This window comes from Mustela nivalis (genome assembly GCF_964662115.1).
Source record: "Mustela nivalis genome assembly, chromosome: X".
NCBI lineage: Eukaryota > Metazoa > Chordata > Mammalia > Carnivora > Mustelidae > Mustela > Mustela nivalis.
The window spans coordinates 131,881,628-131,953,716 of NC_139040.1; the positions used below are offsets into that span (position 1 = coordinate 131,881,628).

At 43.0% G+C, this 72,089-nt stretch overlaps 1 protein-coding gene across 1 annotated transcript; it reads right to left on the reverse strand.

Annotated features, from left to right (window-relative positions):
• Positions 1-14,869: 14,869 nt before the first annotated feature.
• On the reverse strand, positions 14,870-42,680 carry LOC309855950 (arylsulfatase F-like; the record flags this gene model as incomplete). The annotated part of the gene is made up of 10 exons (XM_082716535.1): positions 14,870-15,237; positions 15,599-15,720; positions 18,425-18,587; positions 20,285-20,419; positions 25,481-25,617; positions 28,637-29,060; positions 31,656-31,778; positions 34,247-34,368; positions 35,680-35,829; positions 42,535-42,680. 10 exons carry the CDS (start codon positions 42,678-42,680, stop codon positions 14,870-14,872), a joined length of 1,890 nt encoding a protein of 629 aa, XP_082572661.1.
• Between the last annotated feature and the right edge of the window lie 29,409 nt (positions 42,681-72,089).

A 72,089-nucleotide genomic window follows, 5' to 3' on the forward strand; every position in this document is an offset into this window, starting at 1 on the left:
CAGTGGCCTATGTTTGCCTTTCCAAGCTGTGTTACTTGCCATCCCTTACTAGCAGCCTGAACCCACTCCCTTTTTCTCCCTCCTGGAGAGCTGTCACCTGTCACAGACCTGGCAGATCCCGCCTAGTGTTCTGGCCTCCGTTCCCGTCGCCCAAGTCCTCTGTAGTAGCTCCGCAGACTTCTATCCGAATCCCGTCTCCCGTCGCATGTGCTGGAAGGATCCGGTCAGCCTCCATATTCACACACGAGCAAACCCTCTGGGCTTGCGTGTTGAATATCTCCGTTCTGATTTGTCCAATCTCCCCTTGACAGGCCTCCGTACCGCTCCCCTGGAGTTCCACGCCACACACCTTGTCATGGCCAACACGATCGTATCTGCCATTTCAACGTCTTTCCTGACGTCCCCAAGGAACCGGCTTCGCCCCACGGTCTGTGCCTTCCGTAAGTTGCTTTTTGCCGTAGAATCAACCAGATCATGCTGCTAGGGACGCCTGAGACGGCCTTGTTTTTTACAGACATCGGGAGAACAGGCTGAGAGGAACACCTGCCAGGTTCTACCGGGGGATGGTTCTCAGCCTCACGCGAGCCAACCGACGGCATCAGCTTCAAGACAGATTCGCGTCTGGGAGTCCAAGAAGCCAATGAGCCAGACGTCTCCCTCCCGGACCTCTGAGCCTCCAACAAAGCTTCTGAGGCTTTGAGATGGATGGGGAGCCACGTAGCTCAAGTCGGCTTGAACACCTGTGAATATTTCTTCAGGGGCCCCGACGGCTGATATTTCATGAGTGCCGGTATCAGTCACTTCCAAAGGCATGACAAAGGACACAGTCATTGGACGTGATTGTGGTTTTCACAGAAGACACACACATCCCAGCTTCCCACTGATTTCTTTGTGTGTGTGTGTGTGTGTGTATTTATAGATTTTTTAAAGTCATCTCTACCCACAGCACGAGACTCGAACTCACAACCCTGAGGTCGAGGGTCTCACGTTCCATGGACAGGGCCAAGCATGCGCCCCTGCCTCTGATTTCTGACAAAGTCTTTGCTGTCCACATGAGGACCACGGCCATTGCATAGACACAGCCTGTTCCCACAAAGATGTGGAAGCTTGTATACATGGATTCTGAAGTAGAAAAATATAGATATGGATGTTTATTTTTGTAAAGTGTAAAGAGGAAATTACTCTTGAAACAGAACACATGCTTGAATGTTCAGAAAAGTCTAGGTAGCTCGTTTTCCACACGTCTCGTCCATCGAGAGCCTCCCTTCCAGGTGGCCGGAAAAGCAAGCCAATCTGGGAGCAGATCCTATAACCCATGTCAGCTGACAGTGTGGTGATCTTGCCCCACACCGCTCACCCGTGTGCAGCTCACGTGAGCAAGGTGCACGCGTGTCCAACAGGTGCATGAAACCCCACTGAAGGATCTCCCCAAACCTATTAGGATGGGTATCACGGAGAAGACACGTGAGACGCCATGGGTTGGTCGGAACGTGCCCACGAAACAGCCTGAGCCACAAAATCTGTCCTTGTAGGATGATTTGACTTGTGGACGCCATGGTCATGCCGCGTGGCTTATCGCCTTGTGCTAGGAAGTGACATTCCTCCTACGAGTCGGTGAGGTGACCAGCCCCTGCCCGAAGGGAGTGAAACATGCTCCTATTTGAATAGATCACTCTCCAAAGCCTAGCCTCCCTTGCTGGATCTGTCTTTATTAGGAACTCTCTTCTCGTGACCTACCCCTCCAGAGTCAATCTCGTGGGCCAGCATTGGAAGGATTCTCCCCAATTTTAAGTCCGTGAGCCATTGTCTATCCAAATGCCTAACAGGAAAATGGGCATCTTTGGGGATTCCAAGTGCCAGAGACTCCCCTGGGCCTGGGAAGCGTTTCCCTACCACAATTAGCATAGTGGGGGCCCTAACCCCAAACCAGAGCCTCAAACTACCCCACCTTCCCACTGTGGTTTCAACCTTCTGTTCTCCGAAAACATCAAGACTCTTTGACCATCGACCTTCTCCCAACACATGTAATAGGTAACCTTGGTCACATACTTCCAGGAAAGGCCACACCCATCAGCAGGGAATTCATCCCAGTTCTTGCTTCTGGACCCACTGACCTCCTCATACCTCCTTCCCATCTTCTCGCAGAACATGATACGAGATGGGCCCTTGCGCGCTGTTATGGGCTGAACGGTGTCCCCTCTTCAAACATGACTTTCCCTGGAAAGAGGATCATTGCTGGTTAACATTGAGGCCATCCTGGAGTAACATATACCCTGAATCCAATGGCTAGTGTCCTTCGAAGAAGAGGAGAAGACACAGATCTTGAGAGGTGCTTATGGAGACAGAGGCAGAGAATGGGGTGATGCTTCTACAAACCAGCCGTACGGGAAGGAAAATATTTTTCCTCCACCCTGTTAAGTTCTGTACCTGAGGCCCGCAAATTAAACTGATAATAAACTCATAAGAGAACAACTAGCTTTAATTCTATACTTATGTGCCTGTGGGACTTCACAAAGAAAGATAGAACTGAAGGAGGAGGTCGGGTGATTAGGGTTTGTGTAGCAACTTAGACTAAAAAAAGGAAAAGGAGTTTGGGCTTCCTGTAGGAAGAGGCAAGTTATGAGAAGGATGGGGAAAAAGTGTGTGATAAATAACATTGTCTTGATATACATGTACGACTCCCTTTCGAAATAAGAAATGTCTCCAGAATTAACTGTCTTTCTGGTAAAAGACATCTCTGCAAATGCAGATTTCTTTTTACAAAAGGGAAAACTTGTATGCTCTGTTTTTAGGTACTTAAGGAAAGCTTTCCCTGCCTCTGCAGGTTTGCAGTTACCTTTAGATCATGATATACATGATACTTAATTCTTCTGTGTGCCTTTGAATTTGAAAATTTACTTTTCTCATTCTGCATGTGTTAGACCATTTTATTTTTCACAGCAAGCACTGTGTACGAGGATAAGTTTAAATAAACATAAATCTGAGCAGAGTCTGTCTGCTGGTAACGAGAGTCCCTATTGGATTTTCTCACCCAGCAGACAAGTGTTTCATAATATCTATGTTCCCCCTACTTGGCTTTCACTGACCTAGTGAAACAGTTTCAGGCCAAACAGCCTCAACCGAGCTAGAAAGCTGGGTCCACTCAATGGTGTCTATGGGCTGCCCTGAATGCCAGCGACCTTCCTAATTCCCCTCATCGCTGACCCTGCAACACACCCCGGGGAACACCAGCTCTCCTGATGCACAGAACACTGGCTGCTTCCATCCCTTCTCCAAAATGAAAACATAGAATGAAAAGTAGAGGTCACTCCCTGAAACCACAGGTTTTGAGAAAAACTTTGTGTTCTTCCAGATAAGGCTTATGCGTTCCCAGTTTGGAAGATTTAAGAGAAATAAAGTGGAAAGCCAGGAGCCTTGAGGGGTCTTGTACGGAAATGGACGGCAGACACACAGACAGGAGAAAGAGAGACTTCAGGTTAATCCTATACGAATGGAGATTATAGACACAGGAGCCCCACAGACAGAGGTGACTAAAGGCAGCCACTTCTGTCCCCTTCATACAAAGAAGTAACACATTGGTCAGGAATCCACAGGGCAATCAAGATTGGGCTGGGACACCAAATCCGGAGAAAAAACACAAGCATTGTGTGTGCAGCCTGGTCGGCCCTGCTTTCTTTCACGTCCAGACATCAGGACACCTCCCCACATCTAGGCGCTGGGCGGCCACCTTCCCCAGCGCACACTTCTCTCCTGCATCCAGGCCACAGATGGGATCCCCGTGTGCACTGGCAGTGACCTAACCAATTTTAATTCAGAGCTGGCACATTTGGGGATGACCAGCCCCGAACCCCAGCAGCCTCCCTCCTGACCTGGATTGAGAAAAATAAAAAGCCGAACGTCTTTGCCAACAAGCTAGACCTATCCGCCATTTTCACTGTAGTGAGAAAAACAGGCAGCCAAGCCTCACCCAGAGTGAAGACGCAATACCAGAGCTTAAAATGCCTGAACACCATGAACCCCCACGTAGGATACTAAGGGTTGGAGAAGGCAGGTGTCCCGGGTCCCCTAAAATTATGCAAATAATTCTAAAGACTGTCGGCACACTTCAATGGTGGGTGCTGGACAGTCCTACAGTCTCTGAACGCCCCTCCTTGCAACGGTGAGACTATTCCAAACATCACAGTGAGAAAAGACATGCGTCCCCTTCAGCCTGATGCTCAGCAAAACAAAAACCCTCGGATCAACCCATTCTCGACTCTTGGAAAATCGTAGCAGAACTCACAGCTGATCGCGCCATCTTGGTGGATGCACGGCGGCACAGAAACCAGCCTGCCCCCCTCACCACCGGAGCAAGACTGAATTTCTGGATGCTTGGGAGGAAAGGTCCTGTGGAAGGGGTCTTGAAGAGGAATGGGATTGGTTCAGGGATCTTTGTGTTCCCTGCTCTGCAGCTGGCTGGTTTCCATCCCTCCTGGGAGACCCCCAGGGTGTTTGCATAAATAAATGCAATTCCTCCACCTCCTGAGGTGGAGATGGAGTTCCCATGGAGGGGAGCTCAGATCTGCAAAATGCATGGGGAGCTCCGTCCCCAAAGCCAGGTGTGAGCCACCCTGCTGAGCTGCAGAGACCAAATGTCTACATTTGATAGACAATGAGATACACAAAGAGACAAAGAAACAAGACAAAGACAGGGGGAGGCAGGGAGGTCCATCTCCATGGGCAGCTACATTTAAAAAGCCAACACACCCCAGGCCTCACACTAGACAGAAAATAAATCCCCATAGTCCAGATAACTAGATTCTCTCTGTTCCTCAGGAGAGCAGATGGAAAGCCCCAAATTATTTTTCTCCGTCCTGACTCATCAGGGAAATTCCTCTCACTTTGTGGCAATCATGGGCGTGCCTGTCCTAATTTAGGGCCCAAGGGAACTTTGGGTGTTTCTCCATGATTTTCTGGGCTGGCGGGAGGCATCAGGGGGTGCCCGTGGACTGGTGTTAAGGGGAGGGCCCCTTCCCGAAGCAGGCATTCACTCTCAGGTTCCAGCTGCCTGCCGGATGCTCTGTTTTATGCCCTTTTATCTTTCTTGAGATGTTTTTTGCACATTCTGAGTCAGAAAATCTCTCTGTGAAATTCCTTCTCCTCCCCCCAGGGCTCCACTGTCAAGGACCACCCCTCTGAGGATGATTTGGAAATGGGGGGGTTGCTTCTTGTTGTTTTCAAAATGATTGGAGCCTGCCCGTCATTTGCATGGGGTGTCCTGGGACTTTGCATAACAAGCAATCACGCAACCCTATCCAGGAGAAGGAGCACTGCTCCCCTCATGCCCAGGCAGAAGAACCTTGAAAGATCATCTGAGTTTCCAACTGTCCTCGGTTTCACACAGGAAGCAAGTCTGCAAACAAATAGAGGAAGATTTGCTTGGAACATATACAAGGTTCACATGCATGGGTCCCAAGCAGGACAATGTCACCTTAAAAATGACTGATGATACATGGAGAGGTTTGCTGATATTTGAACCTCTCCAAACTGTTTAATGGCAATAAAATATTTCTGTCCCCCCACATTACCTTGCCTCACACGGACGGAACATCGTCGCCAACTTTCAGAAAGTTCATTCGGGCCATTTTAGCAACTGACAGTCTGACTCAACATCCAAAAATTCTTGGTGAAAGGCTCCACAAATCAGTGAGACCTGTTTTCAGAATGACTAATCAAGTTAAGAAACCACCCTTGGATAGCAGTCTTTTATACGCCATAGAACGAGATCTCACTCCAGAAAAAAAATGGTTCTCAGACGTTTTTATACTACCTGACGTGTCTGTGTAAGTTTGGATTCAAGTAAGTGAGAAAACTGAATGATGAAGCAATAAAATACCTGCACATGAATCTATGTATAATTTACTATCTGTTATGTAGCCATGACCTCTATCTCTCTTCTATCAACCTTCAATCTGTGCATCCATCATCCACCAACCCATCCATCCATCCATCCAACTATCCATTCCTCTATCTATCATCTATCTACCCGTCCATTCCATGTATCTATCTATGTATCATTTATCTATCATCTATCTATCCTTCATATCTATCTATCTATCCATCCATCCATCTGTCCTATCCTATCTACATATCCATCCATCCATCTCTCCATCTATCCGTCCATCCATCCATCCATGCTTCCTTCCATCTGTCTACCCATCTCTCTATCCATCCGTTCACCTATCCATCCATCTATCTATCATCTATCATATCTATCTATCCATCATGTGTCATATTTATCTGTCATATCTGTCTATCCGCCATACATCCATCTATCCATCCATATCGACCTATTATCTATCTATCTGTCCATCCACCTATCCATCGGATCTATCTCTCTATCTCTCATCTACCTATCCATCCATGCATCTGGTATCCCTAACCATCCATCCATCATCCATCCATCCATCCTATCTCTCTATGTACCTATCTATCCATCCATCTTTCTATTATCTATCTATCTACCTACCTTCATCTATCACCTACCTATGCATCTCCACGGTTTCATCCCTGTCCCCAGCATTGTATGGATGTCATAATGTGAATGCAAGCAGCCACCAGGTTTTCAGCAGCATGTGCTGTGTAGGAGGCACTTGCAAGGAGTCCACATGCCTTTCTCGGCAGGAAGTGATCAGAGCCCTTTGGCAATGAAGCCTGCTAAGCTCTGATTCCATTTGGATTTAATAAATGATTCCATGTAACTCTGCAAAAAAAAAAACAACAAGTGAGTCTAGATTTCATGCACGGTGACAAGATCTGGGATATGCATCAGCAAGAGAGAGGCAATGATGAACTTAACATTTGTCGGGTATAAATAAGATTTGCCATAGGTTTGTGTGTGCGTGTGTGACCCAATTATAGTTTCAACATCAATTTAAAAAATTACGCTCTCTGCTTTTGTCAAGGGTCAGTGATGCCTTATGGTTTATGGTATATCCATCTGTTCAGAATTTTTCCAACATTTTAACAATTTCCGTTAATATTTCAACTCCACGAGTGATGTTTAGAAAGCTAAAAAGAGTTTAGACTCTGGGCTGATCCCACCATTTCAAAAGCACTAGTGGGGCTTATAGTATTTGAAGTGGAAGAAATTTTTTTTTTTCATGGGAGTGGAATTTCCACATGGCTCTTAAAAAGCACCTATGACCCATGAAGGGCAAGATAAAATGCTTCCCCTAGAATTGCAGTTGGCTGTATACAAAGCATTGGCAAACCTGGACGGACACAAGAACCAAGGGTATTTATTTAATTTTGCCAATAAGAAGAAATGGTAGACATAGGTTAGATTCATTGTGGTTTTTTGTTTGTTTTTTTTTTTAAGATTTTATTTATTTATTTACTTAACAGAGAGAGTGCACAAGCAGGGGCAATGGCAGAGGCAGAGCGAGAAGCAGACTCTCCGCTGAGCAAGGATCCTGACGCGGGACTCGATCCCTGGGATTGGGACCTGACTTGAAGGCAGATGCTTAACCAAGTGAACTACCCAGGGTTCCCTAGGCCTGCTTCTTTCTACCAAAACTTTTGTGCATCTGCATGAAACATGGGCCCTCACATATCTTCTGGGCTTACACATCTGTACAACTCAGGTTAACATAACATCTAAGATGAAGGTTTCCAAAGAACCATTTCAGAGTTTCCCTAGAAATAGCCATTTTATACATTGAGCTACTCTTCTATTGTCAGTATCAATCCATTTCCTCCAAATTGTAAAATTATTTCCTGAACAAAAGAAGAAGAAAGAGGAGGAGGAGGAGGAGGAGAAGAAGAAGAAGAAGAAGAAGAAGAAGAAGAAGAAGAAGAAGAAGAAGAAGAAGAAGAGGAGGAGGAGGAGGAGAAAAAGAAGGAGAAAGAAGACAAATGTGCTTTCGTTTAGGTCAGAATCAGCAAGCTTTGTGTTTAATGAAATAAAATCCTGAAACTTTCTCTGCCTTCCTGTTTCTACCCGTTTCCAACCGGCTACTTTTTCCATTGACGTCGACACGGCCATGGAATTCTGCTCCCTCGGAAATTATATTTCTCTTGCTGGTTCTGAAGCATAAAAGGTGTCTGGTGAGTTGGCAGGAGGTCGTGAGGTTTTCACAACTTCGGACTTTTCCTCAAATTCATCCAAGACTCAAGTCAAACCAGTAACCGTCGATTCCCAGCTATTTAGGATCAAGAATCATTAAAGAAGGGTACAGACTTTTAAATATTGTGAAAACACCCAAATGGTGGGTTCAGGAATAGCAGTTTGTGATCTGTGCCCTTTCGACCCTCAGAAACACCTGGAAACCCAGTATAATTCAACTGGCCACTGGGCAGATACCTAATATGGAAACTTTCATCGTTTAAATGATGACTCCTAAAATATATGTTTAAGTCGTCACCTCAGAACTTTTCAAACGGACCTTATTTGGAAAAAAAGAAAAAAGACTTTTATAGATGGAATGAAGTTAAGGATCTCGAAATGAGGTCATTTTGGTTTACAGTGGACCCTAAATCCAATGACACTATCTTTATAAGAGACAGAAGAGGAGATTCGGGGAGGAGAAGCCACGTGAGGATGGAGGCAGAGAGGGGACGGATGCGGCCACCAGCCCAGGGATGTCTGGAGCCCCAGAAGCTGGAAGAGGCAGGAAGGACCCTCCTTGGAGGCTCTGGAGGGAGCATTACCCTGCCCCCGCCTGGATCTCAGGAGCCCTGCCCCGCCTGGGTCTCAGACTTCTGGTCTCTAGAGCTGGAGGAGGATGCATTCCTGTGGTTTTAAGACACCTCGTCTCGGGTCATTTGCTACAGCTGCCCCAGGACACTCCTACGGACATATCCTGGATCTCTTGGTCTCTAAGTCTTTAGCGACACCCATTTCCTTGTTCTCTTTTTTGCAGGCATCCTTCCTGGGTGAAGGAACACTGGGCACCTGTTTGGAAATGGGACTGTGAGTGCCTGGCCTCTCAAAGGTGTGTGGGTGTCCAGCTGAGTCTTGGTTTCCTGGCCTAAGAAAATTGTTCCCCAGAGCTGGTGCCGTCTCTGCCACATCCTGCCTGTCTTGCCATCTCTGGCTCCAGGGAAAGCCGTAGCATTGCACAGAGACGGGAACGCACGGGACACCCCACTTTCTACCCACCAGAGGTGCTTCATGGGCAAAGTTCAACAGTCCGGGTAGAATCCCCTCCCTTTACCAGAAAGAAGGAAAAAGAGACCCATAGGGAAAAGGGAATTCAGAGGCGGTCAATATGACTTCTTCAACGTGAGAGCTTTTCGCAAGCGAGCGTAGAGTTTGTGAATTTACAGATTCAGACCACCGTCATCACGATCATGGAAAGAAAGAGTGGCCTTTCATCTGGGGGCAAGTGGGACTCTGAAATGATTTCATTCACACCAGCAGGCTCTTTCTTTTATTCCTGTCCCTGCTGGACAACATCGGCGTTCTACAAATCCCCCTTCGGGAGGGATCCCCACGTGGTCTCTCCTGGGCTCACCTACAAAGCAGGCAAGTCTATGCCATGTAGAATGGGAACGTGTCTCTCTTCCTTGGCTTTTGACTGTGAAAGGGAACAAAACCAGGGAGTTCCCCTTCTCATCCCCAGACCAATGGTGCCTCTCATCCAGTCCTCACCATGTCCCGTCTCCTTGGTGCTGGACATTTGGTGGCCCCACCTCAGACTCGGGGCTTTCCCCTTGTACATCCGTCCCTCTAGCCGCCATCTTTGCAAATGGCGCCAGTATCCCTCCAGTGGCAGCAGGAAGTCATCTGCAATAAGCATCTTTCTTTCCTTTGCATTCCTCCCCCCAAACCAACCAACAGCAAGTTGGGTTCCTTCTACTGGCGGTTTACATTGGAAACCCCGGCTCCTTTGCCATCTCTAATACCAGTCCTGTGGGTGAGACCACTGTCATCGACCACACATACTGCTGTCTCCACCATCTCCCCTCCTGTGCCCGTGTCCTGTGTCTTATCTCCTACCTCTCATGGCTCAGCCCCCACAGCAGCCAGGCTGGTGGCCAGATAAAGCCCCGCCCTCCTTAAATCCAACAAGGCCTTCCCTGCTCCTTTAAACTACTGTGAGGGACCTCAACCATGTTTTCTCCATTTCACGCAGGCCTGAAGGCAGCGGCTGGAAGCCACCCATCTGGGGTCATAAACCCTAGCTGCATGCCTTTCCTCCACCCTGGGTCTTTGCAATGTCAGCTCCTTCCCATCCTTGAGCGTCAGCCTAAATATAGTTCTTATCTTAAACATCAAGAGCGTTGGGTACGGCGGCGTTGCACACACCTGGTCCCACCTCAAATGTCAGAGATGCTTTTGATAAGGACTGAAGCTCGTCCCAGAGTGCCAGGGCAGGTCCTGGAGAAGACTTGCAGGGGAAATCACCTGCAATCAGGGCGGGCTTCCTGATGGTCACCTATGCTCCCACAGTGAAGCCCCTCTCCCCAGCGATGACCACACATGTCCTAACACTCTGCCGTCGTCATTCCCACACCCATAAGGATTTTGAAAGACAGAGCCCAGGGTTTTCATTCCACATGGTGCCCCTCAAATGACACAGCCCGTCTTGACCCCAAAACAGGACGCCCTAGACTGAACTTGCGCACGTAGTTACGGCTCAGACTGAGAACCCACAACAGTAGGTTCAGATGCACAAAGCCTGTCTTTGCAAACATGCAAATTGTGCATTTTTTTTTTTTTTTGACAATTAGCTGTCTGAAAGGGTCCCTTAGGCAGAGACTTCAATTTGGCTTTCCAGGGTAATAGGGCGTCTGGATCACTTATTAATATTCTGCTAAAAGGAAGCAGGGATTTCCTTACAGTTAAGAAAGGATCCCGGGGAGGGAGGTATGGGGGATATTTGCATTTCCCTAGTGGAAGTTTTACTTGACTCTTATCTAAATGCCGTATAAAATTGCACAGAACATGCCTAGGGAGGCGGCAGCAAGCTCTTCAAGTCAGAAATCCATATTTTCTATCCCGACGCCCATCCCACAGAACGCCCCTGGAAAATATCCATTGTCACCTTGACACCATCCAGAGGTGGTTGGCCAACTGTCCCTCACCCCAGAAGCCCCTCCCTGAGGAACCCAGACGCCCCACTTGATTGTCCTTCTTGAATATTTAGGCTGTTTCTGGGCAGCTCGCTCTGTCCTGGACACTCGCTCTGGCAGGACACTGGCGTTGAGTACCAGAGGTTACATAACGCTACCTCCAAGGGTCTTTCCCATCTATAAATCCATCCAACTTGGGTTTTCCTTCTGAAACCCACCAGCATCCAGAGTCACATTTCACGAGCGATCTGGATCGTAAAACACAGTGTTTTAAACGATTAGACACATTTTACCCAGATCGGGAGTGTAGACGCTGAGCGCAGCAAAACATATTGGGACTATACGTGTGCGTATCCCCCCTTGAGTTATCATGCTTTCCCCCATCTCTTGAGTAAGAGAGTCTCCAGACGGGAGAAATGATGCATCTGGGCTCCACGTTTCTCTGGATTCTTCTAGGCGTCTGATTAATGCATCACCATAGTCAGGAGGAACCAGCAAAACACATCACAGACTCTACTTGGAATCAACATATTACTGCGCTTAGAAAAACCCAGATAATTTATGCACGTGGAGTATTTTCTTTCTCTGTGATTGTGTGTTTTGCTTTAACTTATGCTTTCTGTGATTCCTACCAGAAAATTTAGGTGATGGCCTTATAATCCCATCAATTTGAGGGGAGTATGTAACATAATTGCCCCTTAAGATGCACAGAACAGTGGGGGTGAATTTCTTGATCCCGTCGGAGCTGATACATTGAAAAGTGTGTCCTTTCAAAATTCCCTTTTCAGGAATGGAGTTTAAACATATGCCACCTTTATTTATTTATTATTATTATTTTTTACATTTACATTTATAAAGTTGTTTCTTGGGATGCACAAAGCTATATTCGTGTGCCCCCTAGTGGTTAAATTAATCTAATGAGTAAAACCATCAGACGCTCAATAAAGCTTAGATTATTAGGTATTAAGGGCGGTGGGAAGGAAGGAAATTTTTTATATGTAAAATAATTTTTGGAGCATTTTTTAGAGCATTTTACAGCAATATTGAAAAGGAGGCATCGCCTGCATAAAAACAAATTTTAAAAAATACACACACACGTTAAAGTCATATTATCTGGAGAGAATTTTATTTTATCTTTTTTTAAAGATTTATTTATTTATTTTAGAGAGAGAAAAAGAGAAAACACGCTGGGGAGGGGGCAAAGGTAGAGAGAGAGAGAGACTCTCTAGCAGACTCCCTGCTGAGCATGGAGCCCAACCTGGGGCTCAATCCCAGGACCCAGAGATCATGACCTAAGTCGAAAGGAGGAGTCAGACACTCAACTGACTGAGCCAGCCAGGCACCCCTGTAGAGAGAATTTTATGATTTATAACTCCATTTTGGGTCAATGGTTAATCCATCGCCATTTTGACCAATGGTCAAGGCGTGCGCCATTTTGATCTGTCATACCTTACATTTAAAATATATATATATATATATTTTAGATTTTATTTATTTATTTGACAGAGAGAGAGAGAGATCACAATGAGGCAGAGAGGCAGGCAGAAAGAGAGGAGGAAGCAGGCTCCCATTGAGCAGAGAGCCCCATGCGGGGCTCGATCCCAGGACCCTGAGATCATGACCTGAGCCGAAAGCAGAGGCTTAACCCACTAAGCCACCCAGGCACCCCACATTTAAAATATTTTATTTACTTATTTCAGACAGAGATAGAGAGAGTGTGTGTACTCGAGCAGGGAGAGGGGCAGAGGGAGAGGGAGAAGAAGACTCCCCGCTGAGCAGGGAGCCCAACATGAGACTCCGTACCAGGACCCTGAGATCATGACCTGACACGAAGGCAGAGGCTTAACCCACTGAGCCACCCAGACATCCCAGACATACCTCATACTTTAACCCAAAAATGTTAAAAGTATCTTCAAAACAGCTCATGGAAAAGCAAATACTATCTAGTGCTCAGTAGGGGCCATGTGCTAAGCCTTTTGTAGGAGTCATCTCCATGAGTCTTCACAAAAGTGCTGTGATGGAGGTCCAGTTGTTTTGGCATTTTGTAGATGGACCCCCTAAAGCAGGAAGTGGCCCAAAGACACCGGGGTGGTGAGAACCACAGCTGTTCCCAGGACACCAAGGCGCAGAATGGAAAGTGTATCTTCAGCTGGACGTGGCTTGCTTTTTCCTAGAGCCTTCAGGGCAACATGTGACTTGGGAACATGGAAGGGACAGAGCTGGGATATAAGAGGACTCTTGAATCCAGGGGTCATCAACTTGCAGTCTAGAGTGGGTCATCCTTCTCACTCACCGATGTGGCCTTTCTTGGTCAATCCCCTTCTTCATTGCACACTCTGTCCCCTTCACCCATAAACTAAGGGGCTTGGTGAGAAAGTCTCAGAAGACCTTTCTCGGGCTAAAATTCTCTAATGATCTTCCGTGACATCCTAAACGTAAAATGAAACTTCTCATTAGCTGTATCGTAAAATAAGAATGGGTTCGAAACTCTAGGAAAATGAGTGTTGGAGACATGAATCAGCCTTTTTATAAATAATCCTCTTATAGATGAATAAGGTCCAAGATGGTTTCCCCGGAATCACTTAGGAGAACAACAAAATCCTTGCTCAGTATCCAATATTAATGGCTATTTGTGTCCTAGAGTTAAGCATGGATACTTGGCAGTAGGATGGTCAGGGGTCTGATATTAGCCCAACAACACAAGCCCTGTTCTGCTGAACAAGTTACAGAACAATTTACAGATAGTTATTGCTTGTGTAGGAGTGTTGTGGACTGAATGGTCTACCCCCAAAAGCATATGCTGATGTCCTAAACCCTGTTACCTGTGAATGTTTCCTTATTTGGAAATAGGGTCTTTGCAGATGTTAGGATAACGTCCTACTAATCCAATGACAGGTGTCCTTATAAAGAGAGGGAAATATGGGGGTGAGCACACAGGAAAGGAAGAAGGTCCCAAGAAGATGGACATAGGGACTAGGGTGGTGTATCTACAAGCCAAGGGACACCATGGGTTCCTGGCTACCACCAGAAGTTGGGACAGTTCTAAGCAGTGAAGGATTCTACCCAAAGCTTCAGAGGGAGCATGGTCTTGATGATGCTTTGATTTTGGACTTCCAGGTTCCAGCACTGAGAGAGAATGAATCTCTGTGTTTGGAGCCACCGCGCTCGTGGCGATCTGCGAAAGCAGCCCTAGCAAATTCACACAAGGAGTTGTACCCACATCATGGCTGTGAAGGGCGGAGGACGGAAGAGACTCCATCAAAGCTCTAGCTCATCCTCATGGGAAAATCCACATGGGGATCCCACCCAAGTTTTTGAGATCCCATTCTCAACTGAGTCTCTGTGAATGAAAAGAAATCCTTTTGGTGGGCTTAAGGGCCACTTTTGACTACTTCCTTTCAATGCACTATGATTTCATCCATTATTATTTGTCCATTATTCGATTTTCCAGATGGAAAGGATTTCAGTTATTCAATTCAAAACCATTGTAATTTCAATGATTATGCTTTAATGGTAGGCCTTTTCCCTTTCCCAACCAATGAGTTAGATGCACAGAGGACCTGACATGGAGAGTTTGCTTTGGAGAGCAACAGAGCCCATGTGAATGCTTGTCTCCTAACCCCAGAAGACAGGTTTAGACACACACATCTCACCAAGAGCAGAAAAGAAAAAGAAGTTAACAGTGTCACAACCAATGGGCACATAGTGATCTGGAGCTGTAAAGAAACCCATTGGCTCTCCAACTCCTTGAAATTTTGCAGATGTCGACATCTGCTCAGGTGGGTTGCCTGATCTCAATCCTTGCTTCTCCTTACAGTCCCACAACTGAGATGTTCTGCTCCTTGTCACACAGACAGAAGGGGAACACACCACAGCAAGGCTTCAGCCACGGGTTGTTATAATTCAATTCGGACAACTGCTGCTGGACGGGAATGATGCTTCTTTTGTGTTCCTTCACAGCATTGGCCACTGTTCGGATCACGACGTCAAACAAGGGCTCTGTGTCCCGTGTCAGAGGTGTGGACTCAGAGGGGTCCCTGGTGATGTCGAAGACCAGAGGAGGGTCGTGGTAGGTGACCAGGTTGCCTGAGCATTGGCAATAGAGAGTCTCATAACAGGCCTGAGCTCCCGGCGGCTGAAACACGGGTGTCACGTAATGTACCTTCCACACTGCCTCACCTAGACCAGAAAACACACGTCAGAGAAATACAACTCCTGTGCCAACTGACCTTGTGTTCAAAAGAAGTTCAGAAGAAGATCTTGTGTTCTTCTACCTGATCATTCTCTTTGCCCATACGTTAATGCTAAATATCATGCAATCCTTAGAACAATACTAAGAAATCAGAATCTGCTAGTAGAATTTTAAGTACTCTTGGAAGAACCCATTCGTTCTGCTTCTCAAAAATGCCTATTTCTTCAAGACCTCCCCCTGCCTTTCTAAAGATGCTGGTTCTTGGAAAGTTTTTCAAGAAGGTATTTTCAGTGGTCATGAGTGACCATGACCTTGGTATCTGCAGGAAATAGGGGCTGGTGTACTCACTATCCTTGGGGTGCCAGCGTACAGCGTGGAGGAACGCTCCACAGTAGTGGAACAGGAACTCATGTGCTGAGCGTTGCACTTCACCCTGAAGCAAAGGCATGAGGTTCCGGCCATCGATCACCCTGTGGACACACACAAAGGAGGTCAGGTGAGGGAGGTTGGCCAGGGGGCTGTTGGAGGGATGGTCTGTGCATTCCATGACATTTCCTGGGCCCAGAGAATAGCGTGCTGACTGTTCTGGAAATCTGTGCACACTGTCAGGTACATTACATTCTCATGGGAAAGATGGGAAACAAATCTGATGCTTTTTAAGTTATATTAGAAAACAGATCTTCTCCCTCATTAGAAAAAATAAGACCTGGTTCATAATAAAAAATACAATGATAGATGTCATACGATCCTAAAAATGATGGTAAAAGAAATAACATTGTCTTTATTCTCAGACACAATGACTACCTGTGTTGACAATCCCTTAAAAAGCTAGTGGAACTAATTAAGTTTGGTAAGTTCACCAGTATAGAATTTTATTTCTGAATCTTAGCAGTGAACAACCAGGACATACATTTTTTTAAAATACCATTTACTACATCACAAAACATGAAATATCAAGGGATATACTTTTTTCTAATATTAACATTTTGTGTCCTGAAGCCATAAAACATCTGAGAACAGAACTAATAAGGAAGATAAACAATGTTCATAGATTGGAAGACTCAACATGGTTAAGATCTTGATTTTCAACAAGCAGTTCATAGATTTAATGTAATCTCAACCAAAACCCCAGAAGGTTTTTTCGTAGAAAGTGAGAAATGTATTCTAAAATTGACATGTGAGAGCAATCTGGAATAGCTTAAATAATTTTGAAAAAGAAGAAAGAAGTTTGAAGGTTCAACTAAATAATTCCAAAATCAAGCAAGAGTATTCAAGCCAGCATAGTATGGTCATAAGGGTGGACATATGAATCAGTGAAATGAGAGACTCCAAGAAACAGACCAGTGGATATATCAATCAGTTGATTTTCAACAAATGTCCAAGGTAATCCAGCTGAGGAAGGACAGACTTTCCTTAAAAGGCACTAGAATAACTGAATACGTAAATAGCAAAAAAAATTAATTCTGAACCCTTATCTCACACCATATAAAAAGTTAACTCAATATGGACCATACGTCTAAATGTAAAACCTGAAAGTAAAGAAACCACCAGAAGAAATAGGAAATCCGTGTGACCTTTGAATAGAAAAATAGTTTTTAGATGGGTTACAAAAATCACAATCTATAAAAGAAAACAGGCAAATTGACCCTTATCAAAATTGAAAACCTCTGCTTTTCAAATTATAATGTAAGAGAATGAAGGTGAGATGCAGAATGGAAAATATGATTGACAAAACACAGATTTGATAAGGAACTGAACTTGTGCTCACAATATATAAAGAGCTCTGACAATTCAACAATAAGACAATGAAATCCCCAATTTAAAAATAAAAATGGACAGACGGTTTGAAGACAGTTTGAATAGATAGTTCATGAAAAAGGGACAAGGGTGGCCAATAAAAGGAGAATGTCCAATATCCTTAGTCATTAGGGAAGCACAAATTAACACCAGCATGACGTTCAACTACACAATTATTATAATGGTTAAGATGGAAAAGTGTGACCATACCAAGTGTGACCAAAGATGTAGAGCATCTGGAAATCTTACGTGTCGGTGGTGGGAACGCCAGATGGGGCAGCCATTTTGAAAGTCAATCCAACAAGTTTCTCATAAATAGATATTAACAACATATTGGCACATATTAATAATATGACCCCACTCTTGGGCATTTATCACAAAGAAATAAACCATTGATGTCTACACAAAGACCTCTACACAAATGGCCGATGTGGCTTCAATCATAGAACCAAGTATGTTTTTAGAATCTTCTGGACTCCCTCACATCAGTTTTCCATTGAAAAATAGAAAAGCACATGGAATAAAAATAGGACATTTTTAGAGCTAATTCTGGAAAGAAAGAAAAAAAAGAAAAGAAAGGAAAACTGAAAACCAGATCAGTTCTATGAAGGAAAATCTTAATCAGAGCTTATCAGACAATATTTCTTTAGATTGTAATTCTGCATAACCTTTGTGAGTTTAATATTTAGACGATGGCCATGTCCCAGAGTTAGTGAACCCCACTGATAGAGTAGAAAGTTATTTTTATGGCTACAATTGGCTCAGTTAAAAGAAAACTACATTTCCACTAATATTACTATTTTCTAAAATGGGCCATTAAGCCGAAATTGATAAATACGCTTCTTAGTAGAAGGGACTTGCATTCTGTTATTATTTTATATAAATTCTCAATAGATTTGCTAAAAAGGAGGTTAGAAAAAAAAACACATTGAGATCTTTCTTTGCTGCTGTTTGTAATTTGCTTTGGGATCCATTTCGTTTGCTTCTGAAAGAGATAAGGTCCCTCGTATAAGAAGGACACACGGGAATCAGTCTTTGCGCTTACAAGGGACACGTGTCAGGGGGTAGAAGCCATTAGAATGAACTGTGAAGAAGTCACCTGGAAGCCTGCCTTGGTTAGTCACTCCCAGGGAATGGTGCCACCCCATCTGAAAAGTGTCCTCTTGCTCGAATTCAAAAAAGTCACATCAGTGTTCCAAGGGCCCATGGAATGCCTTACCTTCACATCCACCTTCCCGATCTTCTACAGTAGACATAGACAAAGCTAAACTTCCCTAGGTATTGGGGACAACGTCCAACCCATTAAGACGGACTTCGCTACCTTGGTCCTGAATGCTCTGAGAACAAAGATGATGAGAACAGGGGGTGTGACATCACCTGTCCTGAGGGACCATGCCTCCGGAGACGGCCGCTAGTGTGGGGAACATGTCCATTAAACTTGTAGGTTCCTCGATCACTTTCCCAGCCGGCAGTCTTCCCGGCCAGCGGATAAGTCCCGGAACACGGATTCCACCTTCCCAGCCGCCCATACCTTTCCCACCTGCGAGGCGAGGCAACAGAGGACCAGTTAAAATGGTCACGGTAGCAAGACTGCTTAGACAGGTAAATGAGTATCAACACAGACCATGTGCTCAGAGCCCACCCCTTAAAGAGTCCTGATGGGGGTCAGCAGTACATGTCCGTGGATTTACTTTGTCCTGGGCTGCTGGTAGAATTTTGATCAAGAAGCTAATCGTATTCTATTTGGGACATTTCTACAGGCTTTTTTTGTTCTGCCTACAACGCTGTAACCTCACAAATACACCTGCCATGACCCCGCCACCTTCACACGTTTGCACACTATTTCCTCAGTCAGCCCTGCTTATAGATGTCCTTTAGAATGACAGTGCCCCCCTCCCAGAAGCTTTTGTGTTTTGTTTTGTTTTAGATTTTTACTATCCTCAAAATATCATAGAATTTACTTATTCTCTTTTTTCCTGGTGTGGAAAATTTGAATTTTCTTAAATTTACTTATTATTATTAATTTATTTATTTACTTAAATTTACTTATTCTCTTTTTCCCTCCACTAAACTGTATTGAAAGCACTGATTCTTCGATTTTGCTCACTACTGAATCCAGCACCCTGAAAACAAACTGAATACAATAGTATGGGTATATGCTCATTTATTATCCCAAACCAAAGCATTATAGAGCATGGACCCAGAAGGCAACAGTGACCCCAACACGACAGGTCTAAAACAGTGTTGCCTTGAGGGAACCAGGAGGAATGGCCATCCTATGGTCTTAATGGAGTTTTATTGGCTCATTAAATTAAAGTGGAATTTCAATCAAGCGCATGGAGAAATGAAGATTTTTTTTTAAAAAGATGTCCGACTAGGTAAAAATAGAGTTTCAATAAGAACACTTTACCTTATGGGATTTATTTGTTTTCTTAAGAATGTACTTTACTTGTAAAAGCCCCCCAACAGCAGACATTCATGCCTCATGCCCTGTGGTCAGACTGAGGGAGACAGTACCCATTCATGCAAAAATCATTATTTCCTACTCAGTCCGTATTCTCATTATTCATGTAAAAATAAGCTCAGTGGTTTTGCGTTCAGTGGGAAAGCATGAATATTTTATTTTTCTCTGGAAAAAAAAATGATGATATCTCTTCCAATAGATAGAATTACGCACACTGAACACTTTCCAGATAATAATTCCACGTCAGGATGCATACCACAGACCAGTCCAACATGGTGGCCAATGGAACATGTATTCATGCACTAAGAGTCACACCAGGACAGGGGCTGACATCTGTGCATTTAATTATAAAACCAGACACAGGGTTGCTGCTTTGTGTGCCCAGCCATATCCTCGCAAGTGAGCACCCCAGCTTCCTTGTCCTCTGTACTCTATCTACCACACTCAATCTTCTATCAACAGTCTTGTACAGGGAATCGGTGAGTGGGTCGATACTCGATTCAAAGTCACGTGAGTACGTTAATGCTTTAACATCTCATGGGGTCACCATGGAGGTAGCTTTCTAGATACGCCCTCAGCCAAACGCCAGCCCTAGGGGGCCAGCCTCCCCCAAAACGTATCATCGGTTACACACTCCATTTTACCCAGAGTCAAATAAAAGACACTTGCCCGCTTTGTCACACATTTATCCATTCCCTTCACGGATGCCCAAGATCGTGAGCCCAGGAGAGCATATTCACAACTGGACCCCACTCCCAATTCCCACTCCTTACCTTTGTATATTCCGTTCCACCCTCCACGTTGGGAATGGCCCACCCGTGCCTCCAAGTGTCCCCCATGGTCTGATGTAAAGTAGACAAGGGTGTGATTCCTCAGACTAAAAAAGTCGATGGCGTCGAGAATCTTGCCTGAAACCATAAAAAGGGGGAGAAGGGACTCGTGTTATGAATGTCTTCATGAGCTTCGGGCTATACCGCCAGTCCGACTTGTGACCCATTTCACTGCAAAACTGCGTTTCATCCATGATGCCCCTGCTTCTCGTGGGTAGTGTGTGAGCTCAAGAAGACTCATGTTTTCTGAACTCCTCATCAGCGTCTCGCGTTGGACAGGTAATTATGCTAAACGGGGAGTGAAAAATGGATTCGTTCTTTACTATTTTACTAGTTTTCATTGTTACATTATTACTGCCTGGTAATCGTATTTAACTTTTACTGTGTTATATGGACACGAGCATTGATACTTTTAACTTATTAGTTATATCGGGCGTTTGCTGATTTTTCATGTGGGGGTTTCATTGTTTCTGTTCTTGATTTAGATAGGCTCCTTTATCAATAGGTGAAAGCATGTTACATTGTTGCTAACAGTTCTTCCGTTTTCAAGGAGCATCAGGTGAGTGTTTAAGAAACACGCTTCTGGTATTTCGGGAAGGGTTGAGGTCTCTGCCTCTGTCATGACTTCCATGCGTCTTAGTGGCTCTGCGTTCCCGTGCTCTAGTCATCCATGTTCCCATGTAGGCAGGTCGTCTGCGTACATCTATGCTCCTGCTTCTTGACTTCTTGCAAACGCACCTGCCCCACAGCATTAGGACCGACCCTAAAGACTTCACTGTAACTTGATCCCATCAACAGAGGCCCTATTTCCACATACTGTCACTTCCACAGATTCCAGGAGTTAAGATGTGGGCCTTTCTTTGGGGGGGGGCATGATGCAACCCCCCAACACCGACCTGGCCTGTGATATTCAACCCCTGTCACTCTGAGTTGATTTCCTCCCCTCTACGTTCTCCTCCTCCCTGGACTCTCTCCAGGGCCACCTGTTTCTGCTTCTCTGATCTGAAAGTCAAATCTTCTGCATGTAGTTTAGTGTTTTAAGTTTGATTTTTTAAAAATATTTTATTGATTTATTTGACAGAGAGGGAACAAGAGGAGCAGGAAGCAGAGGGAGAGAGAGAAGCAGGCTCCCCACTGAGCAGGGAGCCCAATGTGGGGCTCCATCCCAGGACCCTAAGATCATGTCCTGAGCCAAAGGCAGAGGCTTAACCCACTGAGCCACCCAGCCACCCCTATATATTGATTTTTGATATTGGAGCTGCTATAAATGATACCTTATCACCTACTGTATGTTGAAATGGGTTATTTTTAACATAAAGAAAATGTATTACTTTTGGTGCATATTTCTAGCAGAGAAATTTGTAGAATATATGTATGTGTATGCATAATAAACTAATTATAATATTACTCTAATTCTGTCCTAGGACTATACTACATAATTATGTCAACAGATGTATTATCTCAGGCCCTATATTATTATGTATATTATTGCTATAGTATATATTAATATGGCATGCTATTAATAATATCATATGCTAATGATATATGTACATTATATGATATAGAACATGATATACTATTACTAATGATATATGTATATGAGTATATTATTATATTTTATATTATATATTATATTATATATGGGGCAGAGGGAAAGAGAGACTCTCAACTAGACTCCACACTGAGCTCAGGACCCAATGCAGGGCTCAACCCCTGAGATCATGACCTGAGCTGAAACCAAGAGCCAGACCTTAACCCACTGAGCCACCCAGGTGCCCCCCAATTAATAATGTTTTAAAAATCTCTCAAAACATTGAGAATAGAGCCAGTTAAAAGCATTGACCAACCTTATGCTCAAGGGTAAAATACTGAACTGTTTCACTAACATTGGCTACAAAAGAAGGGGTTTTCTCTCATTATTATTATAACTCATTTTTTAGGATTACCTGATCAAAGAAATGAACAGAAAACCTAAATATACATGTAGTTAGATGAAGACCCTAATTTGATACTGTTAATGGACATAGTTGTTTATCTTGAGAACTCTAGAAAGTATAATAAAACTATTATTATATGTCTGTAATATGTAATATGAACAATTAATTCTATTGTATATAACACATAATTATATAACATAATACATGAGAATATACTAATAGTAATATACTGATAATATATTAATAATATAAACTAATAATGTAACTATATTATATACTATGCATGATATATCATAATTGTAATTATAACATGCAAAAACTATACATATTTATTTTATTAGACTCTGTACAGTTTTCAGCATAGATAATCATATCCTTTACAGTTACCAAGTTAGTCTGAGATGTTTCTATCCCTAGTATTTCAAGAGATTTAAAAAAAATTATGTGGTGAGCATTGAAATGTTTAATACCTTTATATAAAAATAAATTTTTATTACAAATATGATATGTATATTTCTAGCATCAACTAAAATAGATTATATAAACATTTATCAATGTTATATATTTATAGTCATTGAATTTCTATTATATATAATATATTACATAAATTTATATTGTTTATTATATTATTATATATTTTATATATTATACATTTATTATGTGTTATATAGAGGATTTTATATTTATTCTGTATTACATATATTGTGTTTATTATATAATAATATTTGTCATATATGTCATATAATAATATATGTCATATAATAAAATATATATACAATATCTCATAGCTGCTATATAATACAAATATATATACAAATATTATATATTCTAGATACTGTATAATACAAACATCTACACAAATGTATTATATTCTAGGTACTGTATAATATAAACATCTACACAAATATATTATGTATTTGTTATATATTCTAGCTACTGTAGAATACAAACATGTACAAAAATATGTTATATATTTGTTATATATTCTAGATACTGTAGAATACAAACATCTACACAAATGTTATATATTATATTCTAGATACTGTATAATGGAAACATCTACACAAATGTGATATATTCTAGATACTGTATACTATAAATACAGACATACACATACACATGCTTCAGTTGATGCTAGACAGGTGCTGACCATTGCCATGGCCACTACCTAATTAATTTTTAAATCTCTCTCAAAGTGACTCGCCACCAGTAAACAATGTAATTGTCTGTGTTGCAAACCCTAGAGATTTCGGTGACCCTGGAAATCAATGTCTCATATTCATCTCATCTACTTATATTTTCAAGATGCATGTGTCTTGGTATTTGCGAGTGCACAAAAGTTCTCAGACACTTTGGCCCTCTTCTGGGTCTCTGCTGCCCTGCTCAGGGGAGCAGCCAAGGGCACCTGTTTCCCTTACACACCGGGTCCCAAATTTAATCTTAGCCATCATCACTTTCCTACGAACGGGTCCAGCCAAGCCTGTCCTCCTGGTCTCATGGTTCATCCGTCGGCCTCACACGGGGCGCTCACTCTCTCGTCCCGTTCTGGAGGAACCTGCTCTGAGCTAAGGGAATTCTCAGAGACTCATTTTGGATGCATGCCTAGTTAGGCACCAGAGAATTTCCCCTGGGTTGGGTCAGGGATGCCATTTGCATTGGAAGCTTCTACCTGGGTTTGCAGAAGCAGGAAGCCAGGTGGAGGGTGGGGGGGAAGGAGTTGCCCTACCTTTCCCAACACCTGGGAAATGTCAGCCTGTAGGAGTCCGAGGGGTTATGGGTTGGTTCAGAAGGACCCAGCCAGGTTTCCTCATCTCTGTCTGTAAAGCCCGACCCTACACCAGCAGCTGTTGAGTTAGCAAATAGGAATGAGTAGGTTCTGATCTTGGCGCCCCCAGAGCTGTCCTGGAACCTTGAGCAAGACCCTAGTATCTTGCGCCTTTATTTCCTCGACGGCCAAGGGGAATGACAATGCTGAGTAGGGTCCCCACTCCTAGAACACTCATGGGGATTCCTCCAGAACACACTTGGAAGAGGGCATACCCCATGCATCAAAAGGTTCATGCAATCAACAGATCCCACTGCTTAACTGTTAAAAGGACACTTTGAACCAATTCATCCGTCTGATACCCCAACCAGGAACCAAATCAACTTTCTAACAAAACTTCCTAACAAGGACAACAGCAATTCCCAAGACTTGGGGTTAGGTCTTAGCTTCTGGTTTTGTTCTTTGTTTGCGTGTTTTTCGTGCTTACACCCACGCACCCCACACCCAGGGAACACACATCTACGCCCACTTAAGCCAAGGACATGCCTTGCTATGCGCTATATTTCATTAAATACTATTTACATGTAAAATAATTCTTAGAGGCACCTGGGTAGCTCAGTCAGCTGAGCGTCGGCCTTCGGCGCTGGTCATGATCTTGGGGTCCTATGATCAGGCTCTCTGCTCAGCTCTCTGTTCTATTTCTCCTTTCCCCTGGTCTCTCTCTCTGTCTCCCTTTCTCTCTGTCTCTCCCCTTTCTTGAATAAATAATTAAAATCTTAAAAAAATAAAAAAATATATATATATTTTTAAAATGTTTTCTCTAAGACTGAGAATTCATGATATTTCATTGGCTTCCCTCTGGTCGGGCTTGAATTCTTTTTTTTTTTTTTTTTTTAATGAAGATTTTATTTATTTATTCAAGAGAGAGAGGGAGGGAAAGAGTGAGATTGAAAAAGCATGGGGAGGAGCAGAGGGAGAAGGAGAAACAGATTTCACGCTGGGTGCACAGCCCAAGGCAGGGCTCGATCTCAGGGTGTCCAGATCATGACCTGAGCCAAAACCAAGAATCAGGTGTTGAAGCCTACTGAGCCAGCCAGGTGCCCCGGTCAGGTTTGATTCCTAAAGCCTCTTTCTGCTTGCTAAAGTCTATTCCATGCCAACATCCTCCGCATGCATCCCGCCCACGCATGAGGCCAGCTGCATGTGCTTTTCTGTCTTCCTGCTCAGAAAACTTGAGTCTGATTTGCTCCCTCATACACATATCCTGGAAACTCGGAGACTCCCAGGCACAGGACAAGCACTGAGTGTGGTTTTGTGCTGACTTCGTTGTGGGCTTCCACCTTCTACACCGTTGGGGCTGCCTGGGGGAAACCGTGCCTGGTGTGTCCTGAACTATCAAAGCACAGAGCTCCACGGTCCATAGGTCCTGCTACTTACCCACCATGGAGTCCATCTCCTGTACATTGTCCCCATATAAGCCGTGCTGGCTGGTGCCGATGAACTCGGTCGTCGTGGGGAGAGGCATGTGCACATGCAGAAAGGAGAAAACAAGGAGGAAAGGTCCTTCACGGTTCCTGGGGAGACAACAATCAGTCTACTATGAGTCTGCAAAGGCTGGGAAGGGGAACCACATCATTTGGGTCACACAGACCCAGTGTCCATCCATCCTATACACACCCCAGGAGAGGGGATGCATGCACAAGGCTGCCTCTTGGAGAAAGCATCCTGGCTGGTAGATACCAGCATCTGGACTGCTCCCCAGGACTTATGTGGGAGGGTTTAATTCCTGAGTGACCTCACCTGTCCCAAGGGAGCTCACAAGCCCATCCAGCCTTGCCCAGAGCACTATTCCCATGACTGATAAAGTCTCAGTCCAGAGTCACACCCAAAAGACCGAAGGGATGGTGGCTCGGGAGTGGTTTCTTAAAAACTCTGAGTCTTTCACAACCCCCAAGCAAGCATGGGCAAACATGTCTTGGCAAGCTGCCTGCACACCTTCAGGTCTCCTGGGAAGACAAAGGAAATGAGTATGACCCACTTCGAGCCCTGACAACCCATAGGGAAGATAGGTTATCAGCTAACCAGGGTAGAACACGCCACAGATGACACTCCTTGGAAAATGTCTGCTCTGATGACATATGACTGCATAAAGAATGGGGAAAACATGAAAAAAAAAAGAAAAAAAGTTGGCTCATCCCAACTGGTGGGAATGGCATCCCACCAAAACTGGTGCCTACCCAGAGGCTCAGAATGGGATCTCGTTTGAGAATAGGGTCTTTAGAGATGTAATTAGTGGAGAGGTCATCTTGGGGTGGAGGGGCGGGGGGGGGGGCAGGATCTAAGAAATGGTGTCCTTCAAGAAAAAGGATGGTTTGCATAGGATACTGTGGATTGAGATGATACAGATGTTGTTTTACATTACAAAAGGGAATCTGGAGATGGGATTAAGTTCAAGACCTGGAGATGGGAAGATAATCCTGAATTATCTGGCTGTGGATTCAATGCAATCACAAGTGTCCTTGTAATAGGGTCTCCAAAATGAGCAAAAAACAGTGTGCGCAGGAGGTCAAGGAAACCCTGCAGCCCCTCCAGCCTGGGACAAGAAACAGACTCTTCCCTAAAACCTTCATAATGAGCCAGTCCTTTCAATGCCTTTGTTGTAGTCATGTAGGATGAGATTCAGATTCCTGACCTCTAGCACCATAAAATAGTAAGTCTGTGTTGCCCTAAGCCACTCCTGCTTGCGGAAGTCTCTCCCAGGAGCCACAGGAAACTCACACACTGAGAACCCCGATAAAAGCAACTTCCACCATCCACGAACCTGCAGGCGAATGTTGCTCGTGGCAACTTCAATAATCCACAGAGTAGCTTCCGAATATTCAGAGTCCCCATTCCCTTTCCACATGGTGCCATGGTGGACCATAGAGACCTTCTGAAACTCAACATAGCTCTTGGCAATGAAGCACTTTGTCACACCCCCGTATTTGTTCCTGATGTACTAATGTAAACAGTAAGCAACATGTGCAGGCGTCTTCAGACTTGAACTGGCTCACAGAATGTAACAGGATTGCTCATCTAGATCTTTTGACATAATGATGTCACCTCATAACATCTTAATGTGTCCCCTTGCAAAGCATCTGCAGCTCTGCACATAAAGGACGTTTCCAGGGGATGAGGAGTTTGCCCTAAGAGAAACCACAATGCAAAGACGGTTTAATCTCTCTAAGTCTAAATTTGTATTGTGCCTACCGTGGTACAAGGTGAAGACAAAGCTACTTACAGGTTGTCCAAGATCCTTTACACCACCAAACTGCTCCACCTGCCGCCCAAACACACACTGGCTTACAGATCCCCTACCCCAAGATGATCTCATTATCACAAACAACACCTCCAAAGACCCTATTCCCAAATAAGATCACATTCTGAGACTCTAGGTAGACATCAACATTGGAGGGACACTGCTCAACCCAGCTCACCACGGTACAACCATTTTTTAAATTTGTTTTTCCCCCATCCTTTTCATTTTGATATCTCACCAGAGCAGAAATTTTTCAGAGTGGCATTTGCATCACATGCAGTCCTTAGCTGAGGACCCATTTTCCTTGTGCTTGAGCTTCCCACAGTAAGCCTGGCACTTCTTCTCATCTTCTTCTAGGTCACGTTTGAAGACTCAGTTAATGTACGTTCTCAAGTACGGCTTCTCTGACATATTGGAAAGTCCCTACAATTCGGATTGATAGCACCTGGATTTAGGACCATTAGCTTATTTCTTATCATGTGCTTGTGCATCTGTTGTCATCCCTAAATGCGAACGTCTCCTTGAAGTCTAGGAGGAATCCCCAGGATGGGGATGAGTCACAGTAAAGCCTTGAGCAATGTTAAAATGGTGAATAAAAAATGTGTTCACAGTCTTTAAAAAAAAAAAAAAAAGCAACAGCTAGAGACCCATAAATGTGACTCCTTCAGAAAGTTTCCAGGGATTATGTTTTGGATGCAATGGGCTTTATAATGATCACCACTGATCTCAGCTGAATAACATCCCTTACATTGCTCGTGATCAATGATAAGCCCCCTGGTTTTAATTTCTCAAGAAACTTTGTTTCCAAATAGGAAAACAGTGCCGTGACCAACTTATTCTACTATCTGGTTTCCTGGCAAATACATTTCCCATTGCACATTTTTATGCAGACAGTATGTATATCAATACATATACATGTACATGTATTATAAATTAACAAGCCAGATTTGTAATCTTGAGCTTTGTGTGAGTCTACCTGCTCGGTCTGACCAAATATGAATTTCAAGGCCAATGGAGAAATTGTGATTTTAATAATAAGAACTCGAATGAGGTAGCCTTCCTTAGCTACTGCTTGAAGAGTCCAGCTTGCCTCCAAAATATCCTGTATTGTACTGTCTAGACCTAGATACTAGTAGTCCATTTCTTAATTCAGCATTTTTCCAATCCTCCTCTCTCATTTTTGAAAAAGTATTCACTGTGTTATGTTTTTAAAACACTCCTCTCTTGAAAATATTATCTTAAATCCATTAAGATTCATGGATTTTTTTCTTTTGTCAATTGTAAATCACTTTTACCTTTCCATAAACGAAATTGCCTCCTTCACCATGATGGAACCAGTTCGCTCTGCCTTCATGGGCTGCTCAGTGATGTCGTGCTGTCGTAGGAGGAGGCAATCCCAGTACAGAGGAGACGTGTAACTGGAGAACCAAAAGTAGCCCAGCAGAAAAATAAAAAGAATCAAAGAGAGGATGAAGAACCAGGGAAGAGCGATCAAGTGACACAGTTTCGCCAAGATAAGAGTGAGGGCAGCAATGGCGACCAGCTGCACACAAAACCAGATTTTGCTTTCGATGGCTAATTCTGTGTCACGGGAGGGATCTGGCCAGCAGGGGTCAGTGAGAGTGAAAGGCACGCCATAGAAGTAATCAAAGCCATAATGGTTTGGATGATGGCACTGGTCATGTCGGGACTGACAGTTTAAGCCTTGATGCCATTTGCCTGAAATGACAAAGAGACAAATTAAGCATAGTACACCGGCACAGCATGAAGATCCCATGAGCACTCTTCATTCAGAACAAGTGACTTGTGCACAAAAATAGAACAGCAAATAGTTTCCTTCTGCCTAAGCATCCGAGGTCAGCACCCGACACCCGACCCCTCTTTTGCTCTTCGTTAGCTCACAGAAATATGTGTTGAGATCGGGTTGTGAGTGACCAGAAAGAATGGAAGATAAAGGAAGGAAAAATACAGCTGTGAGTTTGTAGCCAGGATGTGAACTGGGTCGCTTCTCATTCACAGAAGGAAATACATCATAGCAACTAAGATAAATGCATGACAGATCAGGGCAGATTACAGGTGTGGATAGATAAGTGAGTAGGTAGGTCGGTACATGATATTAGATAATGAGATATGTATGGATAAGATGGATGGACAACAGGGATGGTGGATAGATAGGTAGGTAGAGAGGTACGTAGGTAGGTAGATAGACAGATGATAACTAGATAGATAGACTGATACAAATAAGCAATGGAATATAGATGGGGCATGTATATATGTATACACAGGTGGATAGACAGATACATAGATGAATGAGAGGATGTGTGCATGGATGGATAGATGCCTATATAGATAATAAAGACAGATGATAGCAGATAGATAAATAGATAGATAGATGATAGATAGATAGAAGTTAGAGATGGGTGAATGATAGATGGACCAAGCATGGATGAAGGATAGTTGGATAGCTCACTGGATGGAAATCTTAGGTCTCCCACTAAAGTTCACTAAACTTTATTTGATACAACTTTGCCACACCTTGAACAGTAACAAAAACACCCATGGGCATGGGCGTCCTGTTGCCATGTGGACTCTAAGAGACAATGATCACGTGTATCCACTGAAACATTAATAGTTCCCTGTGTGGAGTTAGGACGACAAGTACTCACATCTCTGAGTAACTGAGGGGGTAAACAGGAGAGAGGCAAGGCTATGACCCAGGTTTTTCCATCATGCACCCCCACTAAGATTGTCTTCTCTTGTCAATGTCAAATTGGTTATAAAGCTTGATTTCAAACAGCATCTTATTTCATGCCAGTTGAAACCCAGACTCTCAAATGGGGACAGTAGGTTTAGGTTCCAATGGGTCATCATTGGTTGACATCTGTCATCTTTGGCAGTGAGAAAAAAAAGACATCTGTACTATATCCATGATTCCATTTTAATGAAATAATTAGGTGGACCAGACAACTTATCTTGAGAAAATACACAAGCACAGAGAGGCTGACAAATTTGATCTTATTGTGCAACATTTGCATTCAAATGTCTCATGTGTCTCTCAGTGTTGGGAAGAAGCAATTTCCTCATCTTTGAAATTCGGGAACTGGGTTATTCTCAGACGCCCCTTCTGCCTGCAAGTTTCCAATGATTCCATCAATGTGCAATGCAATTAACTAAGAATCCTGATCATTACCATACCATTACCGGGAGACTAAATGAGGACTTAATCATTGCCCAAGGGAGCAGCCCGGTTTTTTCCTCTTCATTGACTCTCTTGAGCTGTGGAAGTGGTGAAAAAAGGAGCTAACCCAGGGGGACATCCTGGAAGGGGTCAGTAGAAACTTTCTGAGGCTACCAAAGTGTTCCTTATCTTGATTTAGGTGACAGATACAGGGTGTAGACATTTTTCAAAAGACATTTTTTTTTAAGATGCATTTTATTCTATTTGGATGATGGCTATGGGGTGTAGACATTTAGATGGAGTCCAATGTTTGACCCCATAAGAAGTTAATGATGCATCAAGCTATTTGTGTGCTCTTAAGAGAGCTCATCACATTTCTTAAAATCATACATGGTCAATGAGGTGAAGGATTTCAGAGTTTGCAGAGGATAATAGAGCAAGACCATCATTGAATAGTAGAGGTCTGTATAGAAAAACATGGGGTGGCCATCGGGCAAGGCCTGGTGTTGAGGTGAGAAAGGATCTTCTGTGGTGCCTGAAGTATGTATGAAAAGGATAAACATGCACCATTTAGGAAGGAGTGAGTGTGTGTGTGTGTGTGTGTGTGTGTGTTCAATGGAGAGGGTCATTATGATAGAGGGTCTAAGGTGAACAAAACACAACAATGAAAGAGGGTTCTGTAGGACACGGGGGACATGTTTACTTGAAAAAGACCATATAATATATTAAAGAGATTAATGTTGGAAAGAGAAAGGTCAGAGGTAGTCAATGAAATGGCAGCTGTGGAGCCTACCTCACTCAGAAGGTCTTCTCTGCCATAGCCAAGATGCATGCTTATTTTGAAATAAAGGGTTTCCAAGGAAACCATGCCAAGTAGAGAATACACGGTGTGGGGATGGTGCAGTCGGTTAAACATCAGAGTCTTCATTTCTGCTCAGGTTACAATCTCAGGGTCGTGAGAAAGAGCCCACATCGGTTCTGCGCTCAGTGCAGCCCACTTTGGATTACCTCTCCCTTTCTCTCTGCCCCTCCCACTCGTGCTCTCTCAAATAAATAAATAAATCTTGAAAAAAAGGATAGAACAACACATATTATTTTTTTATAATAAACAAGTCACGCCTTAGGCCTCTTCTTACCTATTATTGCAGTGCTATACCCTTGCTTCTTCAGTAAGGCTGCAAACGTCGTCTCGTTACGAGGGAGTCCGGCAGGGGCTCCAAGTGTGATGATGACACGGTTATTTGTGTTAGAGGCCATTCCTAAGTGGGATGGAAAAATAAAACAAACAAACAAACAAAAAACAACAGAACACACATATACAGTGGGTAAATGCCCATCATCATCTACTGAGGGAGGAACTGTTCTTCTCTTAGGGACAAATTAGGGAGATGGGTTCCTCTCAGACATCCCTTCTGCCTGTAAATCATCAATGATTCCATCAATGTGCAATGCAATTGGAAACCGTTCGTTACCATTCCACTGCAATGCCATCGGGAGACTAAATGTGGACTTAATCATTACCAAAGGGAGCAGCACAGTTTTTAAAATCTGAATTGACTCTTCTTTGAGCTGTGGGAGTGGTGAAAGAAGGAGCTAACCCAGGGGGACATCCTGGAAGGGGTCAAAGGAAACTTTCTGAGGCAACCGAAATGGTCCTTATCTTGAGTTGGGTGACAGATGCAGGATATAGACATTTTTCAAAAGACTTTTTTTTTTTTAAGATACATTTTTAAGATCCATCCACCATGAAGGGGAAGTGAGTTATAGAGGGTTCAGGAGCTGGAAGGTACAGATGTAACATGTGAGGAACAGAAAATCATCACGCAGGGGAGGAAAATTGTGTTTCCCAGACAGAACGCACACTGGTCTCCACTACAGACCTCTTTACACATTTGCATGCACACAACATTATCAGACATGCACAAACACATCATTCAAATAACAGTCTACACATAGACTCCAGCATGTTTACGATGACACAAGATATCTGTTCAATAGATACTGGTGATTGAACAACAAACACAAGCTGCCCTTGGTCGGGAAATCACCGTATTAGAAAAGGAGCCAAAAAATGAAACCTTGTGAAAACTTCAAAGCCTATTGTTTCTACAATGGATTCTTTTTTCTGACAATAGATTTTAGTTGTATTTGTACAAAAGGTAGATAAGCCAAATGTCTGTCAAAAACCTGACACTGGGGCCTTTGGCAAGACCAGGCACCTAGTTTTTGAACCTCTCCATTCCTTACCAAAAATAGAGCAATAAGAAAACCGCTCACTCATGAACATCACTAGTGACAAATCTAGGTGGCAGGTAGATGAGGACATGTCAAACAAGTCCAAGATCTACATTTTACAGAGAAGAAGCAGAAGAATGCAAACCAGTTTCTGAAGGATCCATTAACCGAAGAAGCCCAGAATAGCCATGGGCTATTCTCTGGAGAAAAGCAAAAACAGAGGCACTTCTCCCAGTCTCACTGCTAGTAACTGAAGATTTCTGGGTGTATGGAAAATGTTGGAGCAATCCAGCCTGAAGAACTCTGTAAACCGACCTATCCTGGCGTCCTTCCAAAATGGCGGCCCAACCTTGAAGCAATACCCAGGAGTGTAGAGGAAATTGAATAAGACAGGACAGAGTGGGTGAAAAGAATGAGAAATTCCATATGAAACTAAGAAAGGCAATTCAGTAGGAGACTTTCAGAGAGGGAGCTCCCATTGTTTAAATACCATATACAAGGAGGCAAGAGAAAAAGTCTTCCCAGTTGGATTTGGTAACCATGTCCTCTGCATGAAACCATCTCCTTCGTAATGTTAGGGAAGCTAGTTTTACATAAAGTGAGTAGCACAGAAGAAAAAAAGAAGAGTCAAATCACCTATAAGTTTACCATAAGAAAAAAAAAAAAACAGCTGGACCTGATTCATCTCAACACAAGCTAAGCAAGATATTGTCAACCTCATGGGATGCAAAAGGTTATGTGACAACGTAAAACAAGCTCAACAACGGGCTTCTCAAGCTTGACTAAGAATTGGACGTAAGCACTGGACATCATTCACCTAGGAATTATATGCTCTGCTTCCTCTTAAACTATAGACTATGTGTCCATAAATCACGGCCGGTCTGACCATCTTCGAATATATAACCGCATGGCCCACCCATTCCAGTATTGTATTGTATTGTATTGAATCCAAAAGAACCGAAAAGTGTTGAGTCAAAAACGTGTACGGGCAGCGACACAGCAGAACTATTCATAAGAGCCTAAAGCCGGAAACAACCCAACGGTTGGTCAATCAAGAGATGAATAAACAAAACATATTACAACCATATAATCCTTAGGTGTGTGATAACCGTTGGAGACCTTTTGGCAGGTCCTCGTCTTGATACCCCCAATTAGCGCAGATGCATCCTGTTAATTAGTTCCTTCCAAAACAGCTTGCCATTCTTGCCCTGGGAGGGAAAGTCCTGCCTACTCTCGATCATGGAACACTCGGGATAAACCATCAGGGTGAGGTGAATGGACAGAAGCATCTGCAGGGACGGCTTGGGCCAACGAGGGAACAGTGGTTTCCATGCAGACATCTGCAGTTGTGAATACAAGGACCAGTGTGTGTGTGTGTGTGCGTGTGCATGTTTGGGGGGCAATTTTTTAAAAAAATGGACTAGCCACATTTTCATTTCCTTGAATCCTGATGTGCCCACAGACCGTAAAACAGGCATGTCCATCTACGCACCTGATCGGATGGGGTATCTTCCCGTGAGGAAGGCAGCTCGGCTTGGGGTGCACATGGGGGCTGCAGAGATGTGTTGATTCAGCTTCACGCCTTCCCGGGCTAGGCGGTCAATGTTTGGTGTCCTGGAAAGAGACAGAAAGGGGATTGCAGAGAGGAGGAGGAGGAAGAAAGAGACAGACAAAGGCAGAAGCCAACATGGCTGTTGACGATGATTCCCAGAGCTCGGAACAGCCGAATAAGTCACCGCACGCAGAGCCCTATTTCCTTTTTCTCCTCACGTCATGGAAAAAAATACAGCTGAGGTTTTAGACTGTGGCTGTCTCTTGGAAGGTTGATATAATTTGCTGCTGCGATATGGTGTCTAATGAATATATGGCCCTGGCTTCTAAAATATATATTAAAAAAACTTAGTGCCTGTGGACTGATTCATTAAGGTGAATGACTTACAGACTTTAGTTATGCCTACCTACTTACAGACACAAGGAAAAGTTCGATGCACGTGTTCCGTAGAGAGATGTCCTTGCTCTAGACCAAGTTCGCAACCCCTGCCTTGTCAATCCCTGTAAAGAGGCCTGGAGGTTGGAGACCATCAGATAGATTTCTACAGCACAATCCCTTGCCTGGATGCAAATAAAGACCTAGCTTTCGTCGTGACAGAAGTGATCGAACAAAATGGAATTGTTCAAGTACAGGGTTCACGCGTCAAGTGGGACGGTGACACACGTCAATGGCTTCTGCCACCTACCACAGAGCTCTGACTCTGTTGGCCCTATGGTTTTTGATTCTTTCAGAGGACCCACTCTTAACATGGAAGGATATCACCTTAAAAGGCTTCAAAAATTAGGAAGCACAAAATGACCAGTTCCACCAAATAAAAGTATGCATAAAAATCATCACTTATTGGGGTCACCTGGGGATCTTGGTTGAGCAGGAGACTCTTGGTTTTGGCTCAGGTCATGATCTCATGGGCATGGGATCAAGCTCTCGTTGGACTCCATGCTCAGTGGAAAGTCTGCTTGAGATTCTCTCTTTGTCCCCGCACCCCCCCCTTTCTAAAATAAATAAATCTTTTTTAAAAACCGTCACTTGTGTCATAATACTGCATATCACAGAGGGCTCACTATGTGTCAGGTATCGACTCAAAATGCTCTGCATGTATGAACTCCCACCTGTATACTACCCAACTGTGCGCTCAACCGACAGGAAAGAAAGCCAAGACACAGAGGTTAAGTAACTCCCTCGAGATTTCACCAGCGATAAGTGCAGACCCAAGATTCAACTCCAATCAGGCCTGATTTTAGCATGATTTGCTCCTTGTAAAGACAATTTCCCACCCATGAGTTTGGTTTTCCACACGATATCGTCATAAACGTTCATCAACCCCCCAAGCCCAGACAACAGATGAAATCACACAACTCAGTCTGAAACCTTACCTCATGGTGTCATTGCCAAAGCAGCCCAGGTCCCCAATCCCAAGGTCATCTACCACAATCAGGACTACATTAGGCTTATCGTCAGGCACCTCTTGGGACCAGCATGGATTTAAGAGTACACATATCCAAGACAGAGCAATGAAGAGCCTCCTGAAAAACAAGCATGGATTTTGTTCAATGATGTTGGGAGCTACGTCCCTTTGCAATGTGCCCTTCTCATGAAAACAACCAGGCACATCTCCCTGAGAAACAGGAGAGCCTCTCAAATTTCTCTCCCCAAGCACTGGCTGCTGCTATCGCATGGGGTCCATGAGGCTCAAAATGACCTTCTCCTGGGTTCCCCACTCACATACACTAAATTCTTTTCTAGGGGGTGAAGTCTGAAATCGTTTACTCAGAGACAAAGCATTTCTTAGGCCAGAAGCAATGAGACTCCTGAGTTCATATCCTTGGAAGAAGGAGCCTGCTGACTTTCCTTCACACCCGATGAAGCTCACACGTGGGCAGCTGTAGAGGTTTGCTGAGGGGACATTTGGTTGGAGCAGCAAACACCAACAGCAGCAAATGGTAAACAAAACAAAGAAAAAGCAACCCCGGGGTAAAGGAGAAGGGAGAACTTTGGTGAAGAACTGAATTCTGGTCTCTGGAATCCAGAGACCAGTCTAGTACCCTTCAAGATGCTGGTCAGTCCCAACCCGAGTCCCATTCTCTCAAAGAAATAGGTAATTCCCTTCCTACTGGATCCCTACTCCATTGTCGGGTAATGAATATTGGACACTTGAACTATAGCTGCTAACATTTCCATGTTGTCTTTATCCGTATTTCAAAACCCACCTCAAATATGTCCTCCGGAAAGAAGAGAAATGGTCCCTGACCTTCGTCTGCTCTCAGAACCCGTTGTAAATGCTCAGAAAACAACGTTGGCCACATGAGTAGCAACTCTTTGCTTTTACCCAAACATATCCCCCCACCAAGACTATGAACTTCTCAAAGGCAAGACCCATATGCCCAGGACTTTTCCCGTTGTCAAATCATGATTATTACACGTGTGTTTTCATCTACCCAACATGGGTTGAACTGCCTTTCTCACATCCTATTTTGACCATATTTCACTTATTTTTATTTCTGTCATTAAAGTGTAGCGGGCATGCAGTGTTACACACTGGGCACAGCACAGGGATGGGACGAGACTCTGTGTTATGCTGTGACCGCCACAAATGGACCTACCACGCATCACCATGCAATGCTACTAAATTACCTGCAGCATCTGAAAATAACACGACTATGTCGGAAATCTGCAGTTTATATTTGTATCAGTTGCCAACGTATCTCCTATTTTTATCATCGGACTTAACCAAACCCAGAACGTCAGTGTGGATCTACAACCAACCGTGGCTAGAAAACATGACGTTGAATCCCTGTTATGTATAAAGCTGAATTCCCAGGTGTCCCTAGAGTGTCCACTGCATTTGCAAAATAGCTCACTGTTTCTCTCACCCGAGTTTCATCGCACACCGCTGGGAGCCTTCCTTTTTCCCTTGGCCAGAGATAAAATGTGCTGGAAAAAAAAAAAAAAAAACCACAGACAGGTATTATCTTCTTGTTCACGCCACTAGTCCCCATGGTAACAAGAGATGACAAAGCCAAATTTCCACTTCTGACATTTAAAACTGGTTTTTTCAGAATCTGCCAAGACACGAACCTCCCGTCATCAAAGTCTCTGCTGCTCTTACTTTGTTTTTAAGGAGCTCTTACTTTGCCCAGTCCTGGGTCCCCCTACCTCTCTCTGCCTCTTGAGTTAACTGGCTCTGTCCCTAAACCTACCTTAAAACACATCTGGATGGCTACACAGTCTCAAGGAGCTGCTAAACCTGAAGGCTTATACTCAGAAGGTCTACATGGGATAAATCTGGGTCATCCAAAAAAAAAGAAAAAAAAAAAAAGGTTGCTACTTGAATGGACCAGTACTTTGGTTTTGGATTAGCACAAATACTACAACACCATACAGTGATCTTAGGATAGTTCGTTATCATACATCAGGGTGGAGCTATGATGAGCTCATGATACTATAGCAAAATCCATTGCAATGAAAGAAAACATACACTCACTCATCTTTTGCCTACAAACCCTCCCTCATGTTTGTACTTAAGATAATATTAGGACCATAACACAGACCCCCTCCTTCATCGATCTGTTTGTCAAAAGCAAGATGATAGAGACCGCAGAGGAAAAGCTATTGGCTAAGGAAGGAGAAAGAAGAGAAGCTTATTCAGACAAACACTGGTTTGGAATCAACCTCTCAATGCCTACGCTGACCCACTGGGTTCTAGAAAATAGGCAGCCAAAGGGGCTTCCAAAATCCCAAGTCTGCCCATGACAACAGAAACTAAACAAGAAGCAAGAAGAGTCAAGAACATCCATCCTCATAAGGCTTCCTCAACTCACCTGTCTGCTGTGCTTTGGTCTACCTTTCTGTCCAAGACAAAACCAGAAGGCTGTCTTGAAGACCTCTTGCTTCTGCTCAACAGCCACCTGGACTCATCAGCTAAATATCACCCTGCTGGTACCACCTCTCTCTGCGATGTGGAGGCTGGTCAACACTCTGCCCACCCAGATGGTTCAGGTTTGTGAGACAAAAATGTGGCAACCTGATTTGCCTCCCTGATTTGCATCTCCTTACACAAACCCATGGGGAAATGTCATAGTCAGCAAAGCCCTTGGCACCCTCCCTGTAGTTACGGAGTATTCCTATCTGTGACTGCCACAAAAATGATTCATCAAGCTGTTCTATGAAGGAACACCGGGTTCCAATGACTTAAGGAACTCTAGCATTGCCCCAGGGTGATCTGTACACCCAACCAAAGGAGGGAACATACAACCTTTCCCCAACCCCTAGGATTATTTCTCCATTCTGCTCAATAAGACCAACTATGGGAAATAATGTAGGGGCTCATGGACATGCTATTTGTCAACACCATGCCCCAAACGGGTTGCCACTGTGAAGCACAGAGAGAGAGAGACAGCCACTCTCCCACATGATGAAAGAATCTGGGTGTAGAAGAACCAAGGAATTGTCATCCTACAGACAAAGAAAAGCTCCTGAATGCTCAGTTATACAAACCAGAGAAGTTTGCTTAGGGATTAGCCGCATAGATTCTCATAATAAAGCCCTCTTCCTCCAAAACATAGTTTTTTTTGTTTTTTTTTTTTAATGGAATGTCTTATTCCAGGTTCCATCAACTCTAGATACCAGATCCTGGACCATCAGACCCAACATACAGAGGACCCCCAGGTCATTTTTGTTTCCAGGGAACTTTGCATGGGAATTGTATAAAAATAACCAAAAAAAGAAAAAAGAAAAAAAAAAAAAAGAAAAGTTCTGAGCCCATTCTCCCAAATGAGCACCACGAAGGGTGTACCAAGTTTTCATCCTGAACAATAAAATATAAGGCATAAAAGTGTTTCCAAATCCAGATTCCTATGTCAGCTCCATCATTAACTGGTTCCATATCTCATTGGTGTGTCCATTCAATGGTTCTTCTCCTTCCAGACTCTGGGGCCCTCATTATACACCCCATCTTTCTTTGTGTTATGGGGTGAATTTCTTGGGAGTTGCTCAGGGCCCTTAGTTATCATGCCATAAAAGGTTTTTCACTCACGTACACTTGCCTTCCTGCTAGTAATTTGTTTCCCTATGATCTGCACACGTTGATATGTTTGGTACTTGCTGACTGCACTTTATGTTAATAAGTGCAACTAAGTGCAATTGTCTGTGAGGTTTCAGGTCGTGATTAATGCTATTTACTCAGTCATCGTTAGTAATGCAACACCGCTATCTTAAGCAGCCATCTTTAAGTCCAAAAACAAAACCATTGGAAGATGAGATTCAAGATGTTGGCCAGACTGGGGGCATGTTTTCTGAGTTGTATTCATCAGAAATGATCCCGTTAGTGACAATGACTGGAAATCAAGCCTGTCCTCAGATTGAGGGCTTGTGGGAATAAGTTGGAAAACCTTGATTTTACCTAAATAGGTATGATTTGGCGCTTGGCTACTCTCCTTGAAAGACATGCATGTATCTTAAGATATAAACCCTAGTGGACACTTGAACAGAACTTTGAGTACATGTAAACATGCATGGTCATGTTGGGTTTGGTGTCCTGATGAAGATGCACATCTTCCAAGAGAAACTGATAGGATGTCTCCCTTGTCATCATTGGCATATTTTTTTTTTTTTTTGAGACGGTAGATTGTGCTTATGGAACAGCGTGTTGCCTCCAGTAGGAGGTAGAGTTAGATGATAAACAGTCTTCTGCTTACCACAGATGGTGGAGACCTTTGCTAAACTCCTTAGACTCCCAAGTTTGCTTTCTTAATGGGTGAAGTCACGGTCATGCTTTCACATGTACATACGCACTGTTACAAGGTAACCATCTCAATGACTCTCCCTGACCATGTCCATGGATAATTTCAGGTGCCCCCCAAAAAGGGGGTCATCATCTTCATCTTTCACAATGACCAGATGCTGAGGACTGCACAGACCCTACCAAGTGACATGGAATCAGGTTCTCCTGCCCTCCCTAGAGGTGAAAGCTGGGTTAGCCAGATAAGAACAAATTCCATCCTGCCCTTCTGACATAAAAACATTGCTTTCTAGGGGTGCCTGGGTGGCTCAGTGGCTTAGGCCGCTACCTTCGGCTTAGGTCATGATCTCGGGGTCCTGGGATCGAGTCCCGCATCAGGCTCTCTGCTCAGCGGGGAGCCTGCTTCCCTCTCTCTCTCTCTCTCTCTGCCTACTTGTGATCTTTGTCTGTCAAATAAATAAATAGAATCTTTAAAAAAAAAAAAGCATTGCTTTCTAATAACCCAGTTTCAGGGAAGATGTAAGAGATGCATCGGTTTTGCAATGAGGAACATGCTGAGAATATCCCTTGTGCAAAAATGGCCAGGGGCACTTGGGTGGCTCAGGCAGTTAAGCATCTGCCTTCAGCTTGGATCATCATCTCAGGGTCCTAGGATGGATCCTTGGAAGGAAGGAAGGAAGGAAGGAAGAAAGGAAGGAAGGAAGGGAGAGAAGAAGGAAATGGCCAGACGCTCCCACCAGATGCTGCTAACTCTTCCGCCTACAAGCAAAATTGTGTTTGTTCAATGAAGTGTTTTTTTAACTTTATAAATTTTTTAACTTTATAATTTACTTTTTTATAATTTTAAACTTTATATTTTTAAGAATTCTGTTATATTAGCCCCCATACAGTACATCATTAGTTTTTGATGTTAAGTGTTCCATGATTCATTGTTTGCATATAACACCTAGTGCTCCATGCAATACATGCCCTCCTTAATACCCACCACCAGGTTCACCCATTCCCCCTCCCAAAATCCTCAGTTTAATTCCCAAAGTCCATGGTCTTCCATGGTTTGTCTCCCACTCTGGTTTCTGCCCCCTTTCATTTTCCCCTTCCTTCTCCTAATGTCCTCCATGCTATTCCTTATGCTCCACAAATAAGTGAAACCATATGATAATTGTCTTTCTCTGCTTGACTTGTTTCACTCAGCAGAATCTCCTCCAGTCCCATTCATGTTGATGCAAATGTTGGGTATTTGTCCTTTCTGATGGCTGAGTAATATTCCATTGTATCCATAGCACATACCCTCCCCAATGTCCATAACCCCACCACCCTCTCCTTACCCCCCTTCCCCCGGCAACCCTCAGTTTGTTTTGAGATTAAGAGTCACTTATGGTTTGTCTCCCTCCCGATCCCATCTTGTTTCATTTATTCTTTTCCTACCCCCCAAACCCCCCATGTTGCATCACCACTTCCTCATATCAGGGAGATCATATGATAGTTGTCTTTCTCCGCTTGACTTATTTCGCTAAGCATGATACGCTCTAGTTCCATCCATGTTGTCGCAAATGGCAAGATTTCATTTCTTTTGATGGCTGCATAGTATTCCATTGTATATATACCACATCTTCTTGATCCATTCATCTGTGGATGGACATCTAGGTTCTTTCCATAGTTTGGCTATTGTGGACATTGCTGCTTTAAACATTCGGGTGCACGTGCCGCTTCGATCACTACGTTTGTATCTTTAGGGTATCTTTAGTGCAATTGCTGGATCATAGGGCAGTTCTATTTTCAACATTTTGAGGAACCTCCATGCTGTTTTCCAGAGTGGTTGCACCAGCTTGCATTCCCACCAACAGTGTAGAAGGGTTCCCCTTTCTCCACATCCTCACCACCATCTGTCCTTTCCTGACTTGTTAATTTTAGCCATTCTGACTGGTGTGAGGTGGTATCTTGTTGGGTTTTGGTTTGTATTTCCCTGATGCTGAGTGATGTGGAGCACGTTTTCATGTGTCTGTTGGCCATCTGGATGTCTTCTTTGCAGAAATGTCTGTTCATATCCTCCAAGGGGCGTCTTGGAAAAGGTAACTCTTGGACTGAATTCCTGACAAGGTGCATCTAAGGTAGGTCAGAAAATGCAGGTTTTCCAGGTGAAGTTCTTGCAACATAGGAGGAAGTAAATCAGGAAATGCTGGGGACATGACTTTGTCACCTGAAGCTTGGATTCTAGCTGACAGGCAAGGAGAGCTGCTCCATGATTTATAGCTGACTGGTGAGTTTGCAACAATTACATTATAAAAAAGGAAAATATTGACTGCAAAGACAATGTGAGGATGTAGATCGCATAGTTCCTTCAAGGCTATCCTGTAGGATGGCATTGCCTGTATCATGGTTCTGGACAAGTGCATTTGATTCCTCCCCAAAGGCACAAGAGGTGAGCAGGCTGAACCCCACAAGTCTGCGTCCTGGCTCCCACACACAACTGCCTGGGCAAGAAGTCTAGTACCTCAAAATATTGCCCCACATGATGTCGCCGCAGCCACCATCCTGGCTTTCAGAACCGGATCGGGTGGAGAACGCCATGCCTGTCTTTGGAGACCACACAAAGGCATGTCTCCTGCAGCCACTGCCCAGCACATCAGCCCCGTCCATGCAGGCTTACCAGGGCCACTGTAGAGATGGTTCTCTAGCACACAGGCTGAATTCCACTGTTGTGGGGTTTCGAGATGTAGCAGATAAATGCCCCCAGCTCACTTTGACTTTCAGCAACACGTCCCGTATTCATTTTAGCACAAATATGTCCCAAATACTGCATGGGGACCTGATGCCGGGGAAAAGCATTTGTTGCTTATCCAGAATCCAAATCCAACGGGGGCCTTTAGTGTCATGCCAGGCCCAGCCCACAGCCTGTGAGCTACGGCAGAGATAACAGAGCAGTCGGCAGCATTTACGACACTGATTAACATGACACATGACTTCACCAGGTGGAAGTAGACAAAGTCACATTGCCAGGGATGGCCTAGACCACTCGGTACAATTCATAAATATCCACCATTAAAAAAAAAAAAAAAAAAAAAGAACCTCACCAAACTGATGATAGAATGTTTCATTCTTCTTTACAGAGGGATAATTTATGTGTGTTTGTAAGGGTGTATGTATACGTGTGTTCATGTGTGTGCGTATGCGTCTTTGCATGGATGTGTGTAGATGTGTGCCTCTGTGTCTCTCTGTGTGCACACATGTGCTGTCTCTGTGTATGCTTCTGCGTGTGTCTTTATATGGGTATGTATTTGTGCCTCTGTGTTGTGTGTCTGTGTACACATGTGTTAGTCTCTCCGTGTGTTCATATGCATGCCATGTCTCTGTGTGTATACATGTGTGTGTGCACTCCTGTGAATGGCCAACATGAGCTAGCTAATGAGCCCAATAGCCAAGACAAATGCATGAAAATCTAGGCAGGAATGTGGCTTTGACCCAAATCTCCACTAATATTAAAATTCAATATTAGAGGCTCTACCCAATGAACAAAATAAGCACAAGAAAGAAAGAACGGGTTCTTGCTATCATTTAAAAAAGAAATGTTCAGCTCGGAAAACCAACAGTCAACAGAAAGTCTGATAAAACTAACTAACCAAAAGCCTTAGGAATGTACACCAAAGGGATGGGTTGTGGTGTCATAGCCAACTACATGGCATGAAGCACAGGTCGTGATGGTCCCCAGGGCCAGGGGACAAAAATGGACAAAGCAAGGGTGCACGGCTGCCTGGGATGTTGGATCATCATGGCAAAGAGGAAACTAAAGCATCATTGGTACCAAAGAACATGGGTGCCATAGTCACGGGTTGGGATGTCGAGTTCCCATCAGCTCGTGTGCCACTCACCCACAGGACGCGTCTACGTTGGGGCAGGGGGAGGGACCACATGCTCAGACAATATCTGAGCCACTCTGGGGAAGAGCCCAGAGTCCCCACTTTCCAAGAACCCAACCCTGGTCAGCACCTCTGGACCCCATCTGCTCCACCATACCCCAAAGTCAAGGAAACCTTTCCCCTTGCCTTGTGCTACCTGTTCACACAGAAAAAGAAGTGCCCAAAGTTCAGATACAAGGAAAATACCTTGACCCTGGGAAAGACTCTATAATCCAACACACAGACCAAAGACGTTCTTCTAAAAATTCAGAATACACCACAAGACGGAATTTCTTCATAAAATAGAGAAACCATGCTAAAACCACTGATGTATGTCATCAGTGGAACTTTGTCACCTGCAAAGGGAAGCACCACAAAGAAGCAGGAATGATACTTCATAATGAGAAATCATCCCTGAATTAAAATCAGCAACAGTCTTAATACCACAGAGAAAACCCACAGAACGTGGGGCGGAAATGTATGACAAGTCAACGAGAAAGAGAGAAGCGTGTGGAAGATAAACATTTAAAGATGCACAAGTTGTATGATGAGAACAATTCCAGAAAGACAAGAAGATACACACAAGACAATCCAGAAAAATCTACAAGACTCTCTTCATGAGTCCAAACAACAGAGTAAAACTACGATTGCTTCAGAATCCAACAAAACGGTAAGAATGGGCACATCCTGGTAATTTGTTGGTTTTCTTGTTTTCAGCTTCAAGTGCAAAGAATAAACCCAGGGTTATAGAGATCGGGAAAGAAAAACAAAGAAAGTGTATATTTAATTAAAATACAGTTTGTCTACAAAAATAAAATAGAGTTTGTCTCTATTTGGGAGAAGTAGACACAGAATTTTGGAAGCTTTCAGATGTAGGGATGGACCGTGCACAAGTTTCCTGGAGCTTCTGCTACAAATGTGCACAATCTTGGTGGCTTAAAACAACAGCCCTGGCCCAGCTCTGGAGAACAGAGTTCCAGATCCCAGTGGGTCAGGGCCACTGAGATCCAGGTGGAGCAGGGCTGGTTCCTCCTGGAGGCTTCAGGGGACAGGTTGTTCCATGTCTTCGCCCCAGCTTCCAGAGGCTGCCGGCAGTCTTGGGTGTCCCTTGACTGGTCCTATCTTTGCCTTCATGTCTACATGGCTTTCTCTCCACATGTGTGTGTCCAAATCTCCGCCCCCCCTTTTTATAGGGACACGAGGTCATGTCCCAACATGACTCCAAGATGACCTTACCTTAACACAGCTGATTACACTATGTCCAAATACAATGACATTCTGGGGAATTCGGGTTTCAGCACGTGGTTTAGGGGTGGGGGATCCCATTCAACCCACAACATGCCCTCAACCCTGGCCTGTTACCTCCCCCCAACACAGGCACACACACAAAGTTCACCTAGCTCCTCTCCAAGGCTGTCCAGGGGCCGGCCCCCTTCTGGATCCCTGGGCTCTTCTCCACCACCATGTTACCACCAGAAGGTCCGTCCCTAACCACCCCTCCCTCATTGGCTCAATACACGGTTCCCTGCCTGGCGAACTCAGTGCCACTGGAGGCTCTTCTGATGACCTATTGTGTTGCATTCAGACGTCAGGTGCATGAGAATAAGGACAGACTTTGCTGCACCTCCCCCCAGCTGCATTCCCAGTACCCCAAGACCCTCCATATACAAACCCAGGTTCCCAGCTTGTCACTTCAAGACAGAACCACGAAGCTGGGTCCTAGTCTATGACCTCTCACCATGAGTCCACCAAGTCCCCTTTTGTACTTAAAAGAAGACCAGCAATGACCCATTCCAGGGTTGCAGCTCATTTGAGCAAACAAGGATCTGTCTGCAGTGAGCGTCAGCAAACCTAATGTGGTCCAGACCTCTGTATGGACAGGAGCTTGGGAAAGGCTTTCACAGGAAAGGTACAGCATGGCTGACTTTGGGTCAACTCTATGGCTTTTGGGAAAGCCAAGCTGGACTGCTGTTTGTGGTTGGTTCTTCTCCAAATTTGGTTTCCTCCGGTTCAAGTGCATTTGCTGGTTTTGGTTTGCTCTGTTTGCTGTCACAGTATCAGTCATCTCATTCCAGGGCACTTGTTGTTTAGTTAGTTACTTGTAACTCATATACTCCTGCATATGGACCTTGTACCTACACTCCTACAATCGTACCTTGTAACTCATACACTTCATGTACAGTTGTACCTTGTGGCGTCTTGACACCGCCTCCATGGCCACGTTTGACGTCATGATGAAGACCAGCGTCCACCTCTCAGTGGGTGCCCAGCAGATTTGTCACTGCCCAGACCTGTGTCCCCCAGACAGAACGTGACCTGAAATACAAGGTGTGTGTTCTCTGAAAAGTAAGGGTCGTTCAAGGTCACAATCACGCAAGGGAGACCCCATGACTGTCATGCATCATTGGTTGATAAAACCCTCCCTGAGCAAGGCAGATGATAACATCTCATACCCAATACCATCTCCTTTAGGGATGAATATGACCAAACATCGTTAGACATGAAAGAGCTCATATTCAAGAACCTCTTCTTTTCTCTTAAGACGTGTTCATATTTTTACTGCAACACGTCACTGCTTCTTCAGAGCCTGAGCCAGGGGCTTGTCCAAGGCCCCAAAGACACTCTGACATGTCCAGATTCCTATGCAACCAAGGCCAATACCCCTTCCCGTAGCTCGAAACTATGGCTCCAAGGCACTGGGGATAGAGGCACTGAGTCCAGAGGGGTCTCCGGAATTTTCTGTCGGAAGCCTCTGTCTGCAAACCATGGGGTGTGAGGGGAGCTTATATGTGCAGTTTCTGTTTTGGGAATGCAGGGACGTTTCTTACAACAGGTGTCTATCGTGTCCATCCATATTGGTTAGATAACCTAATACGCACGAGAGCCCTGCGTTGGGCTCTCTGCCCAACGGGGAGCCTGCTTCCCCCTCTCTGTCCACCTGCCTCTATGCCTACTTGTGATCTCTCTCTCTGTCAAATAAATAAAAATCTTTTAGAAAATAAAAATATAAAACAAGAATATATATTATAGTAACATATAATAAATGTATAATGGAGTAATATATATAATGAATATATATACTATAGTAATACTCTACAAAGATATATTACAGTAATATACAATAAATCTGTATTGTAGTAATATATAATAAATAATCTAGTAATATGTATAATAAATATATATTCTAATAACATATAATAAGTATATATTCTAGTAAATTATAATAAGTATATATTCTAGTAATATGTATACTATATATTCTAGTGATATATAAGCATATATTCTACTAATATATAACAAATAAATATATACATATATTTTAAAATATATTTTTAATGATCAGTAGGCAAAGTAAACTCCTGAAACAGGAACAGGAAGGAAAGAATCCAAAGGAAGCCCTCTCCGACAGGTTAAATGTTGGTGAAGACATTTGCTAAGTTGCTAAGAGGAGAGTGAGCTCCTACGTACATCTAGACATAGAACCTGCTGGAGAATGTGGGAGATTTTGAAAGTTGAACCTTTGTCTTCTATGGGAGCATTTTGGTGGGGAGCAGCAAGCCCGGTGGAAGGGAAGGCTTGGTTCTCCCAACACACCAGGAGTGAGAATTCTCATGAGGGTCCCTCAGGTTAAGGTAGTAAAGGTTAGGACATAAGGAGTCCACACGGAATGTTCCAGGTGATGACAGAACACAGGGCATCTTGGAATCTTGAATGGAGCAGGAAAGGAACACTTTTGTCAGCCAGGCTTTGGTGGCTAGCAGAAATAGAAATGGTGGCCCCGCAGGATCTGGGAAGGTGGGACTCGTGAGGTGGGCAGTGCCTGCGTCCTGCCCAGGAAGAGTCCCATTTGGGCCAGGGGCCCAGGGGCCATTTTGGGGGATGGCCACCAGAAACCACGTCTGTGCTCCTGGCTTTGAAGGCAGGCAGGCCATGCAGTCTCTCTCTGCGGGCAGATAAGTCTCTGTCCCTAGACAGGCTCCTCCTTGTCTACCAGCACCTGTGTCCTTAGTTGCATAACCCAGAAAATGTTGTAGCCATGTTACTGGTGTGAGCGTGAGAGATGGAACGGGGCATGGGGCACAGCGGGGGCTCAGCTGCGCTTGTTTTATTGAATTTATGAATCTAATTTATTTTATTGACCTTATTTTACTGATTTATGCTAGGCCATTTATTTTATCTATTCAATTAAGTTGTGTATTTAATTTATTATCTATTTTGTTATTTATTCATTTTAATTCATTGTGCTTTATTAATTTATTTTATTTTATAGATGTTACTTGTTTTATCTAATTAATTCATTTTATTTAATGGATTAATTTTACTTTAATTCCCTTATTTGATTTTACTTAAATTGTTGTTTATTTCATTTTATCTTTTATTTATTGTATTCATTTTGTCTTTTATTTTGTTTCTTTTATTCAATTTAGTTTGTTTCATTTAATTAATTTACTTTATGTTTCCTATTTTTAAATTTAATTTATTTCATTTATGTCATCTTAAATTTAATCATCATTAAATTTAATTTATTTCATTTATGTCATCTTATTTTTTATTTATTTACTTTATGTTACTTTAGTAATTTATTTAATTTCTTCAATTTCTTTACTTGGGACACATGAGTGGCTCAGTCAGTTAAGCATCTGGTTCAGCTCAGGTGATGCTCTTGGACCAAGTCTCAAGTTCAGACCCCAGTGGAGCTCCCTCTCAGTGGGGTGTCTTGCTTCTCCCTCTCCCTCTGCCCCTCCTCTCTGCTTATCTTCCCTCTGTCAAATAAATTAATAAAGTGCTTAATTTGTTACTTAATTCATTTAATTTTATTGAAAGATGATTAACACACAGCATGATATTTTAAATATCTTTATGTATTTTCTCAAGAATTCCATCTTCCTTGCAGACAAATCCCTTGATTGCTACATTTTGATCATGGTGTTTATAGAGTTTACAAGCATGTTGTATGAAGACCTTGGAGTCTGGGATATTTCTTAGTTTCACCACTTATACCTGAGTGATCCGGGAAATTCAGCTAACTATAACATGAGGATAATAACCACTCCTACCCCACAGGGTTCCTGTAAAGAATGAAATAAATTTGCTTACAAAGCCCTCAGGACAAGCGACTCGTCTTTATATATGATATATATCTATACAATATATGTACATATACATATTTATACTTACATAAGCCATATACATATATAACATTTACATACCATGTATAGATACCACATATATGTACATATCATGTATATTATATATACACATCACATATATATATATATATATACTCTCTATTTTTATACCACATACAGATATGATATAGATACTCTATGTACATATAGACACACTGTAGATATACTCTGTACATGTGTACATTCCATATGTAGATACAACATGTACACCCCATGTACATACAGACACACAATAGATATACTGTGTACATGTGTACACTCCATGTGTAGATACAACATGTACACCCCATGTACCTATAGACACATGGTAAATACACTCTGTCCATGTATACTCTCCACATGTAGATACAACATGTACACCCCATATATCTATAAACACACAGTAGATATACTCCGTGCATGTGCCCACTCCACATGTAGATACAACATATACACCCCATGTACCTATAGACACACAATAGATAAACTCTGTAGACTGGAGCCAGCGGGAGACCCGGGTCCCTTCTGTGAAAGGAAGGATGGACCCAGGAGGCCATTCAGGAGGTGGACGTCTGGTGTGTCCTGGCTGGCAAAACCATGAACTCAAGATCAGAGCCAAACCACACATCCTCCAAGCCCACATACTTGCCACCTGCTACATTAGGTCACTTGGCTTAGGGAAAATCTGAGTAAGCAGTTGGTCTCGGCCAAGATCCGTGTTCCGCCACCAACACCCATCTAGATGCCTTCTAAAATAGCATTCACAGGTGTTCCACTTTGTCTGGAAGAGCCCCTGACTTTTGTTCTTGGGGTGAGGAGGAGGCCACACTTTGTTGCCAATATCGCTGTCCCAATATTGTGATTAATTTGTTTTTTTTTTTTTTTTGCAGATTTTAAGTATGTATTTGGCAGAGAGAGAGAGAGATTGAGAACAAGTAGAGGGAGCGGCAGGAAGAGGCAGAGGCAGAGTGGGAGAAGCAGACTCTCCATGAGGAGGAAGCCAACACGGGGCTCCACCCAAGACCCGAAATGTTGCTTAAAAGGACAAAAAGGGTGAAATGTATAAGTGTCCCCTTTGAACCTAGGGGATGCTATCATTTTCCGTAGATAATATACACTGATATTTTTAGATACAAAATATATAAAATAAATGTTTCTATTTCATAGATAAATTTACATATATTTATATAAAAATACATGAAATTAGGGGCACCTGGGTGGCTTAGTGGATTAAGCTTCTGCCCTCTGCTCAGGTCATGATCTGAGGATCCTGGGATTGAGCCCCACATCGAGCTGTCTGCTTAGCGGGGAGCCTGCTTGCCCCCCACCCCGGCTTCTGCCTCTCTGCCTACTTGTGATCTCTGTCTGTCAAATAAATAAATCTTTAAAAAATACATGGAATTAGTGTTTATGTATTATATATATTAATTTTGCCAATAAGCAGAAATGATAGATATAGGCTTGTTCCATTGTTTTTGTTTTTTTCTGTTTGTTTCTTTGTTTTGTATTTTAAGATTTTATTTATTTATTTGAGGGAAAGCATGAGCAGGGGGGGAAGCAGAGAGAGAGGGAGAAGCCAAGTCCCCATTGAGCAGGGAGCCCCATGTGGGACTCAATCCCAGGACCCCGGGATCATGACCCGAGCTGAAGGCAGACACTTCACTGACTGAGCCTCCTGGGCACCCCCAAAATTCTTTTAAATATTATTGCCACTCCTTGTCTTTGGATTACTAAATGTTCTCACTGTTTTTGTGTGTCTCAAATGCTCAACCCTTGGTGTGTCTTACCTCAGAGATAATTATTCAGACCTGCACTTGTTTTTTCAGTCCACTTAATCTTTCTGGAGCCAGAACAGAAGGTCCATCCAGAGGCTTGGATCTGATAACTGACAGCTCCCATGGCCGGGGCCAAACTTCTCACTGGATTTTTGGTGGAGTCCTCTTTCCTAATTAAGTACAGGTGGTTTTTATCAACATAAAAACCAACCCAACAAAAATCCTCCTCAAGGAGAAGATGCAGAGCTCTGTTGTGTCTCAGATGTTGTGCTTGTGTGCTAGGTAGTCAAAAAACCATGGGGGTGCTTTAAGGAAAAGACTCCATGTATGTCATCTACTAGTTCCATAGCTAGAAAGGCTCATGGGCCCATTTCTCTGATGCTCAAAGTGTTGGAAGAATGTCCCGGGTGCTGTACCAGTAAAGACCTTAGCTGACACCTAGCTTTATGTGGTTGTTCCCTCCAAACCATAATCATTCCACAATCCTCAATAAAGCATCCTAGTAATCCTGAAGAAAATGTCCTAAAAAAAAAAAAAAAATGGTCAGCTCTGAGATCGTGTCCTATGCCAATGGAGGTGAGTTTGGGATTGTTTGATTTCACTGAAACAGAAGCAGGCAATGCCTGACTGCCATGAGAGTTGAATTAAAAATCTTTTTGGAGACAGCTCAGTGCCCACCATTTTGGGTCAGTTTGTGCCCGAGCCATGGATGGCAGCTCCTGGTTTGCAATGGGTACCATCTGGAAACATCTGGGTCCCAAGGATCCAGAGGTCCCTCCGGATCTCCTCTGACTTGACTGCTGACAGAACTGGATGGAAACCCACGTCATGCTCGTGGGGCCGCAGCCTGCTAGTAGGCAAACAAACGCTCTTGCACACTGACCTCCAGTGGGACACGGCCTCTCTCCCATCCGCCAAACAGACTACTCTGGCTGCCTCTTTGGAAATCTGCTGCCTGCTTCTCCTACTGTTGTCTCCTCCCTCCCTGTTCCCATCTGCAACCCCTTAATCTTGTTCCTTTAGACCCATCAGATCCCAATATAGCTAACCTGCTGCTCTGAATACCCATTCCACGACCCTCTGTAGAATGACAATCCTCCTCCTTCGACTCCATCCGTTTCTTTTGTTAAAAGGTTTTCTTAAAACGTTAAAAAAAAAGAAAGAAAGAAAGAAAGAAAGAAAGAAAGAAAGAAAGAAAGAAAGAAAGAAAGAAAGAAAGAAAGAAGAAAAGTGATTCTGTACACCATCTCACTCTGGAATCGAGTAATATTCACGCACAAATAGAGGAATTCACTGAATAAAAATCCAACTCGTTCTCCTTAGTGAATATGCCTGTATAAAATATCAGCTTTTGCTTGTACTCACTGTCAGAACAGACAATATGTGGATATGCATTTTGATGCGTTCTAGACCACTAACAATTGTATTGATAACCGAGTTAAGCAGAAATGGTTTTTTTTTTAATTTTTTATTTTTTATAAACATATATTTTTATCCCCAGGGGTACAGGTCTGTGAATCACCAGGTTTACACACTTCACAGCACTCACCAAAGCACATACCCTCCCCAATGTCCATAATCCCACCCTCTTCTCCCAAACCCCCTCCCCCCAGCAACCCTCAGTTTGTTTCAGAAATGGTTTTAACATCTATAATCACATGAAGCAAAAACAAAAACAAAAAACAAACAAACAAACAAAAGCCCTCAAAAACCCTAATAATGCTCTTAAATTTTTAAAAAATTAAATAAAGTAAAACAAATGGAAAATTAAAAATAGAGCTTGCCTATGACTGTGCAATTGCACTCCTGGGTATTTACCCAAAAGATACAGATGTCGTGAAAAGAAGGTCCATCTGTGCCCCAATGTTCATAACAGCAATGGCCACAGTCCCAAACTGTGGAAAGAACCAATCTGCCTTTCAATGGACGAATGGATAAGGAAGATGTGGTCCATATACACTATGGAGTGTTATGCCTCCATCAGAAAGGATGAATACCCAACTTTTGTATCAATATGGCGGGGACTGGAAGAGATGATGCTGAGTGAAAGAAGTCAAGCAGAGAGAGTCAGTTATCATATGGTTTCACTTATTTGTGAAGCATAACAAATAGCATGGAAGATATGGGGAGATAGAGAGGAGAAGGGAGTTGGGGGAAATCGGAAGGGGAGGTGAGCGATGAGAGACTGTGGACTCTGAAAAACAGTCTGAAGGTTTTGGAGGGGACAAGAGCAGGAGGTTGGGTGAGCCCGGTGGTGGGTATTAAGGAGGGCACAGATTGCTCACAAAATACATCGAGTATTTCCCAAGGGTTGGATGAAAGATGCAAGAATGGTGTTGTTGTTGTTGTTTTTAACTTACCAACTGTAGCCATATCCATCTCAATTTTCTAAGAATGTATCTCTCCAACCAAAGATCGGTAAACTTACCATGGATGGTCCTAGTCACGTGCAAAGATCTTTCTAACCAACAAGAAATAAAAGCTATTTATAAAGTAGATGGAAATCAGAGTTACAACAGAGCTCCTACTGTCTCAAAGAAATTTACATATCAAATCAAGGAGAACGTGTCTACCCAGGAAGCTCCTCTACACCGTTCTGCACAACCCATTTCTCCCCTTCCTCCCCCACACCCAGATTTTAACAGAGGAGTTTTTTCAAGGTGGGAAAACCAGTGATGCATATTTGGGCTTCTGGAGATGGACAAATACAAGAGACTGGTATTATAGATCAATGTGGTTTTCCAAATTGGTTTTATTTCCCAGCTATCTTTGAAGAGATGTTCGAAGTTATGGACCTAATCAAGAAGCACTGCTCAAAATCCTATTCTATAAGGTCATGTTATTAACTGAAAAGGCAGGAAATACATAGGCCAACAAAAGAATTACATCCTCAAATGGATAAAAATGCAAATGCAGATGTCTGTGGTCTATATTCTTTCATAGGGAGAATGAGAGTCAAAAACCAAACCCAAATGAAGCAAAACCCCAAAACCAGTGCTCTTGGTTGGTGGTATGGACCTTCCAAAATGATGGAGGGAAAAATGCAGCTATGTGAGTGACTGATGTGTTAGTTAGCCGATTTTTGGTAATCACTTTGTAATACATACTGACAGCAAATCATCACATTGTAGGTCTTAAATTTACCATGTTCTGTGTCAATTCCATCTCAACAAACCTGAAAAAAAAAAAACACCTTTAAAATTCCTGATTTTCATGTTTTCACCTCTAGAGGTTACCTCCCAATGACCCAGAAATAGCAAAACATATCAGTCATGGACACTTTAGTGAGAGAGAGTTTCTCAGGTAGTTACACAGAAGAAACTGGAGATGGTGCCTTATATGCAAATATAAGGGTATTATGTGCAAATAGGGTATTTCCAGATGTGATGAAGTAAAGGATCTGGAGATGACACCATTGAGGATGAGGGTGGCCCTAAATCCAAGTAAGGTGTCCTTGTAAGAGACAGAAGAGGAGAAACAAACAGAGAAGAAACCATGTGAGGACAAAGCCAGAGATGGGAAGGGTGTGGCCATAAACCCAGGGACGCCTGGAGCCCCAGAAGCTGGAGGAGGCAGGAAGGACCCTCCCATGGAGGTTCAGGAGAGTGCACAGCCCTGCCCCACCTGGATCTCAGCAGCCCTTCCCCACCTAGATCTCAGACTCTGGTCTCCAGAACTGGGGGAGGTTACACTTATGTTGCTGTAAGCCCTCAGTCTGTGGTCATTTGTTACAGCAGCCCCAGGAAACAAATACACTTTTAAGAAAGATTCCAAGAAAATTACCTGCATGCTTAGCCAGTGGAAGTTTTGTGAGGGGATGCCGCCACTCAATATTAAATTTTTGAGAAATCATAAGCAATGGCACACCATGGTGTGCCATTCTTCTCACTCCAGAGGCAGCAGGCAAAAGGCAGGGGTAAGGTTGTTGATTGCAACCTTGCTTTTCCACAGAATCAGGAGGAAGCTATCTGAAATCAGGCTGAAGAGGAAGGGATAAATATACTCATGGTGCAGAAATCTATGCTATCTCCTTTAAAGTAAGGAAGATGCACTCACTGATCTTTTGGGGTTCTTTGATGGTAAAGTTGTATAATTCTGGGAGGCATTCCTCAACCACAGCTGAAATCAAAACAGTAATTACTTTTATGGGACCTTTCCTCCAAGGACACCGCGATGCTACCTGGATGTTATCTCCTCAAGCTTTGGAGGAAGGACAGTAATACTATGATTACTCCCACTCTTCTGTGGATCCAGGGGGCTCTAGGGGTTAGGGTATAACTTAGGGCCAACTAATAAAGCCAAATGCAGCCTCTCCACTAATTAAAACATTCTCCCTATTAATATTCACTAACAAAAATCTTCTAGCCACAGAGACCAGTCTTGGAAGTGCCCGTATGTTCTTCCAAAAAATTCCTTCTTTCTCTTACACACCTGGAAAATCATGAAATTATAGAACCAAAGCCACAGTCGACTTACAGAGTGGACCCATGATGGTGGCTTGATGCCCTGTGGAGCACCCACTTGTTATCTTCGTGGGGGTAATCCATAGGTAGGTGAGCAACTCAACGACATGATTGTAACCCAGGAAGAACTGGGCAAAATTCAGCCTACCATACTTGAAATGGAGCAAATAGTTCATCATAATTTTCAACTGAGCATCTCCTTCCTTTCTTTGCTGTGTGTTCAGAACCAACATCTGCAGCTGGGCCAGTCAACACAGCTAAAGCAGGGGAGATGCCTAAAGACAGAAATTCCCATGTGTGTCTTTAACAAGAGCAGAGAAGAGACAGAGTTGGGAAATCGGTCAAATCCAGACCGGGTTCTCTCAGTTGCAGCACTGTGGGCGTCTGGAGCTGAATGGTTCTCTGGGGTGGGACATCTTGGACACGGTCAGATGAGGAGCAGCATCTCTGGTCTCCACGGACCATGTGCCAGGAGCACCCCCTCCCCAGATACGACAACCCCAAATATTTCTACACATTGTCAAGTGTCCTCTGGGGCATGAAATCATCCTGTCTCCATTGTGAGCTCCGCTGAGTGGAGTGGAGCTCCACTCAGCTCTGCTGAACCAGTAGGAACTCATTCTTAGATTATTTCAAATGTTGTTTACTCATCACGCAAGATTCTGATTTTCTCATCCAGGTTGTTGATTTAGAATAGACTCTCTGTGATAGTCTCCCTCCCCATTTAAATATATGAATAAAAATTGAATGTAGCAATTTTCTCCTTGCTTTATTTTAATAATTTCTGCTGGAAAGAATTTAATATGTTGACTTGTGGTTCTTCACTTAAGAGACTTCTAAAAAGATCCACATATATCTCCAACTTCCTCCAAATTGACTGATATTCAATGACTCTTTTTTTTTTCAAAGATTTATTTAATATTTATTTATTAGCTTCAGAGAGAGCATGAGCAAGAAGGAGTGGTTGAGGCAGAGGGAGAAGGAGACTCCCTGTTGAGCAGGAAGCTGGACATAGGGCTCAATCCCAGACCCTGAGATTGTGTCCTGAGTTGAAGGCAGATGCTTAACTGACTGAGCCACCCAGGCGCCCTTATTCAATGACTGTTGCAACATCATTATTATAAAATATAAAAGAGAATACTCAACAGCATGAAAAAAATTTAAATATCTGTTATTAAAAACATACTCTTTTTTCCTCCCAACAGTTCATATAAACCCACATTTTCTGCTGGATGAGATAAACCCATCTCTTCATTATATGCTTTCCACTAAGGAAAAGTCCACTAGTAAAACATTAAATGGCAACCATTATGAGGTAAATTCAGAGACCAGAAACCTGGTTTCTTTTTTATTTTTAAGATTTTATTTATTTGACAGAGAGAAATCACAAGTAGGCAGAGAGAGAGGGAGAGAGTGAGAGAGAGAGAAGCAGGCTCCCCGTTGAGCAGAGAGCCTGATGTGGGACTCGATCCCAGGACCTTGAGACCATGACCTGAGCCAAAGGTAGAGGCTTTAACCCACTGAGCCACTCAGGCACCCCCAGAAACCTGGTTTCTAAATCAGCAAATCTGTTATGCCCTGTGTCAGCTTGTGATTTTCAATATTTTGTTATTCACTGAGTCACTGTAATGGTGCGCACTGCATTCTCCCATTCAGGGATTATAACAGATAGCAGAATGAAAGAAACAGAGGAAGGAAGGAAGGAAGATAGATTTTAGAGTAAACTTACTTGTATAGACTTTATGTCATTTTACTACCAAGCAAAGGTCACCCACCTCCATGACCTTTGATGAGCCCACTTACTTGTCTTCCTAGGAATAACATACATACCCTTAAACACATAAAATCCACATTTTGCAAGTATCTGCTCACAGGTGAAGGGATAAATTAAGTCTGGACGTCCCAAATCCAAGAGAATACCACCCAGCAATCATAAGGATTTCACTATGGATAATACAGTCAACAACCTTGAGGCATCTCCAAATTGAGTATGCTGAGTGAGAAAAGCCACACAAAACAGTATAGGATACCTCCTGATCCCATTTATATAAAATCCTAGAAAGTGCAAGGAAGATACATTACAAGTAAACTACCCTTGACGCTTCATTCTCCACCTTGCTAAGCATTAAAAATTCAAGCACACCGAGCTGGAATTACATTAACTCCCCATATTTTCTATTGAATTACATGAACTTAACGTATTTTACTTACTGGAAACAAGTTGTCTCTCCAGCTCCAGCATTTAGGGACAGTGTCCTGTGCGTCCAGCCTCCTGTCACAGTTCCTAGTGACTGCACTCATTATTATAATTAAACATTTATTAAGTACCATGGTGGGGGCACTGCTCAAGTCTGTCAATTATCTTTTTTTTTTTAAAGATTTTATTTATTTATTTGACAGACAGAGATCACAAGTAGGCAGAGAGGCAGGCAGAGAGAGAGGAGGAAGCAGGCCCCCCGCTGAGCAGAGAGCTCAATGTGGGGCTCGATCCCAGGATCCTGGGACCATGACCTGAGCTGAAAGCAGAGGCTTTAACCCACTGAGCCACCCAGGTGCCCCAAGTCTGTCAATTATCTTTATAGGTAAGCATAACCTACCAGGGCAGCTGGCACATACTTATTTAGCAAAAGGATATTTCATCGGAGCTCAACTGCTACCTAATATACATATATAATTAAGGGGACTTAATTAATTCAAATATGTTTTCTGACAGGATAATTTAAAAATTATGACATTGATGAGATGAATTTCTATTAAATAGGTTGATCTGCTTGTAGGAAACCCTATGTGTTTGTTTGTTAAGAAATAACACTGTTGATGTTTCCCTCTGTAGGACTCCAAATATTGACCGCCTTGCAGAGGACGGTGTGATGCTTACCCAGCACGTAGCAGCTGCATCAGTGTGCACTCAAGCAGGGCTGCTTTCCTAACGGGCAGATACCCTCTCAGATCAGGTTTGTCCTCTTTCACGTCTAACCGTGACTCTGGAAAAGAACATGATCCCTATATTAGAGATAGTAAAGCATGGGTCCACTGCTAGAGATACTAAAGCATGGGGAGAAAATAATGTAACCCCTCCATATTTTTACCAGATTAGACCCGGTAAGAGCCATAGAGCCCTGTAGGTAATGAGGTGACCCAGGCAGAGGGATTTGAGTAGGGAGTGGACCAAAAGTTTGAAGTCTGTGTGATGTCTTTGCATCCTTCTGCGGCTTGGTTCTAAAGATAAGGAACCTGCATATCAAGGGTTATCTCCTTTAGTTAAAGCCAACTCATTGTAGATGTTAACCATTTCTTTAAAAACCTGCACAGAAACACCTAAAATAGTGGACTAGCAGCTGAATAACCCGGGACTAGTGTTTGAATAACTGAGGACTGGCCTGGCCATGTGACTCTCACAAACTCTCCCATATGTGGGTCCCTGGCTTCTTCTCACGCCTCCAGGGAAGACAGAATTCTGGCTAATGTAAATTTATGTTCCACTATTCTTCCGCTCAACCAGATGTATGCTCAAAGCTTTGGAAATCTCAGAATGAATTCTCCAAGTTCCCAAACGATGATGGTTGAGATATGATCAGTCTTGGAGCCAAGTAGATCTTCTCAGATCTTCCTAGTGAAGACTGAGCTGCATTCATAAAATCAGTCTAGGAGGTACAGAACGTCTTTCAAGTTAGTGGTTCTTGACTGTATACTGCAGAGCTTTAGAAAAATATTTAATCTATGTTTTTTAAACACTTGAGTAATTGAGTGAATTGAGTTGAATAAGTTATCAGAGTCAGTGTGAATTATATCCATGCCTCCCTACTTTGTTAGCATACATGGATCATCTGGGGCATTTTATAACCATTCCAAATCCCAAATTCCACCCCCAACCAATTAGAATCACAATCTCTGGGGAGGCACAATCTCTGATTGGCTCAGTTGGCTAAGCATCTGACTCTTGGTTTCAGCTCAGGTCACAATCTCAGGGTCGTAAGATTGAGCTCCGCCTTGGGCCCCACTTTCTGTCTGGAGTCTGCATGACAGTCTCTCTTTCTCCATCAACCCTCTGCCTCTCTCCCAGCTCGCACTCTCTCTCCCTAAATTAATTAATTAATTTATTGATTAATTAAAATCTTAAAATAAAATCACAAGCTATGGATTGACAACCAGGTTTCAGAATATTTTCAAGCTACCCAAATGATTCCAAAGTCCAGACAAGTTTGAAAATCTCTGGATCATATCAAGAGTCTGGTGCAATTATAAAACCTTTTTAAATTCTCTTTCCTTTTTCACTTAATTCTCTATGTGTTTATAACCTTCACATAATAGGACAACAGTTCTTCTTGCTAAGTTTCCAATTAATGTTTCACAGCATATTTTAAATGAAAAAAAAATCAACATTATTATTGTCAGTATCATTATTATTAACGTGTCGTTGTCGGATGGTAACGTTTCTTTGAAAATGGTTCCCCAAAGGTATGGTTTCCAGCAACGGTTATCGTGTTGTTCAGTGGACCGGAGCATCTGGAGGGCTCCCAACCAATGAGACAACTTTTGCAAAAATATTAAAGACAGAGGATATGCCACTGGGCTAATAGGTATGTATATTTTGAAAGCATTAAGTACATTTCCTTTATATGGAGAGTGTAGTCAACCAAAAACCTGGGGAATGAAATGGTTTTGATGTAGTGGGATTGTCCACCAGGCAGAAAGCTCCACAAGTGCAGGAATGACCTGAGTACCCAGACTGTGTTGTGTGACGTAGATGCTGAAGATATATAAGTTTAATGAAATACCTGGCATTTCATAGTATTTGCTGATGCACCATGATAAAAAACAAAAAAAGTGGGGGGGACATTTTTTCCTAATATCAACAAGCTATTAACAATTTCCATAATGTTTTCCTTAAATTTCCAGAAATTCCTTAAATTCTGCACAGAAATGGGACTGTAGGGCTTAGTACTTCTCTGCTTCCATAAATAACGTGCTTATCTTTCTAGATGTCAATAAACCGTGTCATGTACAAACTGAAACACAATGAAGCATAGTAGTTTCTTGAGAGGGGACCACGCTGTCATTGTTGCCATCATGTTATAGTGTAATTTTTATTAAACTGTGCCACTTACTCATCATAAACAGCAAGACTAGCTGATACACTGAGTATTCAATCCAATAGACTTATTATAATTTTTTTGAGATAGAAGTCTATTCTCATGGAACACTCCTTGGAAAATCTCATGAGGTTTTCTGGATGAGAGACGGCCATTTGGGGTGGCAGGAAGACACAAAGGTTTCTATCAATGCTTTAATAGTGATGGGAGAAGATAAGCATCTGCATCTGCGATTGATTGAACTTGAAAGCTGTGCTCTGTAGAACCTCTGACCTACCATGACCCTGACTACCACTACAGTGGTTTAACAAGGAAAGGGACAGTTCCAAAGTCAGGAAATTGTTTACCAACACTGAGAACAGCAGATCGTTTTCTAGAACAATGTGAGCCCTCTGTGCCTTCCTTATTGCTCTGACACAGACCTTTGTAAATTTAGCTACAGTAGACTGAATAACAATCACCAAAGATATCCCATCCTACATGCCAAAAGCTAAAAAAAAAATTACCTTATATGGAGAAATGGTCTTTATAGATGTGGTTAAATGAAGGACCTTAAGATGAGATTTTCCTGGATTACTCAGGGGAACTTTATATGCAAGGTCAAGACTCCTTTTAAGACAGATATAGACATCAAAAAATGGGCAGAAGACATGAACAGACACATCTCCAAAGAAGACATAGAAATGGCTATCAGACACATGAAAAAGTGTTCATCATCACTAGCCACCAGGGAGATTCAAATTAAAACCACATTGAGATACCACCTTACACCAGTTAGAATGGCCAAAATCAAAGAGACAGTAAACAACGTGTGTTGGAGAGGTTGTGGAGAACGGGGAATCATCTTACACTGTTGGTGGGAATGCAAGTTGGTGCAGCCACTGTGGAAAACAGTGTGTAGATTCCTCAAGAAATTAAAAATAGAGCTTCCCTATGACCCTGCTATTGCACACCTGGGTATTTACCCCAAAGATACAGATGTAGTGAAGAGAAGGGCCATCTGTACCCCAATGTTCACAGCAGCAATGGTCACAGTCGCCAAACTGTGGAAAGAACCAAGATGCCCTTCAACGGATGAATGGATAAGGAAGATGTGGTCCGTATACACTATGGAGTATGATGCCTCCATCAGAAAAAATGAATACCCAACTTTTGTATCAATATGGCGGGGACTGGAAGAGATTATACTGAGTGAAATAAGTCAAGTAGAGGGAGTCAATTATCATATGGTTTCACTTATGTATGGAGCATAACAAATAGCATGGAGGACATGGGGAGATGGAGAGGAGAAGGGAGTTGGGGTAAATTGGAGGAGGAGATGAACTATGAGAGACTGTGGACTCTGCGAAACAAAAACGAGGGTTTTGGAGGGGCGGGGATTGGGGGATTGGGTGAGCCTGGCGGTGGGTATTAAGGGGGGCACGGATTGCATGGAGCACTGGGAGTTGAATCATGGAACTCTTCATCAAAAATGAATGCTGTACTGTACGGTGACTAACATAATAAAAAATAATAAAAGAAATCTTAAAAAGTAGAAATCATTTGTTACTGTTTTGTACAGCAGAGGAGTATGAGAATGGGAAAAGTGAACAAAATTTCACAGAGAGGGATATTTAAGCTTTCTGACTGGTAAAGAGAACCATTTTCACATTTGTATCTTTTTTTTTTCTTTTTTTCAACACCTGCAGGATTAGATCTTCAAAGGCCAGTGATCAGTGGCACTTGAAAGTATCTACAACACAGGGTTGCAGTGCTATCTTTAAACGCTGGTATTTCCAAGGCTCTAGGAAGGCCACCAACACTCCCACAGGAACAGGGACAAACCCAAGCAAAGGTCTGGAAAACACAACCACCCCCTTGCCACCTTACCCCCCCCCCCCGAGAGGTAGCAGTGTGCTTTAACACATCTGTGTCAGCTGGGGTAATTACTTAAACCCTCTGAAATTCATTTTCTCCTTGGGAAAACGGAGGTCATAATACTTGCCTCACAGGAGTTGCATGGCGTGTTTAAAAAACACATTTATCTGAGCTGCAGGAGCTGAGCCCTCGTGGTCTGGCAGCTTCCCTCCTCGTTGGGGGAACACCCCTTCTCCTTTGTCTGTTTTGTTCCCAAGCAACCAGAAAACCAGCCTAATCTCACACATCTCTCCTTTGCAGCCCTAAACTTCTTTTGAGTCCTTGAGAATTATCTTGATCTTAACATGCTTTGCAAGTTTTTTTTTTTTTTAATGGAAAATGCATGTATGAGCATATAAGAACAACACGTCAAAAGGCTGTTTTTATGTAATTTTGTCACGGAAATATACACAGAAGAAGTACAATTGCAAGTGTGTGGCTTGGGACATTTCCACCAAGTGAACCCAAGGGTCACCAGCCTCCAGAGTATCTCATTTACCAAGTATTTCATATTAGCTTTTCCCTTTTTCTTTTAGAATTTGTAGGATTTTGAGTTTTGTTTCTTCTGAAATTCTCATTTTGCTTTCTCTCTCTCTCCCTCTGTCTCTCCCTCTCTCCCTCCGTAGGCAATCTCCATAGCAAGAAGAAATGCCTTTCTCAACAGAACAAAATTCTATGTTTCAAATGAGGACAAAAAACAGATCTGAAGGAAACAAAGAACAATACATCTTAGTGTCTTAAAAAGGAGCTCGTTCAGGTATTTGTTACATGGTCAAGGATGAGTGTCAAAACCTAACTGAATTTCAGCTGAATTAAGTGTATTTTCCAGATAGATCAGTTTTATTTTTAGATAGCAATGTGTACAAAAGCAATGTCCCTCCAGCCTGTGTGCCCTCAATGAAAAATTTATAGGTCAATGCGTAAATATGTGAGAAGGTACAGTTTTTAAATTGTCCATTTTATCGACTAATAATTTACATACAACAAAATAGTATCTGTTAGGTGTCAAGACCAACGACATTTGACAAAGAAAAAAAAATGAATGTTATACTAATGTATCCACCTGAAAATCTCTGTCCCCCTCAAATCCAAGCCCTGGGCAATCACGGATTTGCTTTCTCCTACTCTTGATTCTATTGTCCTTTTCAAGAATTTCATATAAATAGAATAGTACTATAACACTATATGTACTCTTTTTGGTGCCTTATTTCTTAATTTCAGGATCGTGGCTTTGAAGTTCTTCCATGGGTGTCATGTACATCTGTGGTGTCTTCTTGTTCACTGTTGCATAATACTCCATGCTATGCAATTTGTTTATCTGTTATTCTATCAATGAAAAACAGAACTCCAGTTACTCTATCAATGGACTGGAAGGAATTAATGGCTATTATGAATACAATGTTCATAGAAAAGCCCAAAAACTGAAGTTTAGGAGAAAGGAGAAAAAAATCTGATAAAGATATGGCAAAAAACTCAGTTCCATAAAAAGACAAACAAACCAATTCTTTTTTTCTAATTTATTTTTTATTTATTTGCAGCATAACAGTATTCATTATTTTTGCACCACACTCAGTGCTCCATGCAATCCGTGTCCTCTCTAATACCCACCAGCTAGTACCCCAACCTCCCAACCCCGCCACTTCAAACCCGTCAGATTGTTTTTCAGAGTCCTTAGTCTCTCATGGTTCACCTCCCCTTCCAATATCCCCCAACTCCCTTCTCCTCTCTAACTCCCCATGTCCTCCATGCTATTTGTTATGCTCCACAAGTAAGTGAAACCGTGTGATAGTTGACTCTCTCTGCTTGACTTATTTCACTCAGCATCATCTCTTCCAGTCCCGTCCATGTTGCTACAAAAGTTGGGTATTCATCCTTTCTGATGGAGGCATAATACTCCATAGTGTATATGGACCACATCTTCCTTATCCATTCGTCCATTGAAGGGAATCTTGGTTCTTTTCAGAGTTTGGCGACCGTGGCCATTGGGGTACAGATGGCCCTTCAAACAAACCAATTCTTAACTAGTTTGTTTGGAAACCACTGTGTTCTATAAACATCCCTGAGTGGTGCTTTTCATGACCCCGTGTCTCACTCCTCTCGGGTGAATACCCTTGGAATGCATGACTTCATAAGCATGTTTTCAGTAGTGTTTTTATGCCATGTCACTGACTCAGTTTATTCACACAGGGAAGTCATAGTGGATTAATTCCTTTACGCAGTGATACACTACAAACTGACTCTGTATTTCATCCTGATACTCCTAATCTTTTAGGGAAGCATTGAACTGAAGAGATAAGGGGCTAGAAGCCAGAAGACAGCTAACATTAGCCTCAAAGGAGCAGAAAGTAAGGCAAGACATGGCCATCTAGAGGTAGTGTGAACCCTATGAATGAGTCTTGTAAACCATGGACAAGCTTCCTGCAAGAGAAAACAGTGTTCTTCTTCTTCTTCCTCTTTTTTTTTTTTTTAAGATTTTATTTATTTGACAGACAGAGATCACAAGTAGGCAGAGAGGCAGGCAGAGAGAGAGGAGGAAGCCGTCTCCCTGCTGACCAAAAAGCCCAATGCAGGGCTCAATCCCAACACCTTGAGATCATGACCTGAGGTGAAGGCAGAGGCTTTAACCCACTGAGCCACCCAGGCACCCCAACAGTCTCCTTTTCTACTAGAAGCAAGCTTGTGAGCCTAAATTCAGTATCTGTTTTATACAAGTGAATCTTAAAATCAAACACCCTCCCGGGATGCCTGGGTGGCTCAGTTGGTTAAGCAACTGCCTTCAGCTCAGGTCATGATCCCAGCATCCTGGGATCGAGTCCCACATCGGGCTCCTTGCTCAGCAGGGAGCCTGCTTCTCCCTCTGCCTTTGCCTGCCATTCTGTCTGCCTGTGCTCGCTCTCTCCCCCTCTCTCTCTTTGATAAATAAATAAAATCTTTAAAAAAAAAAAAAAAACACCCTCCCATCTGAAAAAAAAAAAAAAATCCCCCAAAATAGTATGTGATATCTGGTCACAAACTTCTTCATATATCAATGAGGAAACTATAAACATACTCAGCTGTGTCATATGACCAGGACCATGATTTATAAGTGGTAGGTTTTATAAGACAAAACAATAGGGTGTGACTTTGAAATTCTTTGATGAGGTGATATAGTTTTGTTATGTCAAATCACTCATTCAGCCAAAAGTTTCTTCTGTCGCTCTCAGCCCACAAGAACGACTCGGAGACTCACGTAGCGGCGAACCTTCTTCTTTAATCGCTTTTTTCTTCTTCTCCCCCTTTACCCTCGGCGCATGCGTTTTTATACAGGCAGTGTTAACCAATCAAAATGCAGTGTTCATGCACCTCCCGCGAGAGTGGACCTAAATGAACAGCCAATCATATTCAGTCCCTTACAGCTCTTAGAGTAGGCCTCCTGTACTGGCTCCCGACATTCTTCCTCTATTCTTACCTTTTTAAAAGCCTTATGACCATGAATAGATTCTACTTACCCCTTCTCAGTGATCCTTCCAGTCCTATATCCTACTTTCTCTAAGAGGGCTGAAAATGTAGGATTGCTTCCCAGGAGTGTCATTGAGGATGGTTGAAGTGAATTATTTCAAAGTCTTGTCCCCAGAACCATTGGCTCAAAACGGTTGTCCTGATTTCTGCTTTAAGAATGAATAGGCAAGATCCTGACAGACCCATCTTCCCAGAGATCATAGCTATGACCTCTACACAAAATACAAAAATAAAGTAGTGAAAGCTCTGTAGAGTGGATGGGGAGGGGGAAAAGGGCAGATTCTGGGGGGAAAAGTCGACATTGGGAAGAAGGAGATATCCAGAGCTGAATTTATTCTACTTTTTAAGGCTCTGAATCCACAAGTGTTCTACAGATGATACCACAAGGGGCAGTTAAACCTCAGAAAGGGTTCAAGCATAGACGTCAAAACATCCAAAACGGATGTAAAGGAAGGTGAACATCACAGAAAGAAAAGAAAGAGCCCGAGTGAGATTGTTGTAACACTGCACAAAATCTTCACCCAGATCTGTATCTGATGCCAGAACCATGCACAGGCCAGACAAATAGAAAACAACCAGTTAAAGAGAAAAGATTGGAAGGGGATTGATGTGGGAAACAGAGGCAGAAGAAAATCATTAAAATTCCTCACCTACTGACCAGCCCTTGAAACAGACAGAGTGGCTCTCCCCTGGGGACTCAACTGCCCTCACCTTGAGGTTTTGCTAAGAACAATCCTAGCCTGACTGACCCCCTACCCCGACAGGTCCAACCAGGATCCTGTAAGTCTACTTCAACAATTCCTTTAGGAAACTTTATCTCTCAACCTCCAAGAGAGTGTCAAGAATCATTCCCAAGCATATGGCCCTCTGATATACATCTAAGGGATGTCTCAAGAAGATTTTTACTACTGGTAATAAATAACCTTTCTCCCAAGGTCCTCAATGCCCTGAATACCTTGCTTCCAAAAATACTTGGAGACTTACACCATTCCTAATCCCCTTTGTCCTCACCCACTGCCGAGTCCACCCCTACTCTGACTGTAATCTAATTTGGGGTCCAAGTCCCTACTCCATTGTGCTGGTTATACTTGGGCCCAAGTTAAATAAACCCTCATGTGATTGCATCAGTGTTGGCTGCTTGGTGTCTCTCAGATGCGAAAACTCGGGTACAACATTTGGAGGTCCCACTGAGATCTGGAAGACTTCCAGGAGCCCAACCCAGAGAGTCTTGACTGGCTGGTGAGTGCACTCCTTTTTATCTATTTGCGTGCATACTTTGGGAGCTGCAATCTGCATTTTTACCCGTAGGAATTCCAACTTGTATCTGAGTCGACATTGGCTCAACTGGACGCATGGCGGGCCATCGACCAGGGGTCTTGGGAGTGATGAAGTCCCAGAACCTAAGTCAGGTTCGGTGGGGTGAGGAGGTTCGGAGCCGACGACTAAAGAAAGAATTCTTAAGACGTCATTGGTGCAAAATGGTGGTTTATTAAAGCACGGGGACAGGACCCGTGGGCAGGAAGAGCTGCTGCCCCGGGTTGTGAAGGTGGGCATGTTATATACCCCACGGTTGGGGGAGGTGGTGAAGGAATGGGATATTTCGACAGAGTTCTCACATGCTAGGGAGGGTCTACAAGGTGCCGGGGGGGGGGGGAGTCTTTGCCCTTATGGCCTGATCAATGTCGTCTTTAGGTCAAGCACTAACATCAAGATAATGGGGGATTCTTGGTGAAGCATTATGATCTGGCTATCATTTACATTCCTTTCTACCCCAGTCTCCTCCAGTTTATGGTGGGAGGGGGACATTAGGGCTTCAGGAACCAAGAGTTATTTGCCTCTGGAAATTTGTGCTATTGATAAGGTAACCTCCCTGTTTAGGTCTCTAGGACATCTTGTAGAGCAAGAGAGATTCCTGTTCTGCAGGATTGCGATCCCTGCAAGTTAACTATTTATAGTTTTATGGCAGTCAGGGGTGCCTGAGGAATGCTACACATATGGAGGGGAGCGGGTGGAGAGGGGGTGCAAGGCGCCAGCTTTTGCTTTGTCCTCAGCCAGCCTCCTGCTCCCTCATCAGGAGATGTCCCTTGTCCCCGCAGGGGGTTCAAGTCCCCCGCTGTTTCAGGAGGTTAGAGTCCCCCTAAGCAGTCACCTGTGGGTTCGAGTCCCCTGCCATTTCAGGGAATTAGAGTCCCCATAAGCGGTCACCAGGGGATTTGAGGTCCCCACGTTTCAGGGGGTTGGAGTCCCCCTAAGCAGTCACCAGGGGGTTCATGGTCCCCCAAGGCAGCCAGGCATCTTGTTTTTGTTGTCAGATGTGCTGTTTGTTAAATGTATGGGAATTTCGTCTATTGTGTTTTTTGTTAAGTTTATGGGGATTTTTGGAAGAGAAATCCCTTGCCCCTGCCTGGAGGACGAGGTCCTCATCTGAGAGGAGAGCCAGCTGCCGTTGCAGTCAGATTCTCCCTTAACTTCCTTTCAGTTCTGTCTTCGCGGCCACAACGGATCATTTGTCTGTGTGAGTGTGTTCTTGAAATTGTCATTGGTTGTCTTTGTCTTGTCTTTTTGCTGCTTGTTGTGTCACTCTTCTCTAGGGGACTGAGGAAATCCCCACTGGCGAGTGTCTTTAGGGGGCCGAGAATGGTAATAAAACCCAAAAACTTGATGCCCTCTCTCTGTTCCTATTCTTATATAAAGTTGTCTCTGGGCACGGGATGGCCACCTAAGTCACCAGGACGGCTGCCAATCTTAAGACTCCCATGTGAGGTTTCCTCTTGATTGATCTAATGTGATCCCCTCCACATCCCTGGTCTAGCCACTTCTGGCCACGAGACCTCCACTGGGAGCCAGCCAAAACCAGTACCCGATTGAATTAAAATGCAACCGTGGACCTTTTCCTAGGGAAGTTGGCTATAAGGACCACATGTGTTGGAATGTTGCATAGACCATGATGGGTTTCAGTCTTTACTGTTTCTTGTCAATGTCTTCTACTAACTCCTTAAAGCTATACCTTCATTGCTCTACACCAGGACCCCGATCTAAGGGCCTTTTGCAGAATAAGCCTTCTAGTAAACCCAGGTTGCTGGGCCATCCCTAGTAAAGGGGACTCTGACTTTCTCTCTCTATGTTCCTCCTAATAGATGGCTTTTCCCTCACTCATTTCCCGTGTTAATGGCTATAACTGGAGCCAACTGGGGTTGGTCTAACTTGAGACAGAGACTTTAAGGAATATTCCCAAGCAGCTGCTGAAACTGCTTTGTTTCAGGAAAGTTCCCTGCTTTTTCTGGCCGGTCATGGACTGCCTAACTCCTTCCCCCTTGCTGGCGGGAAAGCATGGCGTCTGCTCCTCTGCTGGAATTGATGAGCTCTAGTGCCGGGAATCCTTTCTCTGCCTTCTGGCAGCACTTTGTTCTTCTGTCTCCCCCCTTCTGTTTCTGCACCAACGTGCGTGCAGCCTACATGACTGGCCTCTAGACCATGCACCAAGGCTCCTGCCCTCTTTACTGACAAGGAGCAAGAAGAGCGCCCCCTGGACCTAATACCCCCCACTCTGGATCTTCCCACCCATGTCTCAGGTAAACATTCAAAGTGGAGTGGGCCCAGGTGGAACATAAATCAGTATTTGAACTAAGTTAAGTTTGTTGGTTTCATTAAGATAGACATGTTTTTTAAGCTATTAGCGATAAATGTGAAACTTCAATCACAATTTACTGAAGGTCAAATAAGCTCATGTTATTTATTAAAATTTGTTAGCAAAGAGACGACTAAACTAATGGTTAATTGTCTGTCAAAATTTTTAATGGGTAATTGCTGAGATAGCTTTCAAAGTCTTTGGTAACCTGAAAGTTTACAGTTTTGCTTGGATAACAAATAAAATTAAATTTTTTGGACATCTAGGCCTTTTTCCAAATAGGATAAAGTGCTAAATCATTGAGTACTGGATGTATATTTGTGCTTTTGACTTCTTACAGCAAAGAAAATAAGAGTATTTAGATCTGTTGGTAAGCATGTTTTGTGCTTAACTGATTTATAATTTGCCATTTAAAGAATTTTATTATAACCATTCACAATTGGTTAATAGCTGATAATTGTTAATAACTAAAGGTGTTTCTAAGAGTACAAAATTCTGCTAACTGTAAGACTGATGGAAATAAAGAAAGCAACTCTGTATGTAGGAAAGTAGAAGATATGTAAGAAAGATTTAAGGAATGGGAGTACATTTTGTTGAAGGTAAAAGAAGGTAATTTTGTCCTAAAGGAGATGGTTGTTTGGAAGGAAATTACTTGGGACAAAACCTAAATGCAAAGGAAAGTTGTAGAAGGTTTATGAAGGGAAATCTTTGGAATGGAATTTAGGATGGTCAGGACGGACAAAGATTGAAATGAATGGGTTTTAAAGATACATTGGTGTAAGACTGAAATTCTCTCTGTTCAAAAGGACAAAGTTAGATTAATTGATATGCTGTTAAGATAATGTAAATGGCTTTCCCTTTGCCTGCCCAGAAAAACCAGTTTCTGTGTTTTGTTTTATCAGATCTTTAACATCACTAATCCTATCTAAGCAGGTGCTTTAAAAGGTTTTAACAAACTTCCCCAAGATTTAAATCTCGAACTAAGTCTTGATTCTCTTGTAAAACATGTTTATCTTCAAGGAGATTCATATAAAGGACTTTTAGGACAAATACAGGTATACAATATATTAAACTAAAATGGATAAGAATTTCCAGAACTAACTAAAGCTGCATTCAAACTAAACCAGAATTAGTAACATGGGACAAAATGAACTAAAAGATTATAGTGTTATGTCTCTTGTTTTAGACAATGCTGTTTCTCTAATGTTTGCTTTTCCAGACTGGGGATACTTTTTTCTTAAGATGTCTGTGACTTACAGAAATGCAAAAATATTTATTTGCAAACAAATCAAAGCATTCAACTTTTCTCTCTATCTGAACCCTCTGAAGCTCAAAAGGTCTCAGAGGTATTCTTTCTTCTATGGCAATCAGTCATTTGCATAAGTTCAATAAGAATCTGTTCTCCTTGCAACAGGACACCATGGTTGGTTTGGTTTCTAAGACAAATCTAGACCTGATGCGAAGTCATTACAGTCAGGGAATGTCCCAAAGTGAGCTTTGAGGCTCTTTTTACGAGGAGGGCTATTCTATGCTTCGCTAAAACTCTGGTTATTTTATCAAGTTTTCCTTGGTAAAATAACCAAGGAAATAACCAAGGAAAATAACCAAGGAAAACTCTGGTTATTTTACCAAGGCTTTGACTGGAATGTCATATTTGAGAAAGACATGCATAGACTCAGATATGACCAGACAGCTTAAAGGAACTAAGGTTGACTTTATAAAACCTGGAGCTGTAAAGACCTTTGGAACTGTTGGCCTGATGCCATGCTTACAGTGTTCCCAGCAGCCTCACCAGATGAGTAAAGAATGTCACTCCCTGGTAAGTGCAGGAACCACAGGAAGAGGAATTCACCCAAATCTGACAGGTATTGCAGGCATGTCTGAAGGCAAGTATGTGGCTTGGCTTGTGGCCCGCAAAGGCTACTAAAAGTTCAACCTAGAAATTTCTTATTAAAAGTTCCAGCAAAGCAGATTCTAAAAGATCTATATGTTCACACACTGTTCTTGCTGAGCTAATGTAAATAATTAGGCCAAGTTTGTTAAAACTTGTTTTTCAAATGAATTAGTCCTGATTTAGCTATCTCTGGAAATGAGAGTATTTTTAGAGAGAAAAATTATGTTTTAATATCACACCTTTATGGGTGTTAAATTCTAAATTTGATTGTATTTCAATGTTTGTTTGCCTAAGCTAGACAACTTGAGGGGTAAACTTCAGAGAAGTTGCACAATACCTCGTTTAGAGGATCTTGCCTAAAATTCTGAAGGGATAATAATAGAACCCATTGTGCACATAACTTAAATATTTAAACAACTGGTAAAAATGGGATAGATTCCCCAACAATTGTATAACTTAACTATCACCTTGTGTGTGGCAGGGATAATGAAACTGCCTAAAAGCCAGCATAACCCACTCCATAGGATTAACTATGGACTTGTGGAGATAATGGATGACCCCACTTTCTTTATGATTGAATTGGATGATGCATGTGGGACTTCCCTTCTCTCTTGACAAGTTTTCTCCCACTTGCCAGTAATCCTCTGTAATCAGGATATTGTTAAGGCTGGACCACTCAAAGGGCTTCTTAATGGCTTCATCCCTTAGTCATATTTATCCTAGAAGCCACCTCTGTTG